This window comes from Electrophorus electricus, chromosome 1, assembly GCF_013358815.1.
Source record: "Electrophorus electricus isolate fEleEle1 chromosome 1, fEleEle1.pri, whole genome shotgun sequence".
Taxonomy (NCBI): Eukaryota; Metazoa; Chordata; class Actinopteri; order Gymnotiformes; family Gymnotidae; genus Electrophorus; species Electrophorus electricus.
This window is the reverse complement of record NC_049535.1, coordinates 14,002,594-14,073,531: the sequence shown is the minus strand read 5'-3', so window position 1 is coordinate 14,073,531 and position 70,938 is coordinate 14,002,594. Positions and strand designations below refer to the sequence as shown.

The 70,938-nt window shown below is 41.6% G+C and overlaps 7 protein-coding genes across 8 annotated transcripts in view; 3 read left to right on the top strand and 4 right to left on the bottom strand.

Moving 5' to 3' along the window:
- Positions 1–5,336: 5,336 nt before the first annotated feature.
- On the top strand, positions 5,337–9,220 carry s1pr5b (sphingosine-1-phosphate receptor 5b). Its single transcript, XM_027013477.2, has 2 exons — positions 5,337–5,425; positions 6,272–9,220. Exon 2 carries the CDS (start codon positions 6,560–6,562, stop codon positions 7,766–7,768), a length of 1,209 nt encoding a protein of 402 aa, XP_026869278.1. The 5' UTR covers positions 5,337–5,425; positions 6,272–6,559; the 3' UTR covers positions 7,769–9,220.
- A 3,326-nt stretch (positions 9,221–12,546) lies between these two features.
- keap1b (kelch-like ECH-associated protein 1b) lies at positions 12,547–25,410 on the top strand. Its single transcript, XM_027013350.2, has 7 exons — positions 12,547–12,739; positions 14,769–16,171; positions 17,832–18,077; positions 19,288–19,964; positions 21,068–21,273; positions 22,430–22,606; positions 23,414–25,410. Exons 2-7 carry the CDS (start codon positions 15,860–15,862, stop codon positions 23,566–23,568), a joined length of 1,773 nt encoding a protein of 590 aa, XP_026869151.2. The 5' UTR covers positions 12,547–12,739; positions 14,769–15,859; the 3' UTR covers positions 23,569–25,410.
- Positions 25,411–26,290: 880 nt separating this feature from the next.
- Positions 26,291–31,550, top strand: si:zfos-323e3.4 (volume-regulated anion channel subunit LRRC8E). The gene is made up of 3 exons (XM_027013339.2): positions 26,291–26,407; positions 27,482–27,630; positions 28,655–31,550. The coding sequence occupies exons 2-3, from the start codon at positions 27,490–27,492 to the stop codon at positions 30,947–30,949; spliced, it is 2,436 nt and encodes an 811-aa protein (XP_026869140.2). The 5' UTR covers positions 26,291–26,407; positions 27,482–27,489; the 3' UTR covers positions 30,950–31,550.
- Positions 31,551–35,017: 3,467 nt separating this feature from the next.
- On the bottom strand, positions 35,018–37,135 carry cdkn2d (cyclin-dependent kinase inhibitor 2D (p19, inhibits CDK4)). Its single transcript, XM_027013595.2, has 3 exons — positions 36,974–37,135; positions 36,419–36,585; positions 35,018–36,048 (listed from the first exon to the last, which is right to left on the bottom strand). Exons 2-3 carry the CDS (start codon positions 36,557–36,559, stop codon positions 35,686–35,688), a joined length of 504 nt encoding a protein of 167 aa, XP_026869396.1. The 5' UTR covers positions 36,560–36,585; positions 36,974–37,135; the 3' UTR covers positions 35,018–35,685.
- A 439-nt stretch (positions 37,136–37,574) lies between these two features.
- ap1m2 (adaptor related protein complex 1 subunit mu 2) lies at positions 37,575–44,749 on the bottom strand. Its single transcript, XM_027013452.2, has 12 exons — positions 44,571–44,749; positions 43,407–43,563; positions 43,018–43,085; positions 41,925–42,055; positions 41,579–41,726; positions 40,881–41,007; positions 40,173–40,315; positions 40,015–40,086; positions 38,937–39,095; positions 38,366–38,491; positions 38,113–38,188; positions 37,575–37,824 (listed from the first exon to the last, which is right to left on the bottom strand). Exons 1-12 carry the CDS (start codon positions 44,610–44,612, stop codon positions 37,799–37,801), a joined length of 1,275 nt encoding a protein of 424 aa, XP_026869253.1. The 5' UTR covers positions 44,613–44,749; the 3' UTR covers positions 37,575–37,798.
- A 4,688-nt stretch (positions 44,750–49,437) lies between these two features.
- On the bottom strand, positions 49,438–62,679 carry ldlrb (low density lipoprotein receptor b). Its single transcript, XM_027013326.2, has 18 exons — positions 62,403–62,679; positions 58,571–58,693; positions 58,169–58,291; positions 57,687–58,061; positions 56,711–56,833; positions 56,197–56,319; positions 55,829–55,948; positions 55,474–55,602; positions 55,032–55,203; positions 54,517–54,744; positions 54,112–54,230; positions 53,742–53,881; positions 53,301–53,442; positions 53,004–53,156; positions 52,568–52,747; positions 52,298–52,372; positions 51,961–52,124; positions 49,438–51,543 (listed from the first exon to the last, which is right to left on the bottom strand). The coding sequence occupies exons 1-18, from the start codon at positions 62,482–62,484 to the stop codon at positions 51,502–51,504; spliced, it is 2,613 nt and encodes an 870-aa protein (XP_026869127.2). The 5' UTR covers positions 62,485–62,679; the 3' UTR covers positions 49,438–51,501.
- A 3,232-nt stretch (positions 62,680–65,911) lies between these two features.
- LOC113579737 (transcription activator BRG1) overlaps positions 65,912–70,938 on the bottom strand; it is a 19,800-nt gene continuing 14,773 nt past the window's right edge. The window contains exons 29-33 of one of the 2 annotated variants that reach the window (XM_027013880.2): positions 70,486–70,594; positions 68,652–68,753; positions 68,285–68,417; positions 67,842–67,978; positions 65,912–67,110 (exon numbers count right to left, since the gene is read on the bottom strand). In XM_027013880.2, the coding sequence (XP_026869681.2) occupies positions 67,072–67,110; positions 67,842–67,978; positions 68,285–68,417; positions 68,652–68,753; positions 70,486–70,594 (520 nt within the window). In that variant the 3' untranslated portion in view covers positions 65,912–67,071. The remainder of the gene's footprint in view (positions 67,111–67,841; positions 67,979–68,284; positions 68,418–68,651; positions 68,754–70,485; positions 70,595–70,938) is intronic. The other variant, XM_027013889.2, reaches the window with a different exon arrangement.

Sequence of the window (70,938 nt, the reverse complement as noted above, 5' to 3'; positions counted from 1 at the left end):
ACACTCTGTGTCTGGCACTCATTTAGATGTTGCTGGCTCTGGCTTCATTTAATTTGCAGGAGGGAGGAATGCCGGGGCCGCGAGAGGGACTGACCACAATCCCAGCCACAACACCCCTATGCAGCACGACAACCACACAGCACTATCTGTTACAGATGGACTGAGCTAAAACACACACATGCATGCACCCCCCCCACCCACATGCACACACACACACACACACACACACACACACACGTAGACATGGACAAATGCACTCACGCGTGCACACACACACACACAGAGACATACAGACACACGCACACTCACACACACATACAGGCACATTCTGACACTACGCATGCCATATGTAGAGTCAGTTTACATGGTCCCCAGCATCCAGCAGAAGAATCAAGTTAATCTGAGAACACAGCGGAACTGCATAAATTACAATCAATTACCATAAATTATATCACTAATGTCATCTGCTCTGAGAAACAGGCAAGAGTAGCAGCAATGGTTATAGCAAGATGGCAAAGTTAGGTAAATTAGCTGTTATCATGTATCAGCTGAGTGATGGATTATGAGAAGACTCAGCCTGTCCAGCACCCAGGGCCTGGAGCACTGGAAGCAGGGCTCCAGCAGAATGTGATAGCCACACAGGACCTGTTAGAGGAGCCTTGTGTCTGTTCCTCTCCAGAACTGGGTCTTGCAAGAGACTTCCTGAGTGCATCTGCACAACAGTCTGAAAAGAGCCTTCCCAAAAATCCCACCGAAGCGGAAGAGCCCAAATTACACCCCTAGAATGTTGGAACTGGACATTTAAGACAGAGTTTAAGATTTCAGAGAGTCTGAAAGACAGAGAGCGTGAAAGAGACAGAGACAGAGAAAAACTGATCAACCATCAAGAGGAAGGCAGGAGGCATATCAGATATCAGTTGAGTATCATAGTTACAGCAGTTTAAGGCAGTCGACCTTTAACATAAGCCACACCCCCCAGTTCTACCCCAGTCATTCACTCTGCAGGGTGTTATCTTTGTAATTGGGATAATCAAGTGCTCCTTTCCTGATGAGCGAGGGTCATTTTCACGAGTCATCACTCACAAGTCATTCTTGTAGCCACAAGGATTATTTTTCCATCCTTTCCCCACCCTCTCTTTCATTCAGTCCTTCACTCTCTTTCTCCATGTATCTAAGTGGAACTCATGAACTCATCCCAATTTACATTAAACCCTCAGAAATTGTTCCTGCATGACTTCAGAGATCCACGCTGCCCCTACTGAAAAAAAAAAACCCCAAGAAGATCATAATTACCTTAGGTCATGCAATACGATGCTTTCTAGCGGTCAGCAGGGTAACGGTTCACAGCATGAAACACACAAGACGTGAGGCCACTGTTCCAAGTGACCGGGGAGGCGGCGTGGGGGGAGGTGAGCGAGAGGGAGACTGACGCACAAAATCCGAAGCGGTAACAGTCATCTGAGGAATGTGGTCATTATCTCTGCTCCTTTGACCCAGGCAAAACACTTATCAGCACTGAGGGGATTCGTGTGTGTCTGTGTGAGAGGGAGAGAAAGAGAAAGAGAGAGAGAGTGAAGTCAGACCGTGCATGGATGTGGAACTCAGTATGTGTCTGTATACAAACCATCTAGTTTAGGGTTTCCAAATTCATCAGGGAAATTTTTTGAACAACCATCAGACAAACTGCCACCCAGTATCCACAGCCATGGCCTCTGCATGAACTCAGTTATGATTCTAGAAACTCATGTGCATGAGATCCATTTGAGTTTATTATTGTGAAGCTGGTTGTACAGCTGTGGATGGAGTCGAGTGTCGCAGGGCCTTGTGCTGGACTCATGGAACGGTGACAATGTCCACAGTGCCTCTCATGAACTGCCTAAAGATCCACACCTGCCTCTGTGATTCACGTGATTAGTGAGCAGAACATCTGAATATGCTGACATTTGGTGAAAAAATAATTAGTGCACCATTACTATGGAAACTGTGCAGATTGGAGAAGAGCAGGGTGGAGTTCTATGTGAACAGAGTTCTATGGGTTTTGGTGCACCAGCCACATAGGTCTGGTGGTTTATTAGGTTATTAATTACAGAGTGTGGTTTATTTAATCTAGCTGCACTTTTTGCTTTGTTTGTTTGGCTGTGTAAGCTTAGAGAAAACATTTCTGCCATCACAAAGGCATGCTTCATCTCCCGTGGGAGAAATAACATGATACACTGCTGGGAATGCTTCCCTAGTGAGCTCTGGCGGACCGTTTGAAAAGCCGGGACACAGATCGCGCCGCAAAGAAAGATGAAAGCTGACAAGGACGCAGAGGGAAGAGAGAACTTTGGCTGGCTGGGTGAGCAGAATACCATGGCAACTTGTGAGTCTGCACAGGACTATGACATCAGCAAAAACACACACACACACACACACACACACACACACACACACATGCACACGTGCACACACTTGCACAATTTCTGTCCCTGCTCATTTGATTTCCGGCTGCAGTGCGCTCTTTCCCAGGATATTACTCATACAGTTGCAGACGACAGTTCCTTACACATGGAATGAGAGAGCAGCAATCATATTCTGCAACTAGAGTGTCTATGTAATGGATTCAAAAAGAATAAACTTAGTAAAAGAAAAAAATACATTCAACCTTCTGTCTGCTCATGTCCACTGAGTGATCCCTTCATTAGGTATTCCTGATGAAAACTTGTTTTCTGCACAGTACCATTGAAACCTTTCATGACTTCCCTATTCCCCAAGCTAACTACACCCTTTCTTCAAAACCAAACAATTTATGAGAGAGGCCAGCAAAGGTGGACAGCATAGCTACACAGGATACAGCTCTCACGTACAGTCAGTCAGCTGACATCGCGTCCAGTGCTGGAATACTCACGTAAACCTTAAAACTGATTGTGAGTTGGCAACCTATTTGGTACAGCTAGAGTAGGTGTACCTAATATAATGATCACTCAGTGTATATTACCAATACATATGTACACACTTTTATATTTCGGTAAAGTCAGGGGATATTTATTATTTCAATTTGAGGAAGGGAGATCAATTTTATATTATTAGGATGTTTTGAAAGGAACAATATTGTTATGAAAATTTGCATGGCCCCGTTTTTACACTTGAAAGTGGTCTCACCCTTTTCCCTTCAGTTATGGTATGTTCCTGTGCAGCCCTGCTAAAAAAGGAAGCTTGGACCATGAACAATAGATGGTCTTTATGCATTTTATAGAGGCATGTTAATGTTACTATCATTCCCTTTTTTCTCTCCAGTAAAATCATAAACAGAATTTGACATGTATGGGTTACCTCCTTTGGCTTCAGGAGAGAACTATTACATCTAGACTGCATCTGGAATGCTCCAATTTTCAGCTCTCCACTCCTCTAGATGGGAAATCTAGAATCCTTGACTAAACTGCATTTGTGAATTGAAAAATAATATCCAATAAATAAGTCTGACTCTGAATAAGCAAAATACAAGCATCAAGGCTTCAACTATAGAAGAATGCAAATGCATTTTTCTCAATCAGCATACTATAATAAATAATAATTTCAATGACTGTTTTTTTTTTAGACAAGTCAAAAGCCATTTCTTCATGACTCTGAAGATTGTTTACGTTGTGGGTGAATCTGAACATGCCACTGTGTAAACAATGATTCTTTCACTGAACATGTGCCAAAGCAGACAGAAGCCTGTACTTAAACCATTCTCAAACAGTGGCACTAATGTGAGCAGAAGAGCACATCAGACATCATCACTAGGTCTCACTTTCAGTTTAGTGTTGTCTCAAGTTCCTTCTATAACCAAAGCATCAGTGGTCTCCAAAGTGGTCTCCACGTCAGCTGGTATTATGCTTAGCAAAACACTTTAATACCTTATCTTTGAGGGACTTTTAGGTGAAATTTTATAGGTGAAATCAAACATTATGATATTTCCATCCACAGCTGTACAAACAACCATATTATGCACATATAATTAGACACATCATTGACTCCAGTGGCGAAGTGCATTGCTGTTTGTTATAACCTCACTTTGCTTTTACTCTGCACTAGGTGTAACATTTATTACGTTTCTCATGAGCAACACCAACCCTCCGTCATTGGATTACAGTGGAATATGCAGGAGCTCCCAGGTCTTCCTTCTCAGATATGTCACACAGACTAGTCCTAAGGCTTCTGCACGGACGCTAAATACAAATACAGAAATTAAAACAGGTACGGTAGTGAGTCTAAAGTTCTCCCAGTCGAACTCCCAAACACTGTTTGCCATAAGACCTAACATCTGAAATGTTAGCAAACCCAGCTACCTGCATAGACTCGTTCGGACTTGGATATCAGTGGAGACAGTGACATTGCCACCCTCTTTCTACATGCACACACACACACACACACACACACACACACACACACACACACACACACACACACACACACACATAACACACACACACACACACACACACACACACACACACACACACACCCCTACTTCCAGGTGTGCAAGCAGCTAGCTCTCATAAGCATGTGAGTGGGTATTGGTTCTCACAGGGGTTTTATTTCATTATTGGAAATGTCACAGAGGCAATATAAATCCTGGCCAAGAGAGAAAAAGTGTGACAACAAGTCTTGACAAGAGCCTCCAGGAAAGATCACTGCACACAAGCTAAAACACACACTGAATGGCAACTTTAAAGACAACTAAAAGAAGGGAATCTTGAATTACTGCCATAAAAAAGCAAACGGTTTCCACTTAAGAGTGGGACAAATACACACCTTTTAAAAACAGCCTATCACACAGACTCACCTCTAAACAATATCGTCTTTATTTTAGAGTTGTTCCAAGGATTAAAAAACGTGAATTGTTTATAACCGCGGACTGCAGTGCACACTCCCAAAACGGCAACAACAGTCACAATGGCTTGACATTGTGTGTGTGTGTGTGTGTGTGTGTGTGTGTGTGTGTGTGTGTGTGTGATGTAAAGAAAGATCAGTGCACCCCCAGGGAGGATGTAACACCCTGACATTTTTTATTTTGTGCACATTATAGAGAATATAGGTCTGCTATTGACAATTATTGTTAAGTTTTATTATGTCACAATTAAATATCTTATTGTTTGCATTAAATAGTTCAATTTTAAGAAAAAGGTCAAGTCATTCAAAATCACTAGATGGGGAAAATGTATGATGATAGAGAGAGAGAGAGAGAGAGAGAGAGAGAGAGAGAGAGAGGGAGGGAGAGAGAGAGAGAGAGAGGGAGGGAGCGTGCTCTTCAGCAAAGACCAGCCCACTCCTTGTTTCAAGTTGCATCCTGCCCGGATTCTGCTGCTGTGCTCCTCAGACGGTGCAGCGCTTCAGTAGGGACGCTAGTGGGGACATTACAATCTACTGGCCGCCCTTACACACACCATCTTCGGAAGTGCAGGTGAGCTCCACACTTTTTTGTGTAGGGAAGTGTAATTCAGTGGTCTGAATGGTCTAAATATTTAGTTTGTTCTTTTTTCTTCCTATTGCTACAAAGCAGAGATGTGTCAAAAATTTTTCTTGTATTTTTTTGGATCACACAGTTGCGGGATTAGAGAGTGGATGACCAAACTTCCCTGAAATCCACATAACTAGTCACTTAAAAAATAATCTCGTACAAGTTTTTGTGTGTTTCAGATGTGTCTGGAATGTGGTTAATACGCACAGTCCCTGCAGATGTAGGCTAGAGTTTGTCCCATCTAGAAGCGTAGGCTTGCACCTTAAGCAATACACTGCGTTGACGTTTGCATGAAATCGTTCAACTTTCATGGATTCTTTTTTGCATTATGAAACTGAAGATAGTGTAACAGGAGACTGTAAAATGTTACCATGTGTCTATCTAAGGCATGGAATGCTGCAAAAAGCTTGAACATTGTCTTCATGTGATCCAGTATTTCAGATATAAAGGCATGAAATCTGATTTTTGTGAAGTAGGCTTGAAAATTCTGAAAAACATATAGTATATATTTAGCAATTATTTCATTCTTAAGTACTTTGTAATTCTTAAGTAGACATAGATTAACTGTCAGTCTACATGAAGTGACTGCATTTACAATTAGATTAAAGATTACTAATATGAAGCTAAATAATTTATACATATCTTGAGGAAGTATTTGCCATGTTATAATCTACTGTCTGTATTTCTTTTTAAAAAAAAGCAAACTATCAAGTACATATAATTTTACTTTTCATGTTCCTGTTTACCATATACATTTATATTGATGTTTTCTCTGTTTTGACATCACAGTGTTTTGAATTCTTGACCTAACTGGAACCTGGAAGACACTCATCAGCACTGTCTGTCAGTGGGAATTTTGGAATGGAATAGCAGAGATGAATTCCTTCAAGCTTGTGACTGGACACTTTAAGGTGGAGAAAAAAATCTAACTGCAACATCTTGGCTTGCTTTTTATTCTCCTTGACCTTGGCTAGGGTTTGGACCATGCCCAGTCGAAGACCTTTAGATTGCTAACGCCACAACCCTGCAGAAGCCTAGATCTACTAGCACAGAACAATAAGTCACCCTAACAGAACAATGGCCGCCACTCAGTCTGCATACACAGACGCTTCTCCAACAGCAGAGCCTTTCACAGCCTCCTCCTCTTCCTCGCCGTCCTACCTGATGGAAATTTATGAGGATTACCAAAACAACGCTGTCCTCCAGGAACACTATAATTACACTGGGAAACTGAAGCAAGACCGATACAAGGACGGCCTCAAACCGGAGGCCATTGCCTTCCTTCTGATCTGTTTGCTTATTGTGCTAGAAAATGCCATTGTGCTGGTGGCCATCTGGAAGAATAAGAAGTTCCACCTGCCCATGTACTATTTATTGGGCAACCTGACTTTGTCAGACCTTCTAGCTGGCTTCACCTACATGGTCAATATATTGATGTCAGGGGCCAACACCCTCAAGCTGACCCCGCTGCTGTGGTTCCTTCGGGAGGCCGGGGTCTTTGTCACGCTGTCTGCCTCCGTGATCAGCCTCCTGGCAATTGCCATCGAACGGCACATCACTATGATAAAGATGAAGCCCTACCACGGCGCCAAACGAAACCGTATGTTTGCCCTGATCGGCGCCAGCTGGGCGCTGTCCGTATTGCTTGGCGTGCTGCCCATAATGGGCTGGAACTGCCTTGGTGAGTTGCAGCTCTGCTCCACTGTGCTGCCGCTCTACGCCAAGAGCTACGTGCTCTTCTGCGTGTCAGTGTTCAGTGCTGTGCTGCTGGCCATCGTGGTGCTGTACCTGCGCGTGTTCCTCACGGTCAAGTCCAACACACGCCGGCTGGGAAGTCTGCAGCGCAAGGGCTCAGTGCGCCGCTCGCAGAAGTACATGGCCCTGCTCAAGACGGTTACCATCGTGCTGGGTGCCTTCATCGCCTGCTGGCTGCCGCTCTTTGTCCTCCTGCTGCTCGACTTCATATGCGACATTGGTGGCTGCAGCATCCTGTTCAAGGCGGACTACTTCCTGGTTGTGGCGATGGTCAACTCGCTGATCAACCCTGTGATATACACGTTGACAAGCAGGGACATACGCAAAGCCATCCTCAAGCTCCTCTGTCGCCACTGCCTGATCACCAAGGACGGGCAGGTGAAGAAGTTTGGCATGCCTTTCCTGGAGTGCAGCTTTAGCAAGACAGAGCAGACTGCACCCCAAGGCCTGGAGACCACCATTTCGTCTGGGAACGGCACGTCCTCCCCCATACGAACAATTTACCCAAAACCCAAATCCGTCAAGCTGTGAGCACTCGGCCTGTCGCCAGGTGCAGTTACGTGGCGTAAATTTGCTTAATGCCCTGAGGAAGGCCTCAAGCTTATGGGCACAGCCTTTAAAGATGATCTAAATGTTTGAGAGTCCTGAGGACAGGTGGTGCTTGCACGCAAGCAATCACAAGTAAAGCAGGAGCTCTAGCAAGTTTGCGCTGAGTAAGCCATTATTAAGTCAGATCAAAGAACTAGCTCTGTTTGACCACAGTCATGGAAAGCATCAGACAGATTGCTTCTCCCAGCATGAGAACCTGTCATGGGCGCCTTTTCTCCATGATCTTGTAAAGGTCCAATATGAAGGACACACAGGGCTGAAACACTCTTTGTGGGGCTGGCCAAATATGAACACAGACAGAACTGTGGCATCTTGGGTTGAGAGCAGTGCGTAAATTCCAAATCAGGTATGGCCGGACAGTAGTACCACCAAAATGTCCAATAACACCACCTCTGCACCCAAAAGACAGTACCCAACCATAGTGTGTCTTTGTCCTTCTCTGTTTTAGAACACACTGTGAGTCTGTAGGAGGCCAGCACCAAAGGATTCAATAAACTCTGTACAAGCGCAGACTTGCTAACTGGCAATCACTAGTTCAAAAGTCAGATAACTTTAGAAGCATTAGAATATGTTGAGTAATGAACAAATGTACAGAATCTTGTGTAAAAAACTAAGGCAGTTAATAGATCTTGTTCGGTGGCACAGACACAGGAATCACAAAGCCAATGAAGAATGGAGGCCTGGTAGAATAACCCCTTGAGAATTTCTGCAGGGAGACAGAGGCCTTATATTGTAAGCACTTGGAATTAACATAAAAGTTGTTGTTGTTGTTGTTTGGTTGCTTTTGTTGTTTTTGGCAAGGTCCAAAATTTCAATAGGAATATGCTGCAGTCCTGTAAGTCACAGTCCACCAACATAGCCTTTACAGTGAGACAACCACTATTTCAGTGCAGATCATTTCCATCTGATTGTTCTCTCAGTCTGTCACTAAAGCCAATGTGTCATTCAGGTCATGCAGTGCCAGTGCCGGTATGGTGTGAGAGTCAGTATGATGAAGACGATGCTGTATTACAGCTAATGCAATGCACACCCGTTGACCACAGGAGATTAAATCAGCATGTTGCCCTGGTAATGTGAGAAGCAAAGTTGCCGCTTTTTTAGGAAGCCTGCAAACATCGCAAGGCACTGTGATCACTCTTCCCATGAACTATGGTCAGACAACTGGCTTTATTTCTTGAATGTAAGTTATATTTCAGTCAGGGGGTAGCACTGTGTACAGTTGTTTGTTGGGTTTTTCTTGCATTACAATGCATTTGAAAGGCAAATGAGCATTAATTGGATTGTTACATCTGCACAGAATGTTTTTTAATGTATTTTTTTACTTGTTGAACTGATCCTAAATTATGTGCTTTTTTGCAGTTTAACACTTTTAAAAGAAAATGTAATAATAGTAATAATTATAATAATAATAATAATAAAACATTTTGATGTAACCCCGTCTGACATTCTCTGTCTCCTTTCACTATTCCATGCTCTTATGTTCCCATAAAGACCATGAGAGGAATTATTATTTTTTACATTTGGTTGACTACAAAATGTTAGGGAGAGAGAAGTATGCATCAGCATGCATGTTTGTGTCACAGCAGTAAAAGGTAAAACAACCAAAAGTGATGTAGGAGATGGTATGGCCCAGCCTGTACATCTGGTAATAGCATTGGCCTAGATACCTCTAGTATCTGCAAACTCCACAGACCTTTGATTGTAACAGAGTGCCACTCATAAATAATGCAACTAGGTTCACCATTCCATGACTCCCAACTGTTACACTGTTTTAAAGTCATAAACGCATGTGCATTTTACAGCAACAGGTCAAACAACATATAGGTCAACACTATAATTTCATCCATTTGTTTTGGTCATTTTGGTAAGATATGTGATGTTTTCACGTTGAATATAGTTTAAATTCTATATTCGAGTTCTACTAAAAGTAGAGTGAATGTGTACTACTAGAGTATATGTGCATATGAGTACATACAAGTGTATGCATGTGCATGTCATGTATATGTATGGATTAAAACAACTTACAAGTTTTCTAAATCATTTACATCTACTCTGAAGACTCAAAAAGGAGCTGATATATCAGAACACCAGTAATCTCACTGGCAAGCAGCAATGTGTAAACCACTTTTTATTATTCCCAGTATAAGCTGATCAAAAGCAAAAAATGAATGCCATTCAACACACTATTGTATTAAATATGTATCAGTTAGGGTCTGGTCAGATGAAGGGCTTTCATATCATCTTAATCACACTGAAAGACTAGCTGGCAACGCTTGAGCTCAGTTCTTCATGTTTAACTGATAACAAACGAATGGTAAGAGAGGGTGCTCAGACATGAGCTGTATTTATTACACAGTGACATGCAGAGCTAGTTTTTCCCATTTACTCATAAAGGCAGACGCATACACACACACGTACACACACCTACACACACACACACACCAAGCTGGAGGCCCTTCACTGGAACAACCACAGGCTTAAAGCAGACTATAAGAAATGCATGTTTGTAAACCTACACATTTTTTGTGCTGTGCAACTTTACAGGGTAGAAAAAACCAAATGGTCAAAATGTGATTACATCAGAAAACTGCAAATAATTTCTGAGCACTGTGAGCAGTAAGATTACAATATAAAAAAGAACATTTCAAAAGCTAACTGACCAACCTACCAATCTAATGGACATTTTTTAAGACTTACTGCACTTTCATGGTGATATTATTTCATGGTATTTTTAGTAAGTTTTTTAGTAAGTTTTTACACCCTTTTGATTCCTTGTGTAAAGCTTATCTATCTAACTAGCTAGCTAGCTAGCTATCTGTTTATCTGTCTGTATATCTTACTGAGTCTGTGAAAATTTTCTGTTTATCTATACTTGTAAAACTGGGATTAATCTTAATTAAAAAAAACTAGACCTCAGTTCCATATTTAAATTTAAGTTTACCAAAATATCCTTCTTAGCACATAATGTGTTGTAACACAAAAATGCCTGGAATCATCCTAATCGTTTTTACTTCTTCGTTTTGTTAATTTGTAGTTAGCAGTTATTCAGCATTCACCCTAAAGAATGAAGCCCCTTTATGTTTTCCTCTTGTACTGACAGTTCTGCTAAACATGAATGAGCCTGCCTGACAAGTTTAGGAATTTGTAATCAGCTATTTGTAATTACCATCCTTTAAAAAAAAATTAAACATATCACTCCTTTGCCCAGAGCAAATCAAGACACAGGAGCTGTTGACCTGGAAGACACAGAGAGACAGAAAATTAGACCTCATCTTGACTTGCTGACAGATAAACAAGTCCATGTTTTGAAAGTATACGACGTGGTTACAGCTTTACAATGACTTCAAAGGTGATTTTAATTATTAAGTACATAAACATTCGCAAGATTTAGGATCCACTGTGACAACCCTTTAAATGTTATTGCACATATCAGGACGCTAATTCAAACAGATTTAGCATCACTGTTGTACTCAGAAGTTGACTGCAGATCTGTTGTTTTGTACTGTATTTACAGTGGTTTCTTTCATGTGTGTTCTGACAGAAGGTCAGGTGCTGGCTGGATAGTTTGTGTGGATATATAGGCCTATAAATGATTTCTATGAAAATATTTACAAGTACATTTATAATCACTAAATCATGAGATTCAAAGCTGGCCTGTGTAATACATAAATGAAGCTGGCCTGTGTAATACATAAACTTCAAAACAAATAAAGCTCTGCTTTCTGCATGTTGAGATCATCAACGCATTTAGAAAATAAATATTAGAAAATTATTCATGAAAATACTAAAAAGTTATTTATTTGTAAATATTTGCCGAAAACAGTAGCTACTAAAACACCTGTTCCCTAGATAAATCTGAGACAATCATGTAAGAGATGATAAAGCCTGATAAGACCACTTTCTTATGGTCAAGGGGTACAGTCAGTCACAGAGCACAAAAGTGGTGCCAAAAATGTATAGAGTACAACTTAGTTGCAAATAAGTGTACCTATAAAAGTGATCTCTGAGACTGTTTCATTTCAAGTCGTTACAGAAGGACGATGCGGTCAATACTGACATCTACTGTTCAAAGAGTGTTGACGCTGAATTGACGCATCAATCCGATATAAATTCTAGTTGCTCTGCAAACGCCAACGTCTACATTTTGCACAAGTCTCCAGAGAAATAATGCAGGTTTAATACTTGGTCTTCTTGGTCCTATATTTCTGTGTATTCATGTTAGGACGTTTTTTCCAAGCCGCCAGTCTGTGCTAGTGATGCATCTGTATAGGTCACTGCAGATGGGGGTAGGGGGACCGACTACCTACTTTACAGATGACGTAATGCATTTAAGAATTATTTTGTTACAGATTACGTAATGCATTTGCGAATTCGTAAATACATTGCGTCATCTGCAACAAAATGCAACATCTTATATATATATATATATATATATATATATATATATATAGTGTCTACTGGTAGACTCATTCAGCAACAGGAAGGGAGCTATTTCACTGCGATAGATTTATTTATTAAATGTCACCGTTGCACATTTAATATAGGTCTCAGTATAGGTCTCAACACATGCGCTTGAACAGTTAAATCTATTGTATAGAAATGATTGACAAGTGACGTTTGGAAAAGTGCCAAGGTAGCTAGATAAGGTGGAAGTGTACTTTCACTCGTTCGCGTTATTCCTGGTGCCGCTGTAAAAGTCCTCTTACCCGGGGACGGATGTGCGCGCTTTGAGGTGAGCGGTGTCGTCTTAGATGCTGCTCTTATTTTGCCACCCAGGCGAGGTTTGCACAATGCTTAGTCATGGTGACTTACCCATTTCCCTCGCTCTCATGTAGAGTTTAGTCAGCGCTGGAAGGATTCGTCGGTGCCGAACAGTAGCTATAGCTATAACACGTAAGTACAATATCCTAAAAATTACGAAATTGTTACGGAGTAGCCGTTGGTGTCAATTTAGCGAACAGTTTAGTGTGTTTTCTTTGTTTTCCACCATGTCTTTTACCGGGTCTTTGGTAAGATCTGCTTCAGTTTCTTTTTTACTTCGACTACTAAGAGTACGGAGTTTGTAAGACTCCTGGCGTTATATAGGTTGTGTTTTCGTGCAGTCTTTCAGTCTTTCTGGAGGAGCCTAGCTAGCTATTTCATCGACACGTAAATTGCAGGATGGCTGAATAAGGAATCAGCTTCAACAGTTTGCGCGCGTCGCATAAAACAATAAAAGAAGTAGTGGCTAGCTAATGCTAACAGCACAATTTACGGTGAAATCGCAATGGTATCTCCTCGAGTAACTAGCTAGCCAGTCATCACGTTTAAGGTGCCCCTTTTGTCGCTGTGTCAAATGACAGCCCTGGTGCAGGACGACCACTTTCTTCTGCACTGTTTGCATAAGTATTGTCTGCACTTCTAGGTCAGGTTTTCGTGCGGAGTGCTAACAAACACAGGTAAAGTTAACAGTTCGATGAGTCACTGCTGAAGGCGCTTTGCCAAAAAACATATCTATAGCTGTCTATCTACATTCTTTTTTTTTAAATGTGACATGTGCTGACTGTGTCGTGTCAATCGAAACTAGTCGGTGTTATCTTAGTTACATATCTAAAAAAAAAGGTCTTATCTAGTCTAAGGGACAGTGTAACGACTAAAGTTTCTTTACATTTATGACACGTCTTCCCCTGAACAGCCTGGGGAGGCTGTCGTCCCGTCCCCCCACCCCCATCACATACTCATTGCTTCCAGCAACTTGGAAAGAAGTCAGCGATCAGAACTAGACTGTGCAACGAGGAGGGTGTGCTGTTGTTTTCTGTTACATGGTGACATTTCCCACAAGAGAGGTTTTGTAGAAGTCTCATGTGCGAAAGCCTTATCCATATTGAACACAGCAAAAACCAATGACAGGAAAAATGGGATTTACTGATTTTCTAATCTAAACAGCCTCTTGTGACATTACTGTTATTGGCTAGCTAGTGTACCTCAGCCAAGGGATTTCAACCCTGTCAGTTGTTTAATGTATAAATGTATAGTTATTTTTTGTGACTTTTAGTTCACATTTATCATTAGTTAAGATTAAAGCGGTTGAGACCAGTGTCCAAGAGGAAGTTAAAGAGTGATGAAGATCCGAAGCACGCTCCCTTGTTTGTGTGGGCTGCTTAATTTGTTTCCTGTCTCAGTAGTTTTGTGCATTCTGACCTACTTTGCCATGGAAGTAAACTAATCCCAATAAAAATTGCTTTGCACCAGTTATGAATAGTCTTGCACTAAATGTGCTCTTTCTCTTGCTACTTTAGATTGTGTAACTACACAATCAAAAGTAGTAGGAACCTGTCCAAAATTTGTAGTTTACAGGATCTGTTAGTGTTGTCTGACCTCTGTGTGGAATGCGACCTCTCCATGTACATGTATCGTCTCTGAGGATGTGTGATATGCTCTTGGAGTATACTGCTTTTCTCCTGGTGCCAGAAAGGTCACGTGACACAAGGAAAACATCTCCGTCAGGATGACAAAGTGCAACTAGGAACTAATTTAAGTTACCCCGTCTTTCTCGGCATGTGTCTCACTCGACTTAAATAACGTCCTCAACTCCGTTTCACTCTCACTGTGCTCTTTCTTGGCAGCTGCTCGGAATAACACAAAGCCTGCAGGCGTGTGGCATGCTTGTTACTAAGGGATCATGATATTATCTTAAGGCTTATTTACTCTGTAACTAGACTATTCCTATACAGTGTAACACTTCTGTCAGAGTGTGTGTATTTGAGTTTAACAGGTTTTTGTTATTGCTAAAGTTGTCAGATTAAGTCTCTGTTTTTGTAGGAGGTTGGTAGTCTGTTATCTAAATTTGTACTTGTTCATGTGGGAACAAAGTGTACGCTATGTCAGCCTGTTGATCCCTGTCATAAATCTGTCTTGTTCTGTTTCTTTCTTTTTCTCCTAGGTCTTTTCAGTAACTAGTGGATGAAAACAGATTCTTGGAACAGACTTTTCTAAGTCCTGGAGTGGTCAGCTGTGTAAAGCGTTTTTGTTTGTTTTTTTTTCCTGGAAGAGGATGTCAGCTCAGACTATATAACCTCTAGCACCTCTTTCCCAATGTGAAACTGTAGCCATTCAGTCTTAAAAAAAAAGTAAAATTTGCTACTACAGGGCAAAATGTCCTTTTAACAAGTTTATTTTTACCTCTATTTAAAAAAGGGTTATCGGAAGAACATTACACATGAGATTCTGCTGTCTTATTTACCAAAACTCTACTCTTTTTCTCTCTTGTCTCATAGCCTCTGATTTCAATTTTTTAATAAGGCAGCATCTTTGTTTTGGGACTAGCCACAGTCCAGGGCAAAGGACTCACCATGTTGCGATGTTAAAATTGCTACTGTGGCAAGTTCACCACCTTTCAACTGCTTTTGCCAATACTGTTCCTCATATCCCAGACGTTTCTAGTATTGCCACCACACAAATGTGTGTTCAGCAGCCAAACTCTGATTCCATCCTTATGAATCCAGGTCAGCTGAGGCCATAGCACTCTGTTCAGGTTTCTTGGCGGTTAATATGGCTCACGCGTAACAAGAGGATCTTTATGTTTCGAAGAAGGATGTTAACAGATCACTCAGGTTAGCTAATAAAGACTTAACTTGTGCTTCTCTGGGATCACAAATGGATTATAACTCTCATGTTGGCAATAGAGGTGATTTGTGGACTAAAGTTTGCACCAGGTAGAGTGTGCAGCAAACAGTAACATCAAAAAAAAGTGGCGGATTGAACAATCGGTAATAAGGAGGAGAAGCCCATCTCTTATATTCCTGCACCTCAAAAGCTCTACAGAAAGGGGTACTAAACCACCTGTTCACCTTTCACAGAAAGAAAGTAACTTTGCCAGGGCTTTGGGGGGGGGGGTGTGGCCAAAGAAACAAAAGTAGATAAAAGAAAAAATATCCCGCCCGCCCCCCCTTGGTTCCTCCGTACACAGTTTCCTGCACGCCCTTTGCACTGGCGAGTGAGGATGCAGGCGCCGGGCAGTGGCCGCCGGTGAAGATGTATGAGGCGTCGGGGATGACGGAGTGCAAGGCGGAGGTGACGCCGTCTACGCACAACGGCCACCGCGTCTTCAGCTACACGCTGAAGAGCCACACGGCGGCCGCCTTTAGCATTATGAACGAGCTACGCCTGGAGCGGCAGCTCTGTGATGTAACGCTGCGTGTCAAGTACAATGACCTGGAGGCCGTTGACTTCGTGGCACACAAGGTGGTGTTGGCGTCCTCCTCGCCTGTCTTCCGTGCCATGTTCACCAACGGCCTGAAGGAATGCGGCATGGAGGTTGTGCCCATCGAGGGCATCCACCCGCGGGTGAGTAGGGTGACCCCTGTTGAGTGGAGCGACTCTTAATTCTCAGTTTACTGTTGTTCGTTTTACTAGAGATATTGGGTGGAAAGGAGATAAACCCTTGCTATTCTGTACGGTAGACCATGAAGTAGGGTATCACAATATGCAGTTTATTAACTCTTATTGAAGTTATTCTCTTCCAAATTACTTTTATTTCTTTATTTTAAATTTTGTGCTACAGGCTTCCTGGCTCAGTCTCCGGTGTTCAGTCGGCTGGGGTGTTCTGTGGGTGTTTGGATGAATCACAGTGTTCACAAGTTCTAACAAAATGATTTTAGTCAGAATAATGCAGGCTAGTCTGTAACCATGTTGCATCAAGGGTTTTACTACTGTGTTCTTAAAATACCGCAGAATGTATTGGGATCGTAATGTATAGCAATATATTTGCAATGTGACAATATGCTGCAAATTGTTACTTTTTAAAGTATTGTGTTAGTGGTGAAATAGTAGAATGACTTCATTTTGTTTATTTGAGAAACAGTAGAATAACTTCACCCCTTTTTTTCTGAGCTGGGTTGACATGGCTTTAGTTTAGCTGGACCAATGGGTAGGTTTTGTTTTTGCCTTGTTTAATAAAACGCATCGTCAGTATCTATATAGCTGGGCCCATATAAAACTAATGGAACAGTTTTCTGAACACTGATAAGGCCCAGTTCTGAACAAAATGATTAAGTGTCTAGGATCAAATGTTACCTACACCCAGTAATTGGGTTGTGATCCTGGCAGGTGCTAGTGAACACAATGCAATCTCTTGGCACACATTTTCTGTTTGCTAGATTGAGTGAACTCTTAAAATCGATTTATCCTCTTGCATAGCATGACTGGGACGACACCAGGACAAATGGTCATCTGGGTCCACTAGACATGCTTGTCTACTGTACACACTCAGTCACCACACTGGGGTGTGTAATGAGTGCCTAAGACCTGGAAGATTAGATTTGGTCAGGCTTGCATAGGGGATGATGGATGAATCAGTGTTGTGCTGTTAACCACGTACGTTGACCGACATAATCCCCGGGAGGTGTCGGGCCAGGTCATAGCTGTTTTCACATCTTTTTTTTTTTTTTGTTATTATGGTCCTGGCAGGTTTTCTTTTCCCACAATGTTTCTGCATATCTACACCTCTTCAGATTACTGTGAAATAATGCTGTAATTCCTTTGGCAGGGTCTGTTCTATGCTCACATTAAAGTTTAACAGGAGTATAATGGAGCTAAATACTTTTCCTTTATGCTCCAAGCCAACCCCCCACAATCATCCCTTATTGGTGTCATCTTGTATCATTAGCAGTGGTGCTGTCTTAAAGAAGAAAAGAGAAAGACCTGAATAATTTTATTTTAATTGAATTTGAACTTCTGTTTTATACAGGCAATAGTGACAATTTCTCATGGTACACATGATTCTCAGTTTCTCATTTCATTCACAGGATCTCAAAGTTTTCCAAAATTTGAGCCACAGTCCTTCATCTTTTATTACAGAGGTCTTTGTGTTTTATTGGTTTGCTTTATTATGAAGCCAGAAGACTGCAGCTCCCAGTTAACTCCTTATTCACACTTATTCATAGGTTTTTTGGCTCTTTTGTTAAAACGCCTCTCTCCTGACCTCCTGACCCCTCTTCTCGAGCAGGTAATGGAGCGCCTGATAGAATTTGCGTACACGGCGAGCATCTCCGTGGGTGAGAAGTGCGTGATCCACGTGATGAATGGTGCAGTGATGTACCAGATTGACAGCGTGGTGAAGGCCTGCTGTGACTTCCTGGTTCAGCAGCTAGACCCAAGCAACGCCATCGGCATCACCAACTTTGCTGAGCAGATCGGCTGCACAGAGCTGCATCAGAAGGCCCGCGAGTACATCTACATGAATTTCAGCCAGGTGAGGTCCATCCGCCCATGGCAAGACGGGCATGGCTGTAGGGATGGGTGATATAATAATATGCTATCACTATCGTGATGATTTGCATCGTGATACGCGATACTATGGCGTATCGTTGGTGGCGCTGCTGTTTTGTGTGTTCCAGTTTGCACACCCAAGCAAAACTAAATGTCATGGTACATTTCATGACTTGGCTTCAAATATTGCTAATATTTTTACTATCTTGCCTACCCTTATGCAGCAATATGGCCATAAGAACCAAACATGGGCACATGAGGGATGCATATACCATATGCAACTTGACAGTTGGTTTCAAGGGTGTTTACTGGACTGTGTCATTCTTTAAAACCAGGATTAAGGATGCACATAGAGAATTTTTGAATGCTGGGCCATTTTAAGGTGGACCGAGCCAATTTTCCCTTTTAAAAAAACCTAGGCAGTTTCAGAAAGGTTATTTATTTTAAAAGAAACCTACATACTCCTTGACATGACTCTGCATGAACTGGAGGTGCAGCATTAGGGAATATCTCTGCAAAAAGTGAGTCATTCCACGTGAATGTTTTTTGTACCTGAAAAGTTAAGGTGTGTCTCAGTACAGAAGGAACTCACCATGACAACATTCAGAAAGACAGCAGACACACTCACAGTACCAATTATGGCTAATATGAAATTATATAAAACCAGTGACTACTTTGAGACAAAAGGATGGAGTATTCCAAAAGGGCATCGTGTTTATTGATGGTCATGCATGATTGCAGTTTCCCACATTTATAATGCTTTGTTTCTCAAAGGTTGTAATTTAAGGAACTCTGCTATTTACTGAGGAAAAATGGAGGCTTTTATTTTCTCAGCCTAAAACTTCACATATCTCATTCACGTGAAAGACCCCGTAGATCTGGCAAATGTCGAATTCCTGTGCCTGTCTGCAAATGAAAAATAACTCTGTCATATCTGCATGTCTGGAAGCCTACAGACTGGTTCTTCTGGCTCATTACATAATTTTTAATTTTTAAATTTTTTTATAATTAGAATTTGCTAGAGATTTTTGGGGTCATTTAGAATAATTTAAATAATTAAACTATGTTTGGAGCACTCGGAATTGTCACGGTGTATGAAAAGTAATACAAATTAGACAGGTCAGCTCACATCTTCATTCCCAGCTGTCCTGGCCCATCCCTCTTTCTCTGCCCTTCCCCCTCCACTCCATCAGGTGGCGACGCAAGAAGAGTTCTTCAACCTGTCACACTGCCAGCTGGTGACTCTGATCAGCCGTGACGAGCTGAACGTGCGCTGTGAGTCGGAGGTGTTTCATGCCTGCGTGGCGTGGGTGCAGTACGACCGCGAGAACCGCCGGCCGTACGTGCAGGCGCTCCTGCAGGCCGTGCGCTGCCACTCGCTCACGCCCAACTTCCTGCAGCGGCAGCTTGAGCACTTCGAATGGGACGCAAAGAGCAAGGACTACCTGGCGCAAATCTTTCAGGACCTTACGCTGCACAAGCCCACCAAGGCTGTGTCGTGCCGCACACCCAAGGTGCCGCGCCTCATCTACACGGCCGGCGGCTACTTCCGGCAGTCGCTCTGCTACCTGGAGGCGTTCAGCCCATGCACAGGCACCTGGCTGCGCCTGGCAGACCTGAAGGTGCCCCGCAGTGGCCTGGCAGCCTGCGTGATCAGCGGCCTCTTCTACGCCGTCGGCGGCCGCAACAATGCCCCTGACGGCAACATGGATTCCAGCGCGCTGGACTGCTACAACCCCATGAACAACTGCTGGCGCCTCTGCGCGCCCATGAGTGTTCCCCGCAACCGCATTGGCATTGGTGTCATTGACGGGATGATCTATGCTGTGGGGGGGTCCCATGGCTGCGTCCACCATAACAGTGTAGAGAGGTAAGGAGACCCGGTGGGCAGTGTTTCAGTGTCCTCTCTCCAGACCTTGCTGATACGGATACAAAGCTAGCAAAACTTCGATTTTTCCCCTTTCTTTCGTTAAAATTCAGTTCAAATTCCTTTCAAGTCAGTTGAATAACTATTGTTGTTTAATAGTCTTATATGTGACAAGTCAGTCAGTTAAAATGTTTTTATACGAATGGTACTTTTGGAATTAGGTCTGTGTTCGTGTGTGCCTGGTGTGTGAAAGAGCAGGTGTGAAGCAGCTGCTAATCTGATAAGATCAACAGAAAAACATCGCCAGGTTTTTTGTGTGTTTCCTTATGACATTTTCACATGCTTCGTTCGTGTTATCTTTATAGTATTCAGTGCATCTCCACAGATGAGGAAGTGTTGAGCTCACCACTCTTTGCCATCAGTTAAAGAAAATTCCAGTGTTTTTCCCAAATGAATATTTTTTTCAAATTGCACAGTTTTAAAAATAGCTTTCGTTTTTAAAAAGTCATACTTCTGAAATGTAAATGAAGTGGCATAAAATGTACCAGCAGAATTATTTTTGTAACATTGTTGGGTTATTGAGAATTGAAGCCAGACACCACCAGACACCCCACCCCCAGCCCTTGGCCATTTAAAAAAAGCAAAACACCCCATCACTTCCACACACTATTCATAGTAAACTTCCTAATACCTCTTGTCTGGAAGCTTACTTGCTGCTCTGTGGTATCTAACATTTCCTCATTTTTGTAACAGTAATCTGAAAGCATCTAAAAGCTAATAGTCCTAATAGCTCTGTGTATCAGGGTAGCCCAACACACAGATCCTTCTAATTGCCAGTGAATTAAGGAGTACAGCAGCTTAGAGGATTTTAGTTGTGATGTGCTAATGAAGAGAACATTTCACTGTTGAAAATATTTAATATGAGCATACTAGCTCAACAGGAAGAACCATCTGTCTCTGGACCAAAACATTTTCATATGGCTGTTCCGTACTGTTCAAAAGCTCCATTTTGGCTTTGATAGGGTCACCAAATGGCTCAATAATGGCTTTAAATTCTTTGACTTGGTCTCTCCATCAAGGAAAACATTGAATGCATGTGTGTGTAGGTATGATCCAGAAAATGACTCATGGCAGCTGGTGGCCCCTATGCAGACACGGCGTATCGGGGTAGGCGTGGCAGTCATCAACCGCCTCCTATACGCTGTGGGTGGCTTTGACGGCACTCACCGGCTGAGCTCGGTGGAGTGTTACAACCCTGAGAAAGACGAGTGGAGGAGCACAGCATCCATGAACACTGTCCGCAGCGGAGCTGGTGAGAGACCGCGCAATGGCGAGATGGGCACATTAGCATGGAAGAGAGACTGGACTAGCAGAAGCCGGAAGAGTTAACAGAGACTCTAAAAACTAGGAGAGAGACTGTCAGACTAACATGGCTGGGAAAAGGACTGTTTGACTAGAAAAGACTGAGAGAGACTGTCTGGATAAAAGAAACTGGGTGAGAAGAGGAATGGACTGGGTTACAAGAAACACAGAATTGTTGAGACAGGTTAGCATGGACTGTGTTACTGAGAGAAACTGGCAAGTTGGCAAAGACCATTAGTTGTAGGCTGGTTGAGGCTGGGTGAGATGTTGAGGGGGGAGAGAGGGAGTGGGAAAGAGAATAAGAGAGTCAGTTTGGCAGAGAATGAGAGAGGACTGGATTACTAGAAGTGACTTGGAAACAGGAATGAACAAATATGGGTATCGCTGGACTTTTAAAATGGTCATATTGTTGTGGACATGCAACGTTGATCCTGCTGACATGATCAGTTTCCTTAGAAACAAATCCATTTCTAATTAGGTTTATTGTTCTACTGGGCACACAATGTACATATAGGAAGTGTGTCCTATGAATACCATTTCAAAGTCCAGTAAACTATATTTATTTCTCGCCTTCGGAAGTAAAATGGGAGGTCCTAATGTTGGGGGAAGCTTACATAAGCTTTTCAGGAAAACTCAAAAGTAATCAGCGCTAGGCTTGTAGTTGCAGTGAAGTTCATTTTTCACCAGCCCAGGAGGTAGCTGTTTTCTTTAAGTCTATAGCAGAAGGGTGAAACCGTACAGTGCTATGGCTGGGTGTTGGGAAACAGCCGCTTCCTAGGAGTCACACCTACTTTTCAGAGAGCAACCAACAAGCTCTTGGTTCTCGCTTTTTTTGACTGTATACAACAAGCATGAGGTTTCTTTTTTAATATACAATTTAGTTTCTAGAATCAATAAGATTTTCTGCTCTGTCTTGGTTCAACTGCAAACATATTTTCCCAACACACCAACATAAACGAAATAAATCTTTGTATGTTGGAGCAGAAAAGGAATCTAATTCATCCACTCCTGTTCTCTCCTTCCCTGGTGAAATAAAAAATGTATTGTGTGTTGTGTGAACCTACCATAACGTGAAAAAGGTCATTCACAATAGGTGTGTCCCTCAGGTGTGTGTGCACTCGGGAACCACATATATGTCATGGGCGGCTACGACGGCACCAACCAGCTGAACACGGTGGAATGCTACGATGTGGAGACGGACAGTTGGGCCTTCGTCTCTGCCATGAGGCACCGCCGCAGTGCCCTGGGCGTCACCACCCACCATGGCCGCATCTACGCTTTGGGTACGGTCCTTCCGCACCTGCGCCATCAGCTGGGGTTGGGGGAGGTTGTGGAGGAGGTCTCCCACCAGGATGACTACCAGGGATGAGTACCAGCCACAGTCCTGACACACCTAGTTCTAATACTGACACACTCCTGAAGAACTCAGTTAGCTGGATCAGGTGTGGCGTTCAGGGGTGGAACTCTACTCCACCTGGTGGAGGTGCCACAGGGTCAGAGTTGATGGTCATGTAGAGTAGGCAGATGGCGTCCTAACAGGCCTCACCCAGTGTTGGACAAATACTTTGTTTCTAAAAGGAATCACTGTAGTGTAGCCTTTCTTCATGAAAATTAGTGAAACTAAATACAACATATTTGAACAAAAACGTAATTAACTGTACTCCCTCCAGTGGCTGGGAAACAGCTCCTCCAAAAATAACTAATAGTGCATTGGATATTAATGAGCATGGGGTTTTTGCATGAAGGAAAACCACTGCCTGTAGGAAAAATTGCATGTATGAAGAAAAACATTTCCTTGTAATATTATTTGGGTGAGAGGATTTGGCCAGATGAGCTAGTTGGCCTGGACGTGGCTGGACCTTGTGCTTACAGATGAATAATGTTGTATAGTGCCTAGTTTCAGAATAGCAGTCACACTCTGTTGTCCTGCATGTGGCCAGCTGTGCAGTACTGTCGACTAGCCAGTCCTTACTTGGTGAGCTGAAGATTTGGGTTTAAAATAACTGCTGTTTTCTCTTCTTCCGCCCATCTTCTCTCCCTCTTTTCTATTGCTGGTCCACTTATTTTCCTTTCTTCTTCATTTTATTCAGGCGGATACGATGGAAACACCTTTTTGGACAGTGTGGAGTGCTACGACACTGAAACAGACACCTGGAACGAGGTCACGAAGATGACCTCTGGCCGGAGCGGGGTTGGGGTGGCGGTCACCATGGAGCCGTGCCAAAAGGACTGTCAGAAACTCTAGAGGCTCCCCCCTCCTTCCCTCATCTGTGTCTCCCTTCATCTATCCCACCATTGTTATCCTCCTTCTCCAGCCGGGCTTATGATTGCACACAAAGCTCTGGTGCTGTCCATTCAAAATTAACCAGCCCTGTAAAAGTCTGCGAGAAAAGCCGACTACTTAACACCACTGGGCCATGGGCTACAGGGTTCAAATGAAGTTCAGAAGAAACTTTATATACATTGCTAGAGTGGCAGAAATCAGGTGTGTACTTCCTACTCCCAAGCATTTTAGTCACCATAATTGTAATGCCCTCCCAAACACAGGAATGATCCCGAGCTCTCTCACACCAGACAGCATTTCTAAGACAGGTGAAATTGTTGGGTTTAGATGGTTTTATGTTTTTAGAAGATGACTGCATGCAGTGGGGTCACTAAAATGAGTTAGCCAGTGTCCCCTATTGTATTACTGACCAGCCTTGTACATCTAACCCGCAACTGTGGTGGCCGTGGTTGAAATGGGAACCTCTCGAAGCAGCAGTGAGTTTGAGCGCCTTATTACCACAGAGGGTTTTTGTTGTCATTTTTGGTGGGTTTTTTTCCCTTGAAAATGTCGAAGTGCCATTATCTTGCCTCACCACAGCAGTATCCCATCCTCTGTGCCACTCTCTTGGGCATGAAGTCTGGGCTGAAGGGTCATGGGGCACGACGGTCCCGAGAGCTGGTGTAGTAGCTTTGGGTTGGAGCTTGCTGAGTGTTTCTGAACCCCACATACAGAGACATCACACTTTGTGCATTTCTTTTGTGGTTGCACCGCTCTATGTAATTATCTAGACCTTCACAAGATGAACCAGGTAAGTTTAGAAAAGGGAAAACCATAAAGTGAAGTCCCCTAAACTTGGGTTGTGTTACTACATGTAATCTGGTTAGTAATTATTTCTAGACCAGTAGTTTGAGTATCAGCTCTATTTCTATTTTGGCACACCTGCTTTAAACTCATGAAAGCCTGTATAATTATACAGTGAATTGGGGCACATTAAAACTGTTCAGTGGAGGGGAAACTCAGTTCTGGAACTTGAGTCTTCAGTATCCCTTCATATTATGGTATTTTCTTTGCTACTATCACACCTGACTTCATGAGTTTTTAATGTGTGTATTGGTAAAGACAATCCAGGGGCCAGCACTGGACAAACAAAAGCTGAGCTAGACCACAGAAGTGTAGCCAAGAGAGGGCCTCGGTTAGAAGTGTTTAAGCAACCAAAACCTGGGAACACCTGAGAAAAGTAGGAAAATGTCTGCTTTTGGATGAGCTCGTAAAGGAGAAGAAGCCCAGACTCCTGATGGTTATTGCAAAGGAACTGTCACTTGGTCCTGTTTGGGTCAAGCGCGTGAGTCGATGCTGAACACGGCATTACCTGAAAATATTCAAAGAATTCTCCAATTTTATTTTTTTTCCTACACGAGGCCAACATCACTCTGAGACGCTTTTCCGTGACAAATTTCAAAAAACCTGAATTAACAGATGTATTTGTAACAGCATTTTAAGCTACAATTTTTCCAAGACTTTTTGTACACTGATGCATACTCCCTGGAATCTTGTACAGTCTTTTTAATTTATTATTCTGGACTGATGATCCCTGTGTGCTTGGATCCTGAGTTCTGTTCTGGAAGAAGCTGGACTCGTCTCTGGCTTGCTGGGCATGGCGACTGATCTTTTTCTAAATCTGGCTTTGTGTTTGAAAAGGAAATAATTTCCTTTAACAATTTCTAATTAACAATGAGAGATTATTTAAAGACTGCTTTGTAAATTTTACAGCAATGATTACATTGTACAACATTGTATATTAAATGCTTAGGTTTATTGTAATACATGTGTCCATGATGTTTATGGGGTAGGTAAGGGGTAGATCAAAGTTTGTTTACATAAATTAAGTTTATGTATTTATTGTTGTTAGTTTTTATATTTTTAACGTGAGAACTTTCTTAATCTCTCATGAACTGACATCTGGTTTTCTTTTTAAATCTCTACAAACTTGAGGGCAAACAACTAGACCTTTGCAGATTTGTGCAGGTTACTGACTATTGGTTCCTGCGTTTAACACTGACTGAACACAGCAACAACCCCTTCTATCGGCTTTATTGTCGAGTGTCTGGGTCACCAATTAAAATCAAGTAATATATCTTTTATACGGCGTCCACCTGGGTAGAAAGTTGATCATGCAGTTATTTTCTTCAGTTAGGAGGGGGCGCCAATGGATCACTTTTGCGCTATTAACCTTTCCGACTGGCTCAAGTAGCTTGCTGAAGACTCGTGGTGTAGCTAATGATTGAACAGCTGGCGAAGAATTTTACATGGGTTTTCAGGAATTTATACAACTATTTTTAATGTAGTATTTCTGTTTGCTACGTTACACGTAGCTGTTTAATAAGCGGCAATCGATAATGACTGCTAGACTTTCTGTGCAGGTAGAGATGCACCAAGAGCTGATCTCCGCCTGTGTACTACGTGAAATCGCTCGGTCGCAAGCCAAATTCCTATTTTATAGTAGCGAGTCAACAAAACGAATGAACAGCTTTTAGCGACTGATAAATGTATGTACTGACTCATTCTTTCACTTCAGCTAAAATCTGAATAAACCGGTGGGGGGGGGGGGGGGTGCAACTTCCCGTCAGTCTCAGTGAGTTGCGTAAAGTTTTGAGCTATTGTATTATTACTGTATTTGAACAGCGCCATCGATAGTGTCCAAGACTCGGCCTACAAAAATGGAGCCGTACTAGCTGATGAGATAATGTTATAGGACAGACAAGGACACGGCTCGGATGGTGCACCCCTTCACTCTTATGAGGGACGCTGGGAAGCGCAGGTAAGTTATTAACCTAGAGGTTTGTTTCGGTCAGTAATCCTAGAGAGGATCTTTTTTTAAAATCTGCAGCTTGTTTCTAAAACCAGAATAAATGCTACATTAACCGCTATATTGAAAGACCACCCAGACACATCTACGCTAAACTGTTAATTGCAATGTTTGAGGCAACGGCGGGACTTTTTCTCCGTCAGCCTGTGAGTGTGGGTGTATTAGACTGAATATGAAAACTGCCGAAAAGAGCCATAGAAAATCAGGTTCTCCGGAAAAATGTTAACTCTCTTAACCATTTCGGGGACCATCATACTGTAATTGCTCTAATAACTTAGCCGCAACTGTTCACTGCTCTGGCGGGCTTTTCCAGTGATTTATGTTGCCGTGATGCTTTTTAAGATGGAGACATGAAAATCTCTCAGAATACGTTTCCAAAATTTCTTGTGTGCAGACTTGGTTTAAATGACCTTCCTTCTGGGTTTTGCCATACTTGTCTTTCACTAACTTTCATTATGTTAACTGTTACAGTCGTAATAAAATCTCAAGATAATAGTTGATTCCCGTTAGCAAATCAGGGCAAGTCAATGATGGAAAAAATGAACTAAAGCCATTCTATTTGTAGCCATTTTATTCATCTCTATCTCACTGTCCTAGTTTCTTTCTTTGATATATTTTAATCATTGATCTTACTTACACCCTACATGTTTTTTGTACGTACCTGAATATTAGTGCAGAAAAGCACTTGGTTTTGAAAGGCAGAAATCCCAAAAGTGATTATTGAATGCACCAGAACAGAAGCTGCACAATCAAAATGTTTGCCATTAGGGAGTTGCGCCCTTGGGAGATAAGTGTTCACAACTGTATAGAGTTCTGTCTTATTTAACTGACCTGGCAAGTGGATTAATCCCTTTTAGGTTAACTACCCAAATCTTAGAGTAGAATTTATTGGATTTGCGCATCACCCGAACACAAGTTTGAGCCAGTATTTCATAGTCAGAAGACTTGTACATGTACTTCTTCAGAAACATATCTATTCCGGTTTTATTTGATATGCTGTATTAATTACCTCTCTGATACTGACAGGTTTCAGGATGATTCCAGTTAATGAGTTCCGGAACATTGCTACTGAACAGAACCCCCGCTTCCGGGTTCTAAAGCCTTGGTGGGATGTGTTCTCTGAATACCTGTGCATAGCTATGCTAATGATTGGAGTCTTTGGGTGCACTGTGCAGGTACAATGCTTTTCACCATCAAACATCCTCCTGAATGATGCCTGTGGTTTTTAATACTGATAAGGGAGAGGCATGTGGCCAGTGCTTTGTGTATTCATTTAAAAGGATAGATTAGTTTCCAGCCAACCTTCCAGCTTTTCTTTGTACAGTATATTAATATTCACTTCCCTGCTCTGTTGTGCCTTTTCTTATCAACAATGTGAAAGTCATTTGTTTCAGATCTAATCATACAACTTTAAAATAAATGGAGAATGATGGTTTTCATGAAATTTGTTAGTGTTGTTAGCATTAGCATTTTAATGTTATTACACTCTAAGTATCACTGTACATTTTTTGCATTTTATAAGGTTTTATTATACTTATTATACACTATTATATACTTACTATTATGTTAAATTAACTAAATGCAGCCAAAACAGTTATGTATACAGTGTTTGAGTAAACCTTTTCACTTTCCTAATGGTTTTTATTATCATTTTCCTAATGTTTAGTGTGCTAGTTGTCAAACCAATGATGTAAACAGGCTAAACAGATATGAACAAGTTACTTACAGAAGTGGCCTGGCAGGACTCAAGGACCAGTACAGTCATGAAAGTTATTAAAAAATGGAATAGAGTGTGAGAGTGTGAAACAAAAAATGTGGCCTCTAAATGAGCTATTCATATCAGTAATACTGACCTTCCAGTGTGAGAAATGCACAACAATTTTGCCGGTTTTGCACTTTTTTGACCTAGGTTCAAACAGAATTGGATTAGTCACTTCACAGTATGTCATTCATGCTATCTTATGTCATTGTAAGCTTGCAGACACTGAAATGCTCTAGGTATGTCACTGAATAAATAACTGAAAGAGATTTCAGTTCCTACATGAGGGAATAGCTGGGTAGTGGCAAGCATTGGATCCATTCTCCCTAATCAGTATTTGTTACAGGTAATAAATTACATGATTATGATAATCAAAAGTCTTATATGTAAATTAAGACTCTGACAAATGAGGATACTTTCACCTCAACTCTCTTCATTAGCTCACGCAGGAAAAGATCTCCTGCCTCCCTGATCGCATCAGTGGGACGTCACATGAAGACATAGACTGCAACCACCTCCGACAACCCAGACTGAACCAGAGCCCGTGGGAGCATGCAATCACCAAGCAGATCGCCCAAAACGTTGTGGAGGTATTCGGCCGCAAGAACGACCTGGACATCCACCAGTACATCTTCATCAACAGTTTCTGCTATGAAAGGGCAGTACATTGGTATGGCAAGTTTTTTCCGTACCTAGTAGTCATACACACCATGATTTTTATGGTGGCTAGTAGCTTCTGGTTCAAGTTCCCCGGAACATCATCCAAGATTGAGCTGTTTGTAACGATCCTGGGGAAGTGCTTTGACTCTCCCTGGACCACACGGGCGATCAGCGAGCTGTCTGAGGACAGGCAAGAAGAGCAAACAGTTACATGGAGAAAAAACAATGCTCAGAGACCGTCAGCAGTGGAATGCCCGGATGGGGAGGTCAAAAGTGCCATCTTTATCCGAACAATGTCTGTGGTGTCCAACACGGGGAAGAACGCACTGGAGTCTGAGCCTGCCACATCTGTCTTGGACAAGAAGGAAGGTGAGCAGGCCAAGGCTCTATTTGAGAAGGTGAGGAAATTTCGGACACACGTAGAGGAGGCAGACCTTCTCTACATCATGTACATACTCCAGACATCGCTCAAAGTCTTAAAATTTGCCATCATTACTATTTACAGTGTTGCTCTGGTGCCAAATATTGAGATTGTTGTGACATGCATAGTCCCACCACACCTGACTGGTTTCAGTGTGTTCTGCTGCAATCATAACAAAGCACACCTTTTCTCCAAACTGGCCTACTGTTACATCTGCTTTGTTGGTGTGTATGGTCTACTGTGCATCTATTCCCTTTACTGGCTGTTCCATCGGCCTCTGAAAGTGTACTCTTTTGAGCAAGTGCGACTGGAGACAGGGATAAATGACATTCCTGATGTTAAGAATGACTTTGCATTCCTCTTGCACCTCAGCGACCAGTACGATGCTCTCTACTCCAAGCGCTTTGCTGTGTTTCTCTCCGAGGTAAGCGAGAGCCGGTTGGGTCAAGTCAACCTCAACCTTGAGTGGCCCATCAAGAAACTCCGCACACGTCTTTCCCGAAATGCCAGCAACCGTTTAGAGCTGCACTTGTTCATGTTGCCAGGGCTTCCAGACACTGTGTTTGAACTTCAGGAAGTAGAATCTTTGAAACTGGAAGTGATAAGCAATGTGACGATCCCTGCCACAGTGATCCAACTCATTGCTTTACAGGAACTTTCCCTCATTCACTGTCCTGCAAAACTTCAGCTAGCAGCCTTCACACACCTGCGGGACAACCTTAAGGTCCTCCGCATTACCTTCGAGAGCCTTGAGCAGTTACCCATGTGGATGTACACCTTGCAGAGCCTGGAGGAGCTCCACCTCAGTGGCCCACTCACCAGTGAACTTTCGCGCAGCACCATGTTGGACACCTTACGGGAGCTCAAGAACCTCCGTGTGCTGATGATACACAGCAAGCTGACCAAGATCCCTTCCAGCGTGGCAGATGTGGCCGGCCACCTGCTAAAGCTGCGTGTGCACAACAGTGGTGGCAAGCTCCAGGCCTTCAGCAGCCTGAGGAAGCTGGTGAACCTGGCCACACTGGAGCTGATGGCCTGCGAGCTGGAGCGCCTCCCAAGCGCCATGTTCAGTCTGGCCAATCTGCAGGAGCTAGACCTGAAGGAGAACAGGCTGACCACCGTGGAGGAGATCCTGAGTCTGCAGCACTGCCGACGGCTGAACACACTCAGGCTGTGGCACAACTCCATTGCCTATATGCCTGAGGACATCAGTAAGCTCCGCTCGCTTGAGACGCTAGACCTGAGCTGGAACAAGATACGGAGGCTGCCGCCGCGGCTCTGCTACTGCACCAGGCTCCGCCTCCTGGACCTGTCCCACAACCAGCTTACCTCGCTGCCACCAGAGATTGGGATCCTGCAGAGCTTGTGGCACTTTTCAGTGGCCTACAACTCCCTGGAAGTGCTACCAGATGAGCTGTTCTCCTGTAAGAGGCTGAGGACTCTGGATTTGGGGAACAACAGCATTGCCTTGCTCTCTGCAAGAGTTGGGAACTTGGCTCATCTAGTGACTCTGGAGCTAAAGGGGAACAGGCTGGAGTCTCTGCCCATGGAAATAGCAGACTGTAGCTTTTTGAAATTAACCGGGCTTATTGTGGAAGACAGCCTGCTCGACACATTACCTTCTGATGTCAAACACAGAATGAGTGAAAGGTGAACAGGAATTAGATACACATTTGACACATTAAAAGCCCACTGGACTGGGGGATGTGGATTGCCTTGAGCTGATTCTAAAACAAGCAGGAGAAATTACATTGGACTGGAACCTGAGCTGGATCTAGAACACTAGTTTGTAGTTTGAAATATGAGTCATACAACTTTGGAACTAATGTTAAAAACGTTCCTGATGCCATATTATTCATGTAGTTATTTGCTTAGGAAGAACACAAATCTAACTGCATAAACTGGGTACCTTGGGACACCTCAGGCAAATTTTGTAGCTGGACATAAACACAAGCTTTTAGCTACTCAATGGATTTCAAATGAACAGTCATCATAATTAAATGATATTCATTTTAATTGCCCCATTAAGTGCCTTAGTATTTGATACTTTTGTACCTTCATTGTGATAAAGGTTTCATTTAGATTGTATGGCTGATTTGTTTATTAATACACTTGAATAACACTCTTATTCAGTCCTGTTGTTTGTTATTTTGTACAGCCTGTTACTGAGCTGTATCTGGTGAGATTTTTTTACCTGAATCACGAGGAAGACACAAGTTGTTTTTTACATGAAGCCAGACACACCTCCCAGATGAAGGTCTGAAAATTTGCTGGCTTATGGCCTATATTTATGCATATAAATAAATATTCTATTATATAAAGTTGGGAAGATTGTAGTTATTCAGCTGATGTCACATGTCTGAAGAGCCAATAACTAAACCACCTCCATCACTTCATTGGGAAGTACATCATCAGACCCTTCCTCACATGCTGGGGTTCAGTGAGTTCAGGGGTTCAGGTCATGGAAATCACAGCTTCTGGGAGTAATGCAATTGTACACTCTTTCTAATTCCAGCCAATCAGTTAGAATTAGCACCACAACTGACAAACCACCTGTTTGTTTAGTGTCTGAAGTTAATTCATTTTGTTAGGTGGTTGGTGTCTGGATGAAAAGAGACAATATGTGAAGAAATTATTTTTGAGGATTTTAAGTTTGGTCACAAAGGATATGAACGACGGGAGGTACCAGTTATTTGCCGCTGTATTGTTCAGATGCAGACTGGCACTCATGAATAGGATACAGTGTCAACATACAAGATATCCATCCATTCTTATGATCTACAAGTTGAACTCACACTTTGTACACATCCAGAAATACTGACAAGTTCATTGTTTTAAAAAAGAGGATGACCCTTAAAGGAAGTGTAACCTAGCAATCGAGTAGTCAGAGGCTAGTAGCATAATCCGGTATGTTTATTTTGTGCTCCTGCAGTAACGTATACCAATGTTCAGTTTCCTCACTTTATTTTTTAAGTTCTCCTTAAGTATGATTCTTTTATGTGTCAATTTTCTATAAATCTTGGACTCATTTTAAACTAGCCAGGAGCGCACGTTTGTTGTGCAACTTGCTGGTCCAGCAACAGGTTTCCCTTGGCATCCGCTAGTGATGTAGGAACGTATCAAATGCCTTTTCGTTGATCCTGGAAGACTTTGAAGGCTTTTCATTCATGATACCACAACATCTGACCATAAAGATAACTATAGTTAGATTTATAAACTAGCAAAAGTTGTCATAAAGCTCTTGAATAATTGCATTGTGATTAAACATCGACCAGACTTATTCAATAAACCTTCAAATATGCTTACATTAAAATAAACAAAGGCTCCAGAGATCTGGATGAAAGCCATCAGAGGTTTTGTTACAGGATGCAATAGGTAGCCCAGGCATTTCAGTTTTAAGCACAGAGGGAGAACAAGACGGTCATTGTGCTGATGGCCTTCCAAGAGAAAACCCCTTGACAAACCGTTCCTGTTCGGTGATGCGTTAGTCCTCGGTGACAGGACACTGGTGCAGTAAGGCACATTCCTATATTGGGTAATTGTAAACGCCCTTGGTGAGTCACCTTGGACACACACACACACAACGTGACAGTGTGCACGGTTAAGAATTATAATCGCTGGGGAGAGTGGACCTCAAGTGAAACAAGCAAAAATTCCAGAAATGTTTCATTTGTGTTATGACATGGTCGGACATTTAATTTTAATTATTTGGCCGGGGGGGGGGTGATAGTTAAAATCCGCAATCGCAACGAAAACGCAATCGCAACGAAAACGCAATCTAACGCTCCCTAAGCAAAGAGAAACAGAGACTTGCGTATTTTTTTTGAAGAACTTTGATGAAGACACGCACTTTTACTACATTTAAAAGTGCAAAATTACTTGATTGAACTAGTTTACTTGCATCAGTACACTAAACTAATGTGCAGGATATGGGGAACTCTAGTGCTAAGATATCTCATTGCCAATTGAGTGGTGGCGCTTGGTTATCACCAGATTAAGTTTGAAAAGACTACTGCACCCATTTTTAATAAATCTACATTGAAGTGTTTGTATTTGTAATGATATTTACATGCCCATTTAATTCAGAGAAAGTATGGTTACATATTTTCAGAATTTTAACATAATGCAAAAACACATGCACTACCACGTCAGTAGGAACCCTTGCCTATCAGCAGAGTAAGTTTGGACAAATTTCACTGCACCATTTTTTCATAAAGCCATATTAAATTCGTATTACCTTTAGGCGAATTTGTGTATATTTCGTATAGGCTGAATTTGGTTATCTGTTTCTCAGACATTTCTCATAATCCCAAAACAGTTCCACTACCACATAAGAGTAGTATACCTTGTTTATCAGCAGAGTAAGTTTGGACAGATTTCACTAGTTCCTGCCCTGCACATTTGCAAAATTTCTCTAGTGATAACCCCTGTTTTAGCTGGCAGTCAAGCTCTGTAATGAGAAACATTATATAGAAAAAGCATTTTGCACAATTCTTATTAAACTGTTTAATGTAATGATGAAAGTAAACTAGTTCAATAAAGTAAACTGTATTTTGTACTTTTAAATTTAGTAAAAAATACACAAGTCTGTTTCTCTCTACTAGGAAGCGTTAGATTGCTGTAAGCAGCGAAATACCGTAAAATCGCAGATATACGCGCATTCCACTTTAAAGCGCGGATGACTTGACCATTAATCACTAAGGTGCGGAGAGCTTGACCGCAGTCAAACATTTCTCAAGAGTAATTTCTGAAATTTCTGAAGTACTGTTGCATTAAATGTTCATAGCTTTATACTGAATAACTGATAGCTAGGTAAGTTAAGTTGTTCCTTATCAGTAATAGATGTCTGTTTTGAGAAGTATCCTGCATCATATATACACGTATATTTGTAACATACAAAACCGCTTTAAACTTAGTCAAAAATTCAGCGAGTTATGATTTTCATTGTGGCTCTCCTGCCTTCATAGACATACACGCCGCAGTAGTAGACGCACATGACCCGTACGAACAAGGTGGCTGCATTGACGCATAAGATTAACAGCGAGGTAACGGTTCTGGTTACAAGTGTAAATGCGTTTTATTCTACTGAGTTTGGTAAATAAAAATGTCTGATACATCCATGTTTTAAGTTAACCTTTGCAAAGTACCTAAGATAATTACTGGAGGTCACCACTGACACTCGCACCGAGGTCAAATATATGTGGAGGTTCGCGGATTGCAGGATCAAACCACTGTGAGGCATATGAAACATAAACACGAATTGCGTCTATAATTAAACGTTTACGTCTAATTGTTAGACATTTGCGTGTACAATTAGATATATAAATATAAACTCACGTTTATAATTATATATTTAGGGGAAACACTATTTTTCTTATGAACCTCACATTTCCGCTCATGCAGTTAGACCTGAAAATGATCAAATGCAGCACTAAATTGGATATGAAGCTTGAAATATTTGTTATCTCTGGCTATGTTGTTTTGTAGCAATTCCGAAGTGCTATAAAATACTTATTGCAACCAATTCAGCTCCTAATCAACGAGCCCGATGTCATTGGTTGAATCACATTTTTTCAGTGCAAAAATACATGGGTTTTTGTTTTTCTGTGAGAATGTTTTAAATAGAGAGCCTTATTGTGGCAAAATGAATTTGCATAAAAATAATGCCATTTCCATTGTATTTCATATTGTTCCACTTTTACGACACAACTGGTCCATTCAGGTATAAGCATTTAATTGTGATTCAAAGAACTGATGAAATAACAACACCAGTTCACCCTTTTTAAGAGGCAGGACAAGGTGGAGGGTGGACTGACAAGCATCTTCATAAATAACATCAGAAAGGTCATAGTAAACATAAATGAATATTTACAATCTGTCAATAAATAAGTTAATAATTTCATCAAATGTTATATACAAATCAAACACTAAAATGTTGATACACACCATTACCAAACTAAGTAAATACAAGGTCATCAGTGCATGTTGCAGAACCTCAATAAGTGAATGAGGGCAACAGTAATGTCATGAGATTTTTTAAAAAGTTAACAGTTCAAGTTATTCTACACAGACCTGTGCAGTATGTGTTATTGTTTGCTGTAAAAGGATGAAAAAGAGCTACTTACAATTGTGCATGGCAAACTCCCAAATCACTGGGTGAGGGAAAGTGCCCCTCATCCCCATTTTGGATACTTTGCCCTGTGCAAAACTGCTGCGACATTCTTCATCTAGTATTCTGGATTAACTATCCAACTGAACAATTAAACAATATAAAAATGTAGTAATCTAGTCATGTACACAAAAATATCCACTCCAAAGAAGTGGGCCCTAGAACATTAGATGTGTTTTAAACGATTAATTTATAGAACTCTAATTATTTTCCAATGACTGTCAAGCCAGAGTCGATTCTAACTGCCGTTTTAACAGCTCTACAATATCAGGAGTGCATGTTGCCATGGCGATGTCCAGTGCAGTATCCCCTCGTGTGTCCTGGTGCCCGAGGTTTGACCGTGGAGCTAAATACTCCACGACATCTCTGTAGCCCTCTCGAATGGCGATGTGGATAGGTAAGGCCCCTGATTTATCAGGTATGTTGACAGATGCACCATAGTCCACCAAGACATGAAGCGTGTCCAAGAAGCCTGTTCGGGCAGCGTCGTGGGCTGGCGTTATCCCAAAATTATCCTGGATGTTTGGATCGGCACCATTCTCCAACAAGAGACAAGCCACGTTGTTGTTGCCCATCATCATTACCTACATAGCCACAAATGATATAAAATAATTAAGTTATTAATTTAACTGCAGCACCAATTCAGAAGCCCAAATGGATGTAGAACGACGTCTACCCACATAGCTAGATACTGATATACCTAGCGACCTTTATATCAACGTAGGGCCAATACAGTAGATCATTTGCACCGCCGATCCACAATGTGGCAAATATTTATCTATAAACTAGCATTAACGTAAAGACAAACAATGAACGAGTTATAGTTTATAAAAACCCTAATCGTACATCAAGCTGGCGTATTAATAACGAAAACAGACTATCAAATACAAATACCGAGCTATCATGCATGTACAAGAAAAAAAATATAACGGCTCGATTGTTGTCTCGATGTACCTGTAAGGCCGTTTTCCCGAATTCATTTATGGTGTCTGGATGAACTCTGCATTCCTCCAGCATCCGTCGCACGTCCGCGACGTCTCCCTTAGCTGCCGCAGAAGTCAGTCTCTTACCTGCGTCGTTCTCACTCAGTACCATCGCTGCGCCTGATTTCAACCCCTAAACTGAAAATTACACAAGGTCAAATATAATCCAATTATTAGAAGAGAACATCGCTTAATGCGCTCCAATTACCGTCGCTAGCTAAAATAAATGTCGATGGATAGCTTTGTTAAAATCTATGCTAAGCTAACAAGCTAACTTGTTTATCACAGAGTAGCTAGCTGGCTACCTTCAAATGAAATAGCTGACAACCGAAGAACAAAGAAAACGGATTACTTAAAACATATAAAACAGGCAAACCTCAATTTAAATACATAAGAATATATGGCCAGCAACTCGCTAACTAGCATAGCTAGATAGCTAAGTAATAAGCCCATGACGGCAGTGTTTGCCTGAATTTATGAGAATAAGGAAATGAAACTATATGCAACAGAACGTCTGTTGTCTTACCTCAGTTTTAGTCCGTCGTTTATCGATGTACTGACCGTTAGCTAGCTTCTCTACCCCTTATATGTTTACGCATACGCGTTTTATATAAATCAAAACAAATAATTTTATGTGTTTCTAGGCGGTAGTACCTTTAATTTGCGCGCTTGGGAACACCCCAGTGATAAGTTCTATCGTGACTTCACGAATGTTGTCGAAAATGTATTCACCAATCAGAAACTACAAACGGGGCTTAAGATGCCCATATTTGACTAAAAGGGCGGAGTACACCCCGGGTTGCTACAGTATCCCCATAGTAACTGTAAGTCTCACCAATCAGAGTAAAGAGCGCTGAAGGCGGGCGATTTGAGAACGTTACTTCGCTGCCCCTAGAAGCTCATTCATGTTTCTTCCTCAGTAGTTAGAAAATCGAAAAAAGGCGGGTTACTGGAGATTTTATTAAAAGTTATTGCAGCGTCAGAAGTTATTACCCCAGCAAAAAGCAGTAAACATTTTGTAATGTAATCCAAGTAATAGAGGATATTAAATAGTGAGATGCGTGCTGCTAAAGTAAACCAAAACAAATTTAACAGTACACACTTTATTTATTTTGTTTAGGGAAAACATGTTTGATTTAGTATTTTTCTTTTAACCATGACTTAGTGCAACAAAATCCAACTCTAAAATCAGTTAAGAAGAAATATTTTAGTCTAACAAAATGCTGCAGAATGATATTTTTCTTCTCCTTTAAAAATAAAAATTTAAATATTAAGACACCAAACTGTCACTTGATCGTTGTCTGTCTGGGTCTTTGTGAAAGGCCAGGAAGTGTTCACAGGAAGTGCTTGTCTAAGTATTTGTCCTTAGCTGGTAATCTGTAAATTAAAAGCACCAAACCAACAATCATTACATTTACGGCATTTAGCTGATGCTTTTATCCAAAGCGACTTACAATTATGACTGAGTACAACTTGAGCAATTGAGGGTTAAGGGCCGGGGCCCAACAGTGGCAACTTGGCAGTGTTGGGGCTTGAACCCGCAACCTTCCGCTTTCACTTCCGCATTCACCTGCACTGCTCCACGCTTATTGTGATCCTATGCAAATCACTGACCTATATACATACAGGCCTGCTATGTGCAAGCATGCAAATATGCTGGCATACCTCCACTCTGTGTGATGTACCTAACCCATGGTAAGGCCTGGTAGCCACTTTTCTCAATGATCTTCATATATCGCACCTTATGTAAAGAACACAGCAGAAGGAAAGTGACAGAATGAAGTTATATATGACATAACAGTTAATGACGGTGAATCTCAGTAAAGCTTCATAGCTGAATAGTTGTTTTCTTTTTCAGCTGCAGTTTAATTCATTATGACCTCCTACAAATTCAGCTGTACTGCAGGTATACGTATACCTGTATGCCGGACACGGTAAAGTATGGGATCTCAAACTTGACTGTAATTGGTGGTTTTCCCTCAGCCTCATCATTTTCCACACTGGGGAGGCCAAAGTGGGCTCGCATCAAGAACTCCTTCCCTCCCTGAAAACACACATGCATGCACAATATTTCCTCAAATTTAAAACAAGCACAGACTGCTAGACAGCGAATACATTAGGTAAAATCCCATTTGCATTTTATTATTTTACTATGCTACTGGTATTCCACATACCAGTATACTTCTGCAGCTACATTTACAGCATTTTGCATACCATCTTATCCTGAGCTGACTTGCCTACTAGGAAGACATTTCTTCTTATGTGAGCACACAGCGAGTGTAAAGGTACCATCAAGCTTAGTCCTTACTAAAGTTAGTCGAATTTGTGTATTAGTGCTTATTTAACTGATTTATGAAGAGGTGGGTTTTCAATCATAGTTTACAGACATTTTATTTGTGTTGAATGAAACCAAGTAAACAAACATGGCTGAAATGATTAATCTTCAAGTAAACAATGAATTGTAAAGATATTAATAGAGTTTTACTCACAGGGAAGGATTTAATAGTCCACACTACTAAGTTCTTTTCAGGGACGTACTTGGCATGGCCAGTACTGGTTTTGAACTTGGGAGAGTCAGCATCACTTGGGACAGGAACTCGTACCTCCACGTTATTGGCCACAGATTGCTTTTTAAATTGCCCTTTAGCCTGGACAGTGAGAGTGAGCGAGAGTGAAGGCTAGAGTGAGTGTATGTGTGTAACTCAAAATTAGATTAAAACAAATGTTCAGCAATTAACTGGAAATGTCTTCCAGTTAGAATTATTCTTTATAATATATAATTTGATCAAATGTACATGCTAAAGTGGCTTATGCAGAGTTTCATATTATTCAATTTAGGCCAGTCTAAAAACTATTCTATTAATAAACCTTGTAAGAGAAAAAAAAGAGCAGAACATATTTCTTTTGTTTTGGATTTAGTACTTTGGTTTAGGTATATTGATAAGGAAATATCATGAAGCATGCATGTTAATAGCATTTGTTCTAAGGTACATCAGAGCTTTTATTTTGTCCATAGACTGAGAATGTTCAGGGAGAGCTAAAATGTGATGCTCATTTGTTATTTATCTGCTATTATGAACATCATCTCTTACAGTATTTCATTCTGGATTGGAAACCTGACTGTGCAGAGACAGATTTATAAGAGGTCATTCATATTAAACAGGCAAAGAAAACAGTTTCACATCCTTCTCATGGAATATCTGGTTCTTCCGTCAGGTAGATGATTTATAACACCAATGTGTAAAGCAAAATTGATACAAAAATTTATTCATTGCACTTTTAATTAATGGCTTAAGTCTAAAAAAAATGATGAGATGCATAACACTACTTGTTGAGCATTGTACTAATGAACCAGTTAAGACTTGAATCTGTATTCATTCTTGTTGTTGTTCTTTTATTTATATCTGTATGATTGATTGTGGCAGTGGAACTATCGGTGTTCAAAGTAAATTTTCCTGTGGGTCAATAAATTTATCTAAGCTAATATGACAAAAAAATATATAGTGCCAATATACAGAATGCAAACTGTTTGTTTTAGCACACTGAATGCCTGTATATGACACTCACCTTTACCATAATTTCCACTCGACTATGAGAGAACTTCTCAATAACAGATTCAATCCAGATGAGAGGCTTCACCTGTTAGCGAGAAGTTGCTTTGTTTAAATACTTTTCTTTTTTAAGTAAACAATAACATTTTTCAACTAGAAGTCAACATGTCTCACATGAGTATTGATACGATATGACATCAGCTCCGACTCTCCATCCGGGGGAATGAATGAGATGGTCCTGTCGCTTTCAAAGCGTGACAGTCGCACACACTGATGGAACTTCACATCCTCCATTGCTACTGTCTTCCCCTTGTCTCCTGCGCACATACACACACACACAAAGGCTTCATAAAGCCCCAGCTAAACCTGAGGTGGAGAACATGGATGCTGTGTGGCTTTTTGCATGATGACCTTTAATTGATCTTTATTTTGTCTCTGAGATAATGAGTGGTACATCCCTGATTGGTTAACCTGAGGCAGAAAATCCAAAACCACATAACATGTAAAATAGCATTTACCCAGCTCTAATTCAAGGACCTAATTCATTGACTATTTGTAAGCTTCTTTTGAGTGGCAACAGATGCATTACACTACAGAAATGTATTCTGTACAGTGCAGCGGCCCTCCACGGCTAGCACTGAGAAACTCTGACCTCAACACTGTACAAACCAATACAGACGAAACAGACCATTTAACACTGATTTAAAGACTGATTTAAACACTCCAGACAAACTGTCAGACCAAACACGCTATCTGATCTACAAACTTTAAGGACTTTACAAACTGAGAGACTAAAGAGACCACTCAATGTAGACACCTTGTAGACTGCTTAGGCTGTGTGATCTAAACACTGGGCAAGTGGATCGGGTGTTTGCTGCTTACGGCCGGTGAGGGCGAAGAGCACTCGATCATTCAGGCCCAGTCTGAGTTCAGGCATCCCAGAGAGCATCGTCTTCAGTTTGATACTGCCCACAATATCACTGCTCATCACGTTACCATTGGCATTTACCTGAATGGCAGGTAAATTCAAGCTACAGCATTAGATGATCAGGCTATTTACACTGCAAACCATACAACAGCAGAATAACACAAACACACTGCAAGTCATACAGTAATACAAGAACACTACAAAACACAAAGTGAAATCTCATTACTTCTAATTAGACAGATCAGTAAATGCACAGCGGTAATACACACAAAACATGCTTTTGAAATTTTATTATATATATATATATATATATATATATATATATATATATATATATATATATATATATATATATGCACATACACACACACACCCCTATCTATATACAGATATCTATCTATAAATAAAAATATTTATTTCTATACAGCTATTCTGCTAATAACTATATCCATTGTTATTTTGCTTAAATATATACGTGTGTATCTGTGTGTGTGTGTGTGTGTGTATGAAACAGAAGAAACAGAGTTACTGTTATGGGTAAATGTCCCCATTTGATTACAGAAGGAAGTGTAAATTAATGTGCCAGCAACTACCAGTGTTCTGATTAGACACTTGGGAAAATCCTAGGGACCCTGAGGAATCCCTCACTCACCAGGACATTAATGGACTCAATGACATCAATGAAAACCTCATTCTTCTTATACTTAATGCCTTCTGATCTCCAGGACACAGCATTGGTGACTGTCGTGGGCACCTTGGTCTTAGCAACCTCCAGTTTGTTGCCTTCTTGTGTAATGTATCTAAATATAAATTGTGGGGAGTATAAAAAGTATCATCTACCAATATCTCATTCCCAAAAAGTAAATTAATTGGTGTAATTGTCCTTAAGGCAACTAAGCCCTCACACAGTCCTGAATGTTTGAAATCTGTTTGAGTTAAAATTCTTCAGTTAACTTTCTTGGACTGATGTCAAATGAGAAGATGCTGTTGGTACGTACTCCTGCAGAATCTTGCTGTCTGTGGTCTGAGGGAAGCCAAAGTCCATGAGCTCATCCAACAGCTCATATACCACCACAAAGTTATCCTGAATGCTCTCTTCTTCCAGCTCCTTAAAGTACTCCGTGAACACCTGGGTAAAGCGCGCGCGCGCGCGCACACACACACACACACACACACACACAAGCACAGGTGAATACGTAGACACATGCACACCCAACAGTCAAAACCCAACCAGTATGGATCTACAGAAAGTCTGTTCTACAAATATATTGTATGACTACATATTCATATTTACAGCATTTGGCAAACACACTAATAAATATTTAAATTGCTCCAGAAATCATGACAGTACATGTTCTCCCATGGGAACTGATGCATGACCTTGGTGAGGCTACACCTTGCTCTACCTGCTATATCAGGTGACTGACAGGAGCATATTTAAACCTCTTAAGCCTCGACCTTATTATTTAATTATTAATCTTAAGGTATAGCATTTAATAACAGCTGTGGATTAGATTCAGTATCTAATATACATTTAGTAACTACACTGAATCTAATATGAAATGTAACTATGTAGTAAGGAATGAGAATCCAGGACTAGTTGTGGATCCTTGGAGTTTACAGGATTAATAGTTAACTGCAGATTATGCAGGTAATCAAAGTGAAATTTTCCAAATTGAAAATCTAAAGCCTCACTTAGATTTATTTTAGGAGTCAATGAGCAACTTTAGCAAAGAAGGTCTCAAGGACATTTTGTGTCAGCCTGGTAGAGCAGGCAGAGAAAGGTCAAAACAAATCAAGGATATGGATTCAGTGCCCAAGGAGCACACATACTGTCATACTGTTAAAGATGAAAGATGAAAGATTCTAGATAGGAGGGTCTGTCAGAGGCTGTAAATGTAATGTGATGTAATGCAGAGCAACAGGAGGGTCCAACCCTGCTTCTAAAGACTCAACCTTCAACATGCATCGCGAACCCCTTGTTTAAATATCCTGTTTGTTAGATTTGGCTTGGAGCTAAACTCTGTAGAGAAGTGCATCTCCAGGTACTCATGAACTCCAGTCAAGAAAAATAAATGTGCAATGTCTCACCTCTACCAGTTTGTACAGAAAGGAATACACCAGAGATGCATTGGAGTTCTTGTTTGTAGTAGCCACCACTGTGGGGTAACAGTGTTAAGTTCCACACACCCATTATTAATTCAAACTCCATATCTTGTTTTATTTCTTCAGAGTCACTGTATTTAGGATTGTTTTTAGGTCTGGGCAGTTATTTACTAATACCAGCCCTATCTTAAATCTCCTAAACCACCAATCTAATGGAAGAACAGTGACATAATTCCATGCAGGGAAAGTGGTGAATTCCCAAATCCACCTACTGGCTTCTGTTGAACTGCAATCATTTCAGGATAGTCAAGCAAACAGAAGAGCGTGTTGGTGTGCATGGAGTGTCTTCCTCAAAATCCCTGCTAAAAGGATACAGTAGAGATTGCTATGCTTGATCCACATGAAATGAACATTGCCATGGGAAATAACAGGGCAAGTGAGCCCTTCCTCTTCTTGCTGTGTTAGCAGCGGCAGGAAGTGGTCTATCTCAGACATGTCCACATCACCTTTGTAGTTGCGACATATCAGCACCTCATTTGAGGAGAAAAAGAAAGGATTTTTAAAATTCCACTCATATATGACTCTTGTGTAACTTACACTAGAATACAAGCATGTTCAACATGAGTTTCCATAAAGACTTACATAAATATAAGATCATAATTACTTATGATAGTCAATATCTTTCAACATCTGTTCTAATTTAGGACAATCATAACATTAAAATTCTTTTGGGACATTAGTACTGTCTGAGTCCTGTTTCTTCACCATAGCCGGAAGTCTTAAAATAACCTGTGTGCAAAAAATTCAAGCATTTAATGGATGAGGGAACATTTCTGTGGTTTCTAAGTTAAACTTATAATAATGACTTAAACCAAAGACTTATTCACTATTGTCAGTGCCTGTGCACTTATTTGGGGGGGGGGGGGGGGGGGGGGGGCGTTACAAGTACTGGCCCTTCCCATCTGCTGTTTTTGCTCTCCTGCTATGCCCATTGTGAAGGAAAGGTCCGGTTTGTGTCATGTTACGTCTCCGGCGGACATTTTCCAAAGGTGTCTGGAAATAAAGCACTGACAGTGTCTTTTAGTACATATACCCACAGCTCAAAAGAAGACCATCTCCTCTTAGAAAGCAGCCAGAAGTACAAACAAAATCGAAAATGTAGGTATATTCACCGTGGTTCTGATTGTCTTTGTGCACCGTTTGAAAATTATTTTCTATTCTGGAATGTACTAGGACATTGGGAGACTGTGAAAAATCACGTTTATGTAAACTGTAATTTAAGCCTACCCCATGTTTGACAATTACGGAAGTAGATGGGGGAAGCTGGTGTAAACTGTAAACCAGGAAAGAAGATTTCGCTAGACGTAAAGGCTGACACTTTTCTAGGTTCCTGGCTGAATTATGAGTTAGAAACTATGACGGTAATCAGGCCCTGTGTAGAAAGTTGCGAGAACAAATACACCTCCATGTTGGTCTAGGCTGTTGGCCGTAACGCGTTATAGTGCGTTACAAACTTGTTACCCTGAAGACTACCTTACCTTGCCTTTGAGATCCAACACGAACACAGCTGACGCAGACATGGCCTACAGTCGTACCGCTTAAAATGTCTGTTACGGAACACTAACAATGAATTTAATTATGAGCCAAAACATAAGACAACTCCATGAATATTCTTTTATTTACTGGAGACTATGAAACAAATCGACTCCTTGGTTCCTTTTCGTCGTGCAGCGTGTTGACGTCACACGGTACAGCGCCAGGTAAAACATTGACAAAAACCTCACCTGCCCAGAAAAAAAGGAAAATATGACTATCTCCGTACGGGGGCAGTATGGCGTTATTTACGAAACCCTTCTACACGTTCAAGATGCTGTCGTTGACAGACTACTACTGCATAATCTCACACATCCTTTTCTTTAAACATTTCTGAATCCAATAAAATATCAAATATTTTTAAAAATAAAAATATCAAATAAGATATTTGTGACGGATATCAGAAATAAAGAAAAGAAATTACACCACAAATGCGTCATGCACATATTTCCAATATTAGAATAAGTTTAGTCCAATTACCAGAAGTGATTCACAGCCTATATGATTTCTGTTGGTGTTTTCCACAAAGGCTCTTATTCGCAGTTTATGAAATGGCTCAGCCCTTTATCAAGAGAAATTTATCCCCAGACTGAATTTGCATCTCTTCAGTCTCTAAGATTAGTAGTCAGAGTCCTGATGGCCCCATCTTTTCCTCAAGCAGACTGAGCAGACTGAATTGCTTTTCTCCTATGCTGAAAACACTGATAAGCCATATAGGGCTGTAATTAATAACAGTCAGGCAACACATGACAGGGAGATAATCAGCTGCTTTGTTTGAGCTCCATCTGGAAAGTTTATATTATTTTATGATTATTTTGACAAGTAGTCATAACTCACATCCTGTTAGTAAAATGTATCATATCCTTATATGTGTTATATCCTTAAGCATATTGTGAAAAATCACAAAGTCCTGCAATTTATCATTCAAATGACCTCTTTTCTGTTACTATTAAATCATTTTAAAATTGATCATTTTAAAATTGCAGTTGAAATTATAAAATTGAAAATGTAAATGCAGGCCTCATGCAATGCATAAGTGTCTTAAAAAAAAAAAAAATGTAATACAGTTTTTACATATGAAAGACAGGACCAGCCAGTACATGATACTGAGTAAAGTGAGAGGATGTGGAAAAAGATGTAACATACAATGTCTGTAAAAATATTTAGCAGATATGCGTATTGCATATTTGAACATAGTCACTGAGGTAGCAGGTAGGGAAACAGTAAGAGAATGCACTCTGGATTTGCTCTACACTTCATTCCTTTTCTCTTGGCCATATATTAATAATATGGGCCAGGGCACTCTGAAGAAGCTGGCAGAATCTGGGCTTCTTCCTATGCAAAACTAAATCCTGTTTGACCTCTGCACTGCCCAGTTCTGTATTTAATCAGCTCTAAAACAACAAATTTAATTCATTGACAATTCGTTAAGAAGAACAAAAGCCCCTAAGACTGACAAACACTGATATAGATATATTAGTTAAGTGCAGTGCTTGGAAATCATGCTTAAATTAAATAGTATGCATGAAGTTTCACAAAGGTCTAAGTCTGTTTTGCAGATGGATATATATTTAAGTATACACCTCAGAACTTCAACACGATAGTTGTCGAATGGAATGCACTCTATAAAGCTTCAGTATCTGAATTGTGCAATGAGTAATATGGGGTTTATCTTCTTTAAACATCAGTATTAATGATATCTCAGAATGTTCTTGAAGATCTATCATTATCCCTCTAAACATGGGTTTTGACAGCTCTGTTGAATTTGGTGACTTTCTGACCTATCAAATGAAGGGCTGACCCTGGTCAATATTATCTCAGAATGAGAATGATCTACCATTTATATAATGATTTCAAAGAAAAAAAGGCCAAAAATTGTATATTGAATTATCAGGTACAGTGTAAACACTGAATAAACCTGGGAGACCTTAGCAATGAATAGTAAGAGTTCTCTGCAGAACAATATATATTATATCACACGAATTAGACAGTTAACACTGAACTGACATATGACCAGTTAGTTACGGAGTGCCATGGCCCTGCAATCTTTGTTCACATGGAGCTATCAGAATTATAGTGTATTATATTGTAAGGTTCTTTTGTTATATTGTGCAGTTTCTATAATCTACTTTGTTTATACATCTATCTATTTATTTATTTTTATTGGAGTGTGATTTTTCCAGATGGTGAACAGATTAATTATCCTAAACGTAGATTTAAAAAGCAGGAATAACAAACAGGACTAATATTGCTTTAATTATATTGTTACCAGTGTGACCATGAAAACGCTGCTTAACATTTTAGAGGCTTAGAAACTCGACACTGTTTTTTAGTTAGCAGTCAGGTAGACGGTTCAGTCACAGGCTCTAGGGACAATTGTCTAGTACACAGTTGCTTCTCAAACTGCATTTCTATAGCAACTCTAAACTAGTGATGATAGGCTACAACACAGACTACCCTCCACCTCATGGCTCTTAAAGACAAATTCTCTTGGAAAAAATAGCAGGTAAAACATTTAAATCCAGACTCAATTACATCAGAACCGGTCCTCCTCCTAGACTTTGTCAGACATTTTTACATCTGACTGCTTCCCCAAGACTGGTTACTTGCTAATAACAGACAGCTGGTGTGTCATCTTGGGAACATGAAGTACATCCAGGCTTATTCATCATCACGGCAATTAACAAGACACGCCTCACAAAGAGTGGTGTGAGATCTAAGAACCACCCACAGCAATGAGACAGGCCAGTGGAGACAATAGCATTAGAATATGCAAATCGATTGGAAGAGCTAAAGATGCCAAAGATAGCATTGTATAAGCTCAGGAGACTCAGGTGCAGCAACCCCACCTGTTTGGAATGAAGCCACTATCCACCTGCATGTTCTGCTGAGGATTCATTGTTGATAGTTGATGTCTATTGGTAAACTTGCTGATGGTGGAGGAAAATGATGCATTTCTGGAAAAAGTCACAGCTCCCTGGTAACCAGGAATGAATACATTATATTGAAAATCTGAGTGTAAACACACAACCCACCATCTTTAAATCTATCCTCAGAAAAGTGTATCTGACACAGAGTACAACACAGAAGCACTCTTAAAAAGAATTTATCAGTGACTAGAGGTTGATCCAATATTTGAAAAATATGTACCTGCTAAAGCCTGTTCAAACATGAGCTCACCTTGCTGGACATAAAAAGTCTTTTCATGGTTTCATGGTTTCTGGTCTAACTGCATTCCATGTAGAAGCATGAGGGTTCGATGTTCTGATTCAACATATTTCCCCAGAAGCGTCAAGATAAAGCTCTATAATAGCTGAAGTCATTATTGCCAGTGCAGTATGTGAGTTCAGGTTGGCCTTTCAGCCTTTTCCTCTGCAGATTATAAAGAGAACGCATTCACTGGTCCGGGGGGGTTGAAATCCAGGATTTTTTTTTTACTTGCTTATAAATAATAAAGGAGTGGTCATGAGAGTAGCTTTTAAAGGGTCCCCCAATACCATTGCTAATGTACATCCTTGGGTCTAACTAGGAAATCTTTATCATGACCAGATACAATTGTGAAGAACTACTTGTCATATCCATAAGATTACTTGCTACTTAACAGTGGCAGAAGAATAACACAACTGAGAATAGTCCCCATAGCACACACTAAGATAAATATGTTTAAATATATTATAGGCAACTAGCTCTTAAACATGGTCAGAAAGACATTGAGAATGTGATCAAAAGCCTTTTAACAGAAAGACAGTAGAATGTCTTTAAAGAAATAAACCCTGGATTGTAAAACAATATCTCTGTCCTCCCCTAATGGGGGCTAAAGCAGAATTAACTTAATAGCACTTCTTGTTGTTTTGTTATATGTTATATTATAAAATACTACATTGATTAGGTTAGGAATTATTCATTATGGTATCAGATATATATAATGAATGAATGAGAGAGCAATAAAGAGAGAGATTAGGGAGGAAAGCGGGGGATGGTGTATATTCATCATGGTGGGTTTGTGGCGGTCCTTCAGTAAAGCCTCCTGTCAACACAGTTTTATGTTTGTGAATTGATGAGGTTTCCCCTAACACAGGGTGCCTCTTAGCTGCCATGGTTCACTTTAGTCAGAGGCTGAGGAGCTTTTGAGACAGCAGTGAGCAGTTTAAGCACCAACCCTATAACAATGTGGAAATTCTGATGATATTTGAAAGACTTTTTGTCTGGTGAAGAACTTCCTGCCATTCATTGTAAGACGTGACAGCCCAAGAGGAGCGCAAACAATTGATGAAACATCTCATTTCATGTAACAAAGGGAGGTTAGAAGCATTTTTTTTGGGGGGGGGGGGAGTAGATTAGTACATCAAAGTCAGTTTAATTATATTCATAAAAGTTACAGTGAACACATTATGACTATGCCTGTTTCACTGAGCATTAGTCCTAAACCTACACTAAAAAGAACTTTCAATGGTGAATCTTCACTGACAAATATGTAGCACTTTTTCTAAAGAACTTGTCAGTTTTCACCCTGGAAATATATATCTTTAGAAGCTTGTCGGGTGAGTTGCAATTTGAGGTTTTAGTAAAAATAATAGAGCTCCGTGAAGAGCTCAAAAATCTATTTCTCCACTTTTGCTAAACAGAGCTAGGAATTGTGATTAAAATTACTTCCATTTGTGATTGGAATTTCATTAACAAAGACACAAGCCTTCTTTTCAAGCTGACAGCCTTGTTTGCTGCATTTGAAAATGTGTTAAAAAAAACCTCTAAAAAATAAACACTGTAATTCATAATGCTGTTGTCCGTAAACAACTACAGAGACTCATAAAATTCAGTCTTTAAACATGTTTATTTGACAGAAGCTATGAATAAGACCAAAATAACTGATGCTGAAGTATTGTAAAAATCTTTGCTTTCCATAAAATCAGGTATAGAATTAAAATTTCCATTAACAATCTTCCCTAAAGGCACAAGTATTACAGTCTGTTTTCCACCTTGTGATTCATCTGTTAGTCTTCTGTAGAAATGTGGTTTTATGTGAGGTTCATAAAATATGAATAAAGTATGTGGTTAATATGCTCATCTTAATTCCCATATTGTAGTATTGTCTTGCAGTGTTTTATCAAGCTTCCACACAAAGCACAGAAACCCAAGAGGAAAACTCAAGAACAATTTTTTTATAGTTATGTTGCAATAAATAACGTACATTCTCATATTTATAAAAGTCTGAAATTTAAAATAAACTCAATAAAAACACCATGCAACAGAAGGTTATTTACAGAGGCATTATATACATACTTTTTACATTTATGACTTCCTGCATTTACATCAGGTTATGAATTCTTCATTTGTTCACTGTAACAAGTGAATATCATAGTGATTTTTTCTCTCAAATAAACTTTCAAGAGTAAACTTGCAGACAATTAATCAAGTCTAGAAAATCAGTAATCTTGCTAACATAAATGTCCAATTACACACTCTTAAACATCTTAAGATTTCTCCCAAAACTAAAAACAAGTTTACACTAATAAAGCTATCAGGTGAGATTAACAAGATGAGAGACCTTACCTTAGTGTCCACCTCTATGTGCACACACATTTCATAACCTGAGAGTAAGCTTCATATACAGCGTTTAAGGCATTCTGCAATCATCTCATCGTAAGGCAAGTTTCGACCAAGACAAAGCATTATGCCATGTATCTAGTGAAGCTACCAACGGGCTTGAACAGGCACATAGGCACGCTAATGCACACTGACAAAAACCACAATTGAACATTCATAGAAAATATTGAAAAACTTGTGTTTCGCCCTATTTCTTCACACAGAGGTAATGAATTGTGCGCTTCAAGTGCAAAACGTCAACACCTCCAAACCATCTAATTCCCTGAATGGCCTCCCTGGAGTGTAATGTCCCTTTGGAAAGTTCATGGTTTGTTAGTCTAGTCCTCTTAGTGGGTTTTGTTGGGGGTTTTTTGGTGCCATGATGACCATCAGATAAATGGTTGTTAATGAAGCTTCAGTTACTGTCATTTTTACAGAGAGAATGATGTCTGTAATCTAGAGAAATAGTTCAGAGAAATATAGTAACTGCGATGTAATCTAAATGTTGTGATTTAACATGACAATTTCAAGTAAAGGCAAATAAATAGCAAAAGGTAAAGAGCGATAAATCTTCATATAAAAGAAGAATGCAACTGGATATTACTTATAAACAAGTATGCAATGTGCAAGTTGGTAGCACTTTTAAGTAAAGCCCTGAGATGCTATTGGTCCGCAATAACACAAACGCTACTTATTCATAAGTGATTGTAAACATCTGCATATGCAGAGGTGGACAGCTGAAGCCATGTACACACCGTTGTGAGTGCCTTCCATGCCATGTGGCTTATTAATGTGTCATGTCATCCTCATTGAGTTTCTCTCAAAAGTGTTACCAACATATGCAGTCTTCTTTAAAGACACGGGACAGGACAGAGCAATTCAGATTCTAACTAGATCGTATTAAGGGGAATTAAGATTCTAATTAGATCTACAACCTCTGTCTTGCTTAAATTACTCAGGTTGTATATGCAAAATAGCGTTGTTACTGCTACAGAGAAGTGTGCCATGAGACTTCTATTGTTTTGCATGGCCTTCCCATGGGCAGTCATGTCCATGCCCCCAAGACATGGAAAGCTCATAGCTGTAACATCTTGTAGCATTAATTCAAACATTCTTACTAAAATGGAACCTCAGCTGAGTGTGGTGGCTCAACTTGTTTCCATAGTTGTGACATCCTTCGGTTTCTGACAAAAGTTTCTTCACATTCAGAATTTTTTTCTTTCACATTTATGTCTCTTCGGTCTTTCGGATTTGCCTTCACACGGAACTAGTTGAATCTTCCTGAGAAAGCAATCATGCAATGTCTTCCTCCTCATCCAAACTGAACATCTGATGCTTAGATAGAAAATAAGAAACAGAGCAAGAGATGAGAGAGAAAAAAGAGAGATTGGAAGAAAATAAACAAAATGTCCTTTGGACTTTAGGGTTGCTGCTATCTAGGGACCTACAGTCTCATTGGAATTGAGAAGTGCTTTGGTCACCGACATGTGCATGTGCTAACTGGCTTGTTGTTTGGCTGCACATTAAAAGGCTGCTGGGCTTTTATTTTATTGGCTTCTCCAAAGAAGACACAGTGGCATAATGAAAAGAGAACATTTTATCAGCTTGTATGCTGCAACCTTCAACTTTTCATCTGCAAAACTAACGAAAACTGCCACGGGACAGCGGCACTCTGACATGACTGATCCAAGCAGGAAAGCTACTGGCATGCGGTTGCTGAGATGAGTTGCTATGGGGTGGAAGGGGCCTTACCGATGGGTACATGTAGCCGTCCTGACTGGAGCTCCTGCAGATGTGCACCTGGTCCTCTGTGGTCTTCTGATACACGGGGTTATCGAAGTGTATGGTGTTGGTGTTCTTCAGCCTCCACTGTCGCCAGAGCAACACAGCGCCAAACACTGTCAGACACACAGCAACTGAGGGGAGAGAGGAGGCAGGGGAGGGACATATAAGAGACAGTGACGTTCTGAACTCTTCATGTTCTTTTGAATGCAACTTAATGCAGTAAAATGCTAAGAGTTCATTCGGGGGGCAGGGCAGGGTGGGGGGTGTGTGTGTGAAATAGAGAAATGGAGTGCCATGTACAAACCTAAGGGAAGGATGACATACAGTGCAACAGGGTGCTGGGAAGAGCTAGCGATTGCTACAAACCCATCACTTGACCCTACAGGAGAAAACAAAAATTATAATACTGACTATAGTTATAATATTGTACATAACATACACTATATTTGATACAATACTAATAAACTACTTTCCAATGCACATGTTAATATTTTCAATAATGTCCTGCAAAACAAATGAAACAATGTACACATATTTATCTCACTCGGTAAGACCTCATTTGAAAAGTCAATACCTTCAGCTTCAGCTGTGTTCGTGTCCTTAGGAAGGTTTTTCTGAAGCTCGGGGTCAACGGCTCTTGCTGTAAGCCAGGCTTTTGCTGTGGAAGAGGTGGTGGTGAGGATGGGGTCCGGTGATCTGACAGTAGCCCTGCCTACTGAGAATCGGGGCGAAACCACTGCTGTTGTCACTGTCACTGCATGAACAAACAGGAAGTTCAGAACCACATTAGTTCATACAGACATTATTTTGGACACATCAGCAAAAACGTGAAGAGTTGCTTCTCAGAAGCAGATGCAGACTGCTTTATGTGAACATAATGCCTCATTTGTGTAGCTATTAAAAATGACTGTTTACATAATATTAGAACTGTGTGATAGAATGCGAAACCAGCACAGAGAGGTAGAGGAATGCAAAATAAAATCCAAACACTCCAGAAAAGCTACGCCTACCTGTCACACACGTCCTCATGTCGGGGCCCAGAGTCATGTGATCAGGGCATGTGCAGGTGTATTTGGGGGAGTGTTCGTTCACCTGCGGCGCTGGGAGACACAGGTACTCACAGCCACCATTCAGCCGGTCACCTTTCTCACACCAGTTTGTACCTGTGCAGTAAATCAACAGGGAGGTGCATCAGACACATGTAGTTCTTGTAGTCAATAAAAATGTATTATGCACTCCGTAATGCTCACCTGCAAAGGTAAAGGTAAAGTAATGTGAAGGAACGTAATTTGGTCTGATTTGCTTACCGTTGGGCTGCTTGAGGTTGTGGTAAACCACAATGTCCTCCGGTCCTACCAGATTCTCAACCTCAATCATGATGTCTTTTCCTGTCAGCCGATTCGCACTCATGATAGCATTACTAGATACATCTGTCCAGAACACTTTCTCCTGGAAAATACAGAATGGAAAAAAATTAGATCAGATGTGTAGTGTATGTGTATTTGTAGACTAGAGATAGAGAAATGCAGATCACTTCAGTAAGGAAATCATATTAATTTAGACTGAATAATCAGGAGTTACATTGTATTGGAAGTGTAAAAATCTTTAGGCAGAATGCCATGTGAGATTGTGAAAAGTATTAAACTTTTAAAGCAAGTCGAATATTTCAAATCTTTCAGAAACATAGCTATTGAGGAAATATAGGTTTTTAAACCACACCACTTCAACACAAATAAACACACACACACCTCAAACACAGTCAGTGAGAGTGGATGAACAAGCTTCCTCCCATCAATGATGAGCGTGTGTCTCCTCTCACCATTGACCCCAATGCTGGACAGAGTGTGAAGTTTGGAGTCGACCCAGTACAACCGCTGATTCACCATGTCTGAACACACACACAGACGAGGTTGCATCACGGCAAACAGACTCCCCTGACATTTGGATGCCACTTTGAACACATTTCCAAGCTTTCATCACACTGCCAAGAACCGCATAGCAGTGGGCATTGATATGAAACGGCCCATGCTGGTTACTGGAATTCAGATGGCAGGCTGCAGCAGACCTCTGCTGGAGTTTTGTTTTCCTGAGTCTACGGTGAGCACACGGCTTACTCACCTAGCGTGATACCGTTGGGCCAGAGGATGTTACTGGTGACCAGAGCGGATCGGTCTGCCCCGTTCAAACCACACTTCTCAATCTGGGCTGGGTTGCCCCAGTCTGTCCAGTACATGAAACTAGAGATATGATATAACATATCCAGGCTTTTAACTGGCTGATCAAGAAACTGGACTATTCACTGATAATACACCCAATAACTTACTGATGACAATGTTAAAGCTAAGTGTGTTAGCGATGAGACTGGATAAGTCAAATTAACACACGGGCTGACAATGTATATACAAGTATGTGGCTTAATGGAGTGACATGTAGAGTGCTATTTTTGAACCACAGATTGTTTGTTCAATTAAGAGTGAGAGAGTGAACATGAGGAAAGGTTTTTGTATATAAACACCAACTCACTTGTGCTGTGGGTCTACAACAATGGCACGTGGCTTTTTAAGCCCATCTGAGATGAGAGTCTTGCGCTTGGTTCCGTCGGTGGTTGCCACGGATATTGTTCTGAATGTGCTGTCAGTCCAGTAGAGGTTGCCATGAATCCAGTCAAGAGCCAAGCCCTCAGGAGTGAAGATACGACTGTCAATCACAGTGCTATGCTGGGAGGAGTTAGCAGCTTTGTCCAGTCCGGTGCTTGGTTGGAAGAAAAAGCAAAGCACTTTTCAGGATGTGATATTCACTTAAACAGCACTGTAATTTTCAAACAGAGGGTTTGAACAAGAACTATAGTTGATGAACAAAAAATAAACATTAACTGGTATAATCGTAATAACTCGTAAAACTCCTAGTTATCTCCATAATAACTCTTAGTAATCATTTGCATGAGTTTGTTGACCTGTGTGTGTTCTCTTTCGGACCACACTAAACCACCTGGGTTCCTTTCCTGTTTGTCATAATTTGTCAGACCTGTGCTCAGTCACCTGTAGATCGTTTTGTGGAAGAGATCAGACCAGAAGATCTTGCCGCTGGACATGTCCATGTCAAGCGCCACCACATTCTTCAGTTGTGGAATCAGACATGTGTACTCACTCTTGTCCATCTTCATCTTCCTCACCTCGTGACGGTTGGTGAAGAACAGGTATGGAACATTTCCTACAAGACAAAAGAGGGGAAATGATTGTTTTTCACATTTTAACACAACAATGTGTCAACCCTGGGTGTGCCGTAAACAATACCCATTAACGTCCTCCAATTCCAGGGTCAGGGGATGGTGCACTATAATGGATTCCTTCCATTATTAGTTCAATTTGGATTGTCAGCTAATTATCAAGGCTTCCATGGGCTGAATCAGTGGTCAGTGAATCAGGGTAATGTGCAGTGCTTCAATAGTGAAGTACAGCTCAGTGAACGTTTGCAGCTCACCTGTGACAGCCTTGCACTCTTTGGTCATTGGGTCCATCTCGTAGCCCGCCTCACACTCGCACTTAAAGCTGCCCGGCAGGTTCATGCACACCTGAGAACAGGTGTCAGGGTTGGCACATTCATCGATGTCTGCAGCAGACCAGTGAAAGAGAAAGAACGTCAAGCACAAACATCACAGAGCCCACTCTTACTGCACCTGTGTACATCGAGTTCTGCTTTAGACATATGTGATCTCTATGCTAGCTGGTGGATTCCAAATGCATGTGTGAGAGTTGCCGAGCTATTATGGCCATTTCTTTTACATTCTGGAAATCAACAGACCAACTTTGCAATGGTGAAAGAAGATTGGCTTCACCTTCACAGTGTTTGGCGTTCACCAAGCGGTAGCCATCAGGACAGAGACACTCGTAGCCAATCTTCAGGTCGTTGCAGGTGTGTGAGCAGCCGCCGTTGTCTTTAAGACACTCGTTGGTATCTGAACATTAAACAAAGAGACAAGAGGCAGCCCGTGTCAGTTATACTCCCTTCGTTCCTCTTTCCCTTATGTGATTTTTTTTTTCTTCCATGTTCTCCAGTAGAGTTATTTCCCACTCTCATTTTTTTCTCTGATTCTCCCATCCCTCTGGCTAGGGAAACTTTGGCCGGCTGATACTGGTCCGGCCGATACTGGTTAGCCAACATGGCTGCACAGATTGTGACAATAATAATGACAATAGCACTCACTGCATTCTTTCAGGGGCTCGTCTGACAAGTCTCGGCAGTCCCTCTGTGCGTCACACACTTGCTCCACACTGATGCACTCTCCACTGCGGCACTGGAAGGTCTCTGGACCCTCACACTTGCTCACTGCAGAGAGACAATAGGGCCAAGGCTTTTCTAAGATGTGTTGCGAGATTCTGAGTAGAACATAATGACAACTAGCCTCACCTCTACTGCTATGAACTATTAACTAATGTAAATTGTCTGTTTTAGTTTGTGCATGTATATTTGTGTGTGTATGTGTTCATTGGTGTCTATGTTTTGAATGAATTATTAGAGTATTTATCTATGATCAGCTGGACGTGGGTCATGCAATGAACGTCTGGCAAACAGACTCCCTGCAGTTTGGATGCCACATTGACTGTGGGCTTTTGCTCTGTGCATGAGAGTCTATGTATATATGTGTGCATGCATGTGTTTATGTCCATGTATGTGTACATGTGTGCATGCCTGTGTGTGTTTTGCAAAGCATGCTCACCACTAGCACAGTCATTCTCATCGCTCATGTCCCTGCAGTCGAATTCACCGTCACACTGCCGAATGCCAGGGACACAGGCGCCATCGTTACATTGGAACTCATCGGGCCGGCAGGTAGGCCTACCTGTGAATGCCCACTCAGGTGTCAGAACAGTGGAGCAGAGCACCTCCATGCACACACTCTTATGAAGGACAATGGTTCCAGTATTTCTACATGTACATCAGACAATAAGGGCAGGTTCACTTTAGACACTGTATACTTCTATGATACATAGCAGATGGCATGCAAATATGGTATAATATATATTTTTGGAATGACCTCATTCAGCATCATCAACTCAATCAAAAATGTAAATCAAGTATAATGATTCTTGGAGACAACACGCTTGCATACTCTCACCAATGGCTACCCTCCTGGCATCAGTGCTTCTTAAGTTTCCCTGTCATGCCTGTTTTCCTTTACTTCCTTGTTCCTTTCCTTGGTTTTGTTTTCTCCACCCCCGTCTGTTCCTCTATCCCACTCCTTGTTTTATTTTTTACTATTTCCATGTTCACCTGTATCTGTTTAGTGCCTGATTGTTTTGGTTATTTAAGCCCTGTGGTTTGTTCCCTAGGTGGTCGGTTATTTTGGGAAGTTAGGTTGTTCTGTTGTGTCTTGATTACACTTGCCATTATTGTCGTCGCCCTTGCTTTTCTGTTTGCTCAGTTTGTGTATTATTTTTGCCTCAGTGTTTCCCCTTGCCTCGGTTTATTTTACCATCCGTGTTTTGTTACCCTCGCTGATTAAACCACTTCCTGCATTTGCATTCTGCCTCTTGCCTGTTCCTGCTGAAAAGCAACACATTCCACTGCAGCACACAACATGCCTCACTACAGTCATGGTTGCGGCGCTACCTTACAAGCCACCACGCCTTTTGTGTCAGTCTAAAAAAAAAAAAAAAAAGAATGAAAAAGAAAGCCAGGAATGCAGTACTCACTGCAATTGGTCTCGTCGGAGCGGTCAACGCAGTCATCGCCCCCGTCGCAGAGCCACATGCCATGCACGCACTCGCCACTGCCGCAGTGGAACTCCTGGTCGCGGCAGGGCTTGGGGGGCGGGGCCTGCTGCCCCTTGCAGTTCTGTGGCCACTCGTCAGAGCCGTCGGCGCAATCGGCATCACCGTCGCATGCCCACAGGCGGGGCACGCACACGCCATCATGGCACTGGAACGAGCCTGGAGTGCAGGTGCGGGCGGCACATGCCGCCTCGTCGCTGCCATCAGAGCAGTCGGCATCCTCGTCGCACACAAACATCACCGACACACACTGGCCGGTGCCACAGCGGAATTCGCCCGCCGAGCAGTTCTTTGGCACTGGGACAGGACACAAGGGTAGTGGTGGGTTAAGAGATTGTAGAGAGGCTACATTTTATATCATATAAACACATGCTTATTTATACTCGAAGGATGTAGTGTCATACCACAGCCCTCCTCGTCTGCGCCATTCTCACAGTCAGCCTTTCCATCACAGCGCCACCTAGAGGACACACACTGGTTCAACCGCCCACCACAGCTGAACTCTGACGACAGACATTTCTTCTCACCTGGACAAAAGACCATCAGTGAATATGAGTTCCATTAAATATAGAGAAAGACTCAGAGCACAGCCAGTCAGTATTCATTTCAAGAGGCTGACAAAAATATGAAAAATGAACATAATAAAAGTAAACACATATAAAGCTTACTGAGATAAAATACAATGGTTAAATTTTCTGGGTCATCCCAGTCCAAATCAGCACAACAGTGGCAGTGAGGTTGATGATGTTGATTATTATGATGAAGATGATGGTGGTAGAGGTGGTGATAAAGAGCATTTGACTCACTGCAGGTGGTAGATAGCTCATCAGATCCGTCTCCGCAGTCATCCATGCCGTCACAGACCCAGCGGCGGGTGATGCATTTCCCATTCCCACACTGGAACTGCCGCTCACTGCAGGGAGTGGCGCCTGGAGCAGGGGAGAGCAGAGGGTCATCTGCTGTACCACATGACCAATCACGTAAGAGGCATTAACCTTAAACATCAGGGCTACCCACTAACTTATGTAATATACTATAAAAATGAACTTGTGCAATATGTGGTAAAAATCTAAGAGAAGGTGTGTAAAAACCTGTAGAAGGCTAATAATGTAATACAACCTGAAAAGGTTCATGTTCAAAAAAAGATAAATTGTAAAGATAACAAGAAGCAGAATTAGGATACTTTTAGACAATAAAGCTAAGACACAGATGCAGATCAGATACAGTAGACACACACAGACACACCCCACCCTATAACTGTGCATTTATTTCTTCTAATTATGTAATTAGCCAGTTGTAACAAAAGTAATGTCTTTAAATGGGCTTAGATTAGTCTGCTGAGCACACAACAATGGATTTGAAACACATAGCTGCTGTTGAATGATTTTGAAAAATGGGGAAACCCAGAGAAACTACTGTCTCAAGACATACCCAGAATGAACATGACAGAAGGAAATGAAAATTACATTTGGTTTTAAGGTGTGTTCAGACTATTACTATAAACAAACGTCAAAGACACCAGAAAGGCTGTCACAACCACATTCCCCCCCCTTTTTTTTTTGCTACTTGGAATGATGACATTTATCTGTCTCTTTAAGACCAGAGGCCAGAGGCCAGAGGAGGAGTCTAGTAATCACACCACACCACCAGTCACTCACTGGTCTCCGTGGACATTCCGCATAATTGAAATACTACGGAGATGACAGGGAGGTGGGAAATTTCAATTTGGGGAGTATCAAATTTGAGAACTTGGTGAACTCGATTGGAATTAATGCAATAAAAAAAAACTTCCTAGATACAGACGCCATGCTGGTGATGTCAGAGACACACTGCAATCTTTTATTGTAAACCATGTTGTAATAAGACTCTGCTGTGTTGGCAAATCCAGGACTGTGCTGTGGCTCAAACCACTATCACCAAATAGAGAGAAAAGGAGTATGGACAAGGCAACCACCATTGGCCGCAGCCGTGTGTGTGTGTGTGTGTGTGTGTGTGCGTGTGTGTGTGTGTGTGTGTGTGTGTGTGTGTGTGTGTGTGTGTGTGTGTGTGTGTGTGTGTGAGCATTCAGTTCCCTAAACCATACCAGCTGTTCATGGAAAACTCGGTGCTGCATTTATCAGGAACTGTTCTTCCTTTCCTCTGTGTTTAAGATATTCTGGAAATGTTTGTGAAGCAGACAGGATGCTGAATGTTAAGGGAGGCAGAGTAATGGCTGTCCCTGCCCCTGCCTGGCTGAAGCTTAAACCTGACCCTCAGACACTGGAAGGAATCACGGCCACATATAGGGACTCGTTTGGCTTGACTGCAATATGCAATAAATCTCCTTTCTACGTAGGACTCAAACCACACGAAGCTAACCCTGCACTCTTATTTATGCTCCTATTTATTTAAGATAATTTTTAACATCTTAGAAAATATTACTTAACCATCATCGCTGTCAGTATAAGCAGCCTTCAGGCATTCACTGTGAAAGTGCAAAAAGGCCCAGGGCCACCAGACCAGAGCTGAAGTCTCAGTGAAACCTCACTCTTTTCATCTCCTACCCCACTCGATCTGAAGTATGGCAGAAGGTGGTGAACCGAATGACATGTGGTAGCGCATGCAAGAAGCCCAGGAGTCCAGGAAAGAAAGTGGGCCTCCCGCCATAGATACAGTCTTCATAGCATTTGAGTCAGCATGCTTGTTTTAAGAACATGAACCGCTCTCTGTCCATATTGGACTACAGCTAAATAACACTCATCAGTACAACATAGCTGCCCTAATACAGTACCCTAATAAAGCACCCTAATAAACTAAAAAGGAAGTCTACTACACAACTATTCTACTACAATACATTATGCATTATGTCTCTATTGTGCACACACTCACTATAAAATATAATTTATAATGACTACAAAATTGCTTCCCCTTATTGTAAAGTAATATGCAGGAACCTGAGATTATATTTTCCTCCATGTATTAAAGGAACTCAGATGCTAAGGTTGTTTAGTTTGTGAAAAAAAGATCACCTTGTCTTATATATATAAAAACTAAAGTTTATAATTTTCCGTAAACACACAGGGAGCTCCACCACTTAAACCCTAGTCTTACAATCCTCTGCCTTTTATGGGTTTATGTCGGCGTTATGTTTACTTACAGAACATCACTGTAACCTTTACAGCCTGGTGATTGTTACTCAACACAGGGTTGATTTATAATTATAGCCAAATGTCTGGAAAAGGTCTATGATACAATTATACAAGGGGGGGAAGTGGTTTTCATTACCAACAGCTACGTGTAACACTGAGGGGTAGGCCGACAGGTGTGATCTGCAGACTGGCGCGTGCTGTGAGACTCCCAATAACAGGGGAAACGCTTTGAAAAGCTTCTTAAAATGAAAATGTGTGTGTGTGTGTGTGTGTGTGTGTGTGAGAGAGAGAGAGAGAGAGAGAGAGAGAGAGAGAGAGAGAGAGAGAGAGAGAGAGAGAGGCAGGTATAATGCTTTTATCAGGAATGACTTTGCATTATTCAGGCAATACAGTGAGGGTCGGCACAATCGCAGATTAGACTGAAGACTGTAGCTGTCTTCGTCCTTGGCTTTTACAGTCAGAAAGGTTTAGTTTATGCAGTAATGGAAAATGTGTAATGGAAATGTGAAAGCGTCGTCGTGTAAAAATATTAGCTACAAAATAGTACTGAACTAAATATTTGTTAAAATAACAAGGATACGTGTGCATGTGAGGAGATACAGTAGCAAAGTTAAAACAATACACAACCTACTGAGAAATAATCCGGCAATTAGACAGACCCCATGCCAGCTCGTGGCCACACCCAAGATAGTAAAACCGGCTTTTGTGTCCTGCAGTCTATGCCACGCCCACTAATTAGCAATGCCGCATCCACGACACGCAGCAACCACAGCTCTTTTGTTATTGGCTGATGGACCACATGCTATCCCAGCGTAAGCAGTGACACCATCAATACCTCAAACGTATATCTCATTCATTCCATTGTGAAACCAATCGGTAAAGGAAGTTCATCCTCACTGGACAAGATAGTAAGCTGTGCCACATCAGTAGAATCATTTAAAAATTAACTCGAAGTTGCTTGAAGGCGGATGTACTGCTCTCATGGGAAACCGACAAGAAATACTCGAAATACGAGTATTTTAGAAAGTTCTGGAATCAGAATATCCGTCTCTCCGAGGATGTTTACGCCTCCTAAATCACCACCTCCACCCATACCCCCACCCGCCCCTAATGTTCTCCCTGATTCAGATTAGTTGCTACAAGGTGACCAGCCCACCATAAATAGTAACCGTACTAAACTAATTATTGATTTCACTTTATAATGGATACACTGTAAATTCCAAACAGACCCCCAAACGGTGTACAGTATAAATTGTAAATGCCCGGGCATCGTTTAGAGTTGGATAGTTTTCATCAACTATTACTCACTAATAACCATGCCATTACACGTTTATATATGTTTCATCTACCTTTCATGGAAAACGCTAATATTCAATTAAAATACGCATTTTAAGTATATGCTGGAGTTATGTGAGGCTACCCACAGTGTTATCTGTTATGATGTTCTATATAGCAGGTCGATAATTTAGCATTTAAACATTAAAGAGACGAGTTTCGTTCGTATACTTACGCGTTAAAGCCAGAAAGACGACAGAAAACACCGCACAGCTCAAAATCAACCTGAGGTGTTTCACAGATAAAGTCCAGAGCATCTTCGCTGTTTGCTTTCAAAACTTGAACGCGCTTAATGGGAAGGATGGAGGCTCCCGGCACGCGTTCTAAAAGCAGCACGCGGCACGGGCGTGACGTCACCGAACGGGCTAAATCTCTCAAATGCAAACACACGAGATCAAAGACTTTTATTTGAGCGCTGTTCTGTTGTCGAAACGGCTGAAGGCGTCCTCGTACAGGGGCACTGTATCGTTAAAATTGTCATATGCCAAACCTGACCTATTTCAATGTGGTCCAAGGCGGGGCGGGGCTTTCCGAGTGGTGTGATGTTTGGAGTGGCGTGCATAATCGCGAAGAGGGCGGGGCTACGGTGACACGCCACACTGTTTTACATCAACCCCCAAGACTGCTTAATCCCCCCGTGTGTGGTTAAAAATGAATGAATGAATGGATGGATGGATGTTCGTCTAAATGACGCACAAAATGTTTATGTCTTAAAGGGAGAAAAGGAAGGTTAGGTTGTGCACAGCAAAAATTAGGAACTGTAATTATGTGTGTGTGTGTGTGTCTGAGCGCGTGAGAGAAAAGAGAATGATCGTTTAGGCAAAATCTACGTTTACTGAGTAAATGCAATACTAACACACAGGATAAGTAACAAAACACGGGGATTAATTTATGTTGCAGGAAGGCTATGCGCAATTTGCTTGGGTCAGGCATCCGTCACTACCGGAAACTCTTTGGTAATGCCTTTAAATATTTGGTCTGTGAGGGAGGCCCAGTTTTCCCTTTAAATGTAGTCCTTTTTCCTTTTACATTTCATCCCGGTAACGGGTTAGAAATATGTATATCTGTCATACCCCATATAGTATGTGTAAGTGAAGGTCATTTTTGAAAGTTGAAAGGAAGCTAAAAAAAGCATCAAATGAGAAGTAGGGGATGGCTAATACAAAACTGCATCAAAAACACAGACTACTGAAAGTAATAATACGTTGTTTGTGGCATTGATTTTGCATTGTTATATGGAGGAAATATCTGTATTCAGACGATTTATTTAATATTTTTTATTGTCTTACAGGTCTGTATTTTGGATATTTAATCCACCCCCCTTTTTAAAAAAATCTAAATAATAGTCATAGCAATTTTTGTATGAACTGTTTTCAAAAATCAACAACACACAGACTTGTGTTCCAATTTCTTGCCGACCAGTTGAATCTGTGTAAAGTTGGTGGAGTGATTGCCACAGCTTGGCTCTGAAGATGACTATTGTGATTACCACAGAGACTGTCTAAAAATAGCAATACGAACCCACCACCCGAGAGATGGATGATTTGCAAGTGAAAAGAATTTTCCACAATTCTGCACTCAGCACTGGATGCTAAATATGACTGGTATGATGGGATTCAACCTTGTGAATGAAAGAGGAGACAGTGAGACATTATTTTATTGAACTGATTATAAAATAATACTAACCTTGACTCACCACCTCTGGTTAATGTTTCATAAGTGTTGCCTTCAGTTTGCATATCATATCAGAAAGTCGATATTGTGTGCCTCTTTTATTTGCACACTGTGTGTATGTGTGAGGAATGGCCCAGTTATGAGTTCATACTGGTTTCAGTGGAGAGAGAGAGAAGGAGGCATTCTAAGAATGCAGAAATAGCTGCTCAACCACATAGCATTGGAGTCTCTCCTCTGTCATGTACCCCCCACAAAGACAGGCATACAAGTATGTGTATGCGTGTATGTGTGCATATGAGACCAGACCCTACCTAACCTGCCCTCTGTTAATGATTGCAGAGGGCATGTGGGTGTGTGTATCTGCGGTGAGTACTCCAACACTATTCAACATGTGACACTCCTCACTGCACACACACACACAGACATCTCCAGATTGCTCCAGCCATTAGACGTGGTGTCTAAATATCTCATCCTGGAGAAGTTCAGTGGTTTGTGGGAAATATTTTATGGTCCCCAGTGGAGAATGTGATCCTAACAAACCCTTATTACTTTTCAGTATCACTTCTAACCCTCTTGAAATAAATGACTGGAACAAATGTATTTTGAAGACCAAAACAAAAGCCCTTGTTTTCAGTGCAATGCATCCTGGTACTTGAAAAGCCCTGTGTGACCTCTGACTGGGTCGGGCTCCTCAGGTGTTGGCACAGACTTTCAGAGTCTTAGACAAGTGACAGCATAGCCTTTTACCACTACGCGGTTTTAGGAGTGACTTTAAACAAGCTTTCATGTTATTTCAACAAAACCGGACCGACTGGACACTAAAGCTGGCAGCAAAGGAGTGTCTGTGTTGGCAGGAGAGATGGTGAAGGTGACGTCTTCCCTTGCAGACAGCTGTCATGGGTTCTGGATTCACACTGTACCAAAGTTGCCAGTCTTACATGACCTGGATTTTCTGCTCAAGGACATAAACTTGGACCGAACTGTGAACTATTCAGTTACAGTTCCGCTTGAACGGCTTCTTGCTGTGTCACATCTCTCACTCCAGCTGTCTGTCATATCCAGCTGTCTGTCTGTTATATGTCTGGCACATATTACTGATTTGACTCATGCTACTCATTTTTTTGTGACAGGCCCTTAGCTTTGAGACTACTACAATTTCAGATGCACATGCACACCCAAAGTTACAGTGTGAAAATGAGATTAGATCTCTTTGGTTCACTACAGGAAAGGGTCTCTTTCACCTTTTCTCTCCCCACTCTATTCGTGATACAGTTAAAAGGCTTTAAGTCCACATTCTTTTTTTAATTTCATTTATACAGCAGATGACCTCTTACTAATTCATATTTGTTCTGAAAGTTTCCCAGCAACTTTCAATGTGTTAATCACAAAGAACGGAAGAACAGAAGCATGGACTGTAGTTCAGTCCTGACGCTTGGACAGTGTCTCTCTCTGTCACACACAACACCATCCTTGGTAGTCTCCATTTTAAAGAACCACTGAAGAATGACAGAGGAAGATGATATAGTTGTGCTGAAATATTTTATCAGACCCCTTTTGTGTTTCTCTCTCTCTGTCTTTTTCCTTCTTTCTTTGCAGGGTAGTTCTGACCTTCTATGTTCTTTTAGTTAGGTGCCCAAAAGCCAGTCCATAGTTTCCTAGAAGTCTGCTTTCCTGCCAGCCTGTTCCATACGGGAATTCTCCAGCAACAGTACGCCTCTGTACTCACACCCACAAGTGCTATGGCTGAGTAGTGACCCATTTACTCACTCAGCCCTATCCTTACAACAGCTGCGTATTTCAAGCTAAACAATCTAAGCACATGCATTTTTGTACTGCCACTCAGAGGACATTGAAGTGTATTACAAGCTTTTTGTGTATTACAAGGTGCTTTTTAATGGAAGAATCCAGTTGCACTGCTAGAGAATTGTTGCACTTCATCCTGAGTTACATCAGGTATGTTAGAGGAGGGACGGTCCAGAACTGTACATATGTGTTTGACAATCATAAACATCAAGTTGCATTACAGCATTTTATTGTTATTTCTGAGTGTCCACTGACACTCAACTAATACGATACAGAAAAAAAGTCATATGTTTTACTCTCTGCAGGGACAGATAGTTATCTGAACATCCACCACAACAGTGGAGACATCCGCACACTCAGGGATTTTAAAACATGAACAAAATCTACATTACATCAAGTTACGTTTCTACAAAAGTAAAGCTTACACTTCAAGGCTACAGAGCTTCAGCATACTATTACAGAGCATCCACGTTCAAAAACAACATTAATATTACATTTGATCCAAGTTACGCTCTTATCTAGAGCAACTTACACGTCAAGACTATCCTTTATACCAATGGTGTGTCAGATACATGTTTTAAGAGTTGAGATATGTGGAGCTCAATGGTTCTTACACACTATCTTGGTGGCAGTCTTAACATTTAGTTAAAAGTACCTCAAGGTAGGAAACTAAAGCTGATACAGCAATGTAACAGCTAACGCACTAATCTTAAATACATGCAGCTGGACCTTACGCTATTGTCCATCAAGCCTATGACTTAAAATGCCCTAAAAATTACATCAGCACGATACCAGAAACTAAATACATGTACACACACTCGCACACACATACAGACACATACAGACAGTATGCACCTTCAACTTTACCCAATATATGGCTGAGCAACATTTCAGAGTAAAGACAAATGGGTCCACAATGGGCAGTGTGCTCCAAGCTGCATCCACATCAAAACATTATAGAACATGCAAGGCTTTACTAACAATACACATTTTGGTTTAAAATGACATGGTTCACTTAGATTCAACTATCTAGGTAATTTACTTATAGCTAGCTAGCCTAGTCCACACTGTGAGGAAAACTTGTATATATGCAGACTAGCCATGTCCAGTGTCAGTGTCTGGAGGCCAAAATTAGCTCCTAGATAAATGATAACCTAACATGTGTTTGGTGTGAAAAAATTGCTGTCATCTCTGTCAGCGCTTGAGGTCCACATTTCTCCAGTCTACTTTGGGGAGTTGTGGAAAACTATCATGTCTACACTTGACTCAAACAGCCTAAAAAAGTGCTCCCAGTATGCTGAAATAAGGATGAGTGGTACCATGTAGTTTTTAGAGAGAGCATGTGCAGTTTACATGGACTAGCGTCTTCATCCCTGGTCTTCCTCACTGGCACTGTTTGAGCGCTCCTGAAACACATTAAGCAGCAGCAGCTGACACGTGTGACTCTGGACTTCAAGACACTGTACTCTGTCTCTAGAGAGAGAGACAGAGAAATATATAGATATTAAAATGTAAAAATTGTAGTAAAATACACAAAGTTAATGAAGAAACAGGTCCTTCATCAGCTGTGCAAGCAAAATGCTTCTGAATTTGCCTGAGGAGGAACTAGTTTAACCTTGTGTACTTCACTACAATTTGGAATATCTCTACATTTACAGATAAAGTACTATAATACACTAAAGTTCAGATTTATATATTATATACACATATACATTCGCTTTGTGATTTGAGGTTTGCGCTTTAAAAGTGATGTGCATGTGTGTTCATGTGTGCACGGATGTGTGTATAATTTTGGGAGATGCCACGTATATAAGGTTGAGGTTGTGAATAGGGGTCATTGCTTGGCCCCTATGCTTGTGTGTGTGTGTGTGTGTGTGTGTGTGTATGGGTGTGTGTGTGTGCGTGGGTGTGTGTGTGTGTGTGTGTGTGTGTGTGTGTATGGGTGTGTGTGTGTGTGTGTGTGGGTGTGTGTGGGTGTGTATGTGTGTGTGTGTGTGTGTGTGTGTGTGTGTGTGTGTATGTGTGTGTGTATGTGTGTGTGTGTATGTGTGTGTGTGTGCGTGGGTGTGTGTGTGTGGGTAGGTGTGTGTGTGTGTGTGTGTGGGTGTGTGTGTGTGTGTGTGTGTGTGTGTATCACCTCCTCTTGCTCTTCCTCGGTATCGTCGTCGCTAACTACGGGTTTGGCTCTAGTTCTGCCACCCCTCCTCCTGCCCTTGCCCCTCTCGACACTGCGGTCCTTTCGTCCTAGCTTAATCTTCACCTTCACAGAGCGTGCTGCCATAGACACACACACACACACACACACACACACACACAAATACACTGAACCAAAAATATATACAGGGAACTGTACTGACAGCTGAGCTTTTTCTTCATTTGAGGGGGCTGACACAACCAGTCCTCTTCTCAGAAGCTGTTATTTACATTTAATTTATTACTCTCCAAAAAAGGAAGTCCTACATTTTTCATTCTACATCACGATTGTTGATAGTATAAAAAAGAGGAACTTGTTTATCTACATACATGTGCAAAAAATGGTATAAATGTTACTATTTAATAATTGCTGAGAGCATTCCATACATTCAGACTCAGAGCCTTCATCCTGCTCCTCCTCTTCTTCCTCTGTGTCCTCTCCATCACTCTCTTCCTCCTTCTCAATCTTTTGCCGCAGGCTTGTGAACACTGACTGCAGTACGATGGAGTCCTCATAAATCTGAACACACACACACACACACACACACACACACACACAAACAAAAAAATACACGCATACCCTTCACCCTTTCAGGACCATTTTATTGGTAATGACAAGCTTGTTATTCTGTGCAAATGGGTCTGTGTGTGTGTGTGTGTGTGTGTGTGTGTGTGTGTGTGTGTGTGTGTGTGTGTGTACGTGTTTGTGATTTGTGTGTGTGTGTGTGTCATTTGTTGGTGTGTGGTTCCCCACCAGAGAGCCCTCCAGGTTGAAGGTCTGGGCGTTCTGACACAGCAGCATCACATCTCTCTCCAGATCGTTAAGACTGCGGTAGCGATGGCTACGGATGCGCTCCTGCAGAAATCAAAACGTTATGTTAATTTTTTAATTAAGACACAATATCATATAATCAAACTGGGCACTGCTGCCTTGGAAGACCCCTGGAATTTGAATCACGTCTTCATCACAAACTACTTCCTAATTGAAGAATGTTTCATTACTTAGTTCCTTTAGTTATTAGGTGCTATTAATTACAACTAGCAAGGATATATTATGCTCACAACAACATAGTCCATAGTCCATGAGAATCCTCTCAGATCAGACATTATCTTAGTCTATATTATATTATATTATATATGCATATTCGTATATATGACTCAGGTCATATATATTACAATTAGTTATGTTAGACTCAGCACACTTTAGATTAGTGCAGATCAGTAAAGGTTTAAGTCCCACTGTTGCTTTGTTTCACAATGAAATAACTGTACTGATCTAACACCAGTTTTTGGCTTTCATAGCCAAAGGGGACTATAAGCAAGGATTATGAAACACAACACATGTCAAGATATTTGATATCTATGGGTTCAGGACCGTGATATATTCAGTAAGTGCACAGAAAAAAATCGCCAAGTATGTGGGGATCAGTTCACATCAGTACGCATCAGTTCAGCACTGGAGCTACAACATAGTTTGTGTGTGTTGCCCTGTCTGCATACGCAGCTGTGTACGTGTTTGCATGCGCCCACTTCCACACATGCACCCGCACCCGCACCCACGCCCACACCTGTACCTACGCCCACACCTACACCCACGCCCACACCTACACCTGCATCCGCACCCACACCCACCTCCACACCCACACTCGCATCCGCACCCACACCTGTACCTACGCCCACACCTACACCCACGCCCACACCTACACCCACGCCCACACCTACACCCACGCCCACACCTACACCCGCACCCACCTCCACACCCACACTCGCATCCGCACCCACACCCACCTCCACACCCGCACCCACGCCCACACCTGTACCTACGCCCACACCTACACCCACGCCCACACCTACACCCACGCCCACACCTACACCTGCATCCGCACCCACACCCACCTCCACACCCACACTCGCATCCGCACCCACACCTGTACCTACGCCCACACCTACACCCACGCCCACACCTACACTCACGCCCACACCTACACCCACGCCCACACCTACACCTGCATCCGCACCCACACCCACCTCCACACCCACACTCGCATCCGCACCCACACCCACCTCCACACCCACACTCGCATCCGCACCCACACCTGTACCTACGCCCACACCTACACCCACGCCCACACCTACACCCACACCCACACCTACACCTGCATCCGCACCCACACCCACCTCCACACCCACACTCGCATCCGCACCCACACCCACCTCCACACCCGCACCCACGCCCACACCTGTACCTACGCCCACACCTACACCCACGCCCACACCTACACCCACGCCCACACCTACACCTGCATCCGCACCCACACCCACCTCCACACCCACACTCGCATCCGCACCCACACCCACCTCCACACCCGCACCCGCACCCACGCCCACACCTGTACCTACGCCCACACCTACACCCACGCCCACACCTACACCCACGCCCACACCTACACCTGCATCCGCACCCACACCCACCTCCACACCCACACTCGCATCCGCACCCACACCCACCTCCACACCCACACTCGCATCCGCACCCACACCTGGGCCGGCACCCACGTCTGCATCCACACCCATGTCCACACATTCACCTTGATCTTGCGGAAGTCGACGGGTTTGCGGATCAGCTCGTAGTATTCTGGAAGCTCTTTGCGAGACGGAAGTTGGATGAACACCTCACTCAGTTGGCGGCCATTGCTGCTGCGAGACCAGGGGGAGAGAGTTCATCATGATGCAATGTTCAGACAGAACTAGACTTTATAGAGCAGACGCGCTCACCTACCCAGTGGAGAGGGGAAGCATGTTTACTGATCATCATGCCTTATCAGGCTTTTTTACTGGCTTATCTTGCCAGCCTTGCCTCTGACATTTTCACATCAAAATCCCACTATCTAGACTCAGCCAGAGACGTGTGGCTTCCCCTTTCTGTCTGAAGACTGAAGCTTATTTGTGACAATAACGAATGTAAAAATTGCAACACAAATAAAGTAGAAATGAAGTGAATGTTAATGCTTTGGTATCTGGGCCTAAAGACAGAGAAAGTC

Coding starts and splice junctions, on each gene's coding strand:
- s1pr5b (XM_027013477.2), top strand. CDS start 6,560: ATGGCCGCCACTCAGTCTGCATACACAGACGCTTCTCCAACAGCAGAG.
- keap1b (XM_027013350.2), top strand. CDS start 15,860: ATGTATGAGGCGTCGGGGATGACGGAGTGCAAGGCGGAGGTGACGCCG. Junction 19,965..21,067: donor CACCATAACAGTGTAGAGAG/GTAAGGAGACCC, acceptor ATGTGTGTGTAG/GTATGATCCAGAAAATGACT. Junction 21,274..22,429: donor CACTGTCCGCAGCGGAGCTG/GTGAGAGACCGC, acceptor TGTGTCCCTCAG/GTGTGTGTGCACTCGGGAAC.
- si:zfos-323e3.4 (XM_027013339.2), top strand. CDS start 27,490: ATGATTCCAGTTAATGAGTTCCGGAACATTGCTACTGAACAGAACCCC. Junction 27,631..28,654: donor TCTTTGGGTGCACTGTGCAG/GTACAATGCTTT, acceptor TCTCTTCATTAG/CTCACGCAGGAAAAGATCTC.
- cdkn2d (XM_027013595.2), bottom strand. CDS start 36,559: ATGGTACTGAGTGAGAACGACGCAGGTAAGAGACTGACTTCTGCGGCA. Junction 36,049..36,418: donor TCGGGAAAACGGCCTTACAG/GTACATCGAGAC, acceptor GTGGCTATGTAG/GTAATGATGATGGGCAACAA.
- ap1m2 (XM_027013452.2), bottom strand. CDS start 44,612: ATGTCTGCGTCAGCTGTGTTCGTGTTGGATCTCAAAGGCAAG. Junction 43,086..43,406: donor CAAGCATAGCAATCTCTACT/GTATCCTTTTAG, acceptor GTTACCCCACAG/TGGTGGCTACTACAAACAAG. Junction 40,087..40,172: donor CATATCGTATCAATACTCAT/GTGAGACATGTT, acceptor TCTCGCTAACAG/GTGAAGCCTCTCATCTGGAT.
- ldlrb (XM_027013326.2), bottom strand. CDS start 62,484: ATGCTCTGGACTTTATCTGTGAAACACCTCAGGTTGATTTTGAGCTGT. Junction 56,320..56,710: donor TGAGAATGACTGTGCTAGTG/GTGAGCATGCTT, acceptor GTCTCTCTGCAG/TGAGCAAGTGTGAGGGTCCA. Junction 54,745..55,031: donor TTCCACAAAACGATCTACAG/GTGACTGAGCAC, acceptor CTTCCAACCAAG/CACCGGACTGGACAAAGCTG.